This window comes from Squalius cephalus (assembly GCF_949319135.1).
Source record: "Squalius cephalus genome assembly, chromosome: 1".
In the NCBI taxonomy this organism is placed as follows: domain Eukaryota; kingdom Metazoa; phylum Chordata; class Actinopteri; order Cypriniformes; family Leuciscidae; genus Squalius; species Squalius cephalus.
The window spans coordinates 16,763,504-16,835,592 of record NC_137122.1 but is presented as its reverse complement, the minus strand read 5'-3'; the positions used below and the strand labels follow the sequence as shown (position 1 = coordinate 16,835,592).

Sequence of the window (72,089 nt, the reverse complement as noted above, 5' to 3'; positions counted from 1 at the left end):
CCCTTAAGGGTATCTGTTGGTTACAAATATGTAAAATTTTCAATAGCCTACATTATTTGTGCTATTTTCTGTATTTCCAGAATACTATATTTTAATTAGCGGTGGGAATCTTTAGGCACCTCACGAATCCAGTCCGATTCTGAGAGTCACGATCCGATTACTTTTTTTCTTATTAATTAGTTTACCAGCTTTTTTATTTATTTAATGTGTAATTATTAGTACTTTTTAAAATAATTACAATTGAAATTTGAATTGAAATTAATTAATTTAGCTTGAAAGCATTAAAGCAAGTAGTAAATAATAAAGAGGAACAAATAAACATATTACGTACTTTTAGTATGTAAGTGTCACGGATCCACTCAGCACACCTCAGCCAGCGTCAACTCAACACACCTGGTCTCGATCACACTCACCCGAATTCTGATTATCTGCACCTGCAACTCATCACTTCACATGCCACGCTCACTCTGGATATAAACCCCAGTCACACCACAGTTCACTGTCCGGTCTCGTCTTCAGACACCTGTGACTCCCCAGCGCTATTCTCTACGACTCTGTTATTCTGCAAATCAAGATCAGTCCTGTTTGTCTCAACCTGCTAAGCTTCATGTATCCCAGTTCCATGCCCTGAGTGACTTTATCTGTTTCCTGCATTCTAGTAACTCTAAGTTCTACGTTATATTCCCTGAGTTTGACCATTTGTGCCTCCAAGCTATCCGGAACTGCATACCGAGTCTAAATAAACCTTTGTTATCCTTATTCTCTGTGTCCTCGTTCATACAGTGGTGTGACAGAAGACCGGACCACACACAATGCAGGCTCCCACGGCTTCCGGAATCTCAGCTTCATCCACCGAAGCCTCTCAGAGCACCCCGCAACCAACACTACAAGAAACACTAAGGGAATTCAGTCATACTCTTCAGAACTATCGACCTGCCTCAGTAAGTCCCATGGCCAAACCTGCTAATTATTCGGGCGACGGAGAGTGCAAAGGGTTCCTGCTACAGTGCAAGCTTTATATGGAGGTAAATGCTGTTCAGTTCATTTCAGAAAAAGCCAAAATTGCTTTCATAATTTCCCTGCTCACAGGTCGAGCGTTGAACTGGGCTCAAGCTCTCTGGGATTCCAATGCACCGGCATTACAGTCTTTCAACGAGTTCCTTGATCATTTCAATATAGTATTTTCTCAAGCATCCAATACCATATCAATTCATGATCAGTTGTATCGCCTACGGCAAGGCAAATCCTCTGTTTCAGATTACGCCCTGAAGTTCCGAACTATCGCTGCAAGCAGTGGATGGAATGAAATCGCTTTGATGACAGCCTATCGGCAAGGACTCAACTCTGACATCTGTTTACAACTGGCCGTTTATGACGACACCATCGGGATAGAAAAACTTATTCAACGCTCCATACTCATAGCTCAACACCGCAATGCTTGCTTTCAAAATTTCTCTGCACGAACTCCTCGCCTCTCCGAGCCCGTAAACCCTCCAGTACCAGAGCCAATGGAGATCGACTCAGGACGTCTAACCACAACAGAACGTAATCGACGTCGTACCAATAATCTGTGTTTCTACTGTGGGGATTCTGAACATTACCGAGCTGAATGTCCCGTTCGTCCTAGTCGTTCGGCGGTGAGTACAGTTGAACTACCATTTCCTGTATCAAACCTGAAGCAAACTCCAGTGTCCCTTACCTACCGAAACCATTCTGTTTCAGCGAAAGCTCTGATCGACTCTGGTGCTGCGGGGAATTTCATATCAGCCTCTCTGCTCAGCCGGTTACAAGCCCGCCGTCGTCGCTTGAGTCGCCCACTGAGTATTCACTCCATTCTGGGAAAACCCCTCAGTAACAGAAATATTCTTCACTGCAGCCCCGAGTTACAACTTTCCATCGGATGCTTACATCAGGAAAGATGTTCATTACTGGTACTGGAGGGCTCCACATCTGATATCGTCCTGGGACGCCCTTGGCTTAACCAGCACTCGCCTGACATCTGCTGGACATCTGGAGAGGTACGCCAATGGAGTGATTACTGCAAATCGCATTGTTTACGTCCCATCAAGAAGAACTCAACCGCCCCGTCCTTAGTCACTTCTCCTGCTATCCTGGGTTCAACCTTCATCGAGAGTCCAGCCACAGATACAACTCCTCAGATTCCTCCAGAATACCGGGCGTTCCAGGACGTGTTTAGTAAGCAACATGCCACCATTCTTCCACCTCACCGGCCATGGGACTGCGCAATCGACCTGCTGCCTGGGGCCACACTACCGCATGGGAAAATTTATCCATTGTCCATCCCGGAGCAGAAGGCCATGGAGGAGTACGTGGAGGAAGCTCTACGCCAAGGATACATTCGACCATCCACGTCCCCTGCCGCTTCAAGCTTCTTCTTCGTTGGGAAAAAAGACGGAGGACTCCGTCCATGTATTGATTATCGCATTCTTAACGCAGCCACAGTCAAGTACAGATATCCGTTACCTTTGGTGCCCTCTGCCCTGGAGCAACTCCGTTCAGCGAAAATCTTCACCAATCTCGACTTGAGAAGTGCGTACAACCTGGTTCGTATCCGTGAAGGAGACGAGTGGAAAACGGCCTTCATCACTCCTGCGGGGCACTACGAATATCGGGTTATGCCCTTTGGCCTGTCCAACAGTCCAGCGATCTTCCAGGGCTTCATGAATGAAATCTTCCGAGATATGCTCCACCGGTTTGTGATCATCTACATTGATGACATCCTAATCTACTCCTCCAACCTCGACGAACACATCCTTCAGGTGAAGAAAGTGCTAAGACGCCTCCGTGAGTACCAGTTATACCTGAAGTTAGGAAAATGCAAATTCCATCGAGAATCCATGCACTTCCTCGGGTATGTAATCCGTCCAGACGGCATCTCAATGGATCAAAGTAAAGTGGAGGCGGTAATCAACTGGCCTAAGCCTCAAACCCTGAAAGAGCTGCAACGCTTTCTCGGCTTTGCCAATTTCTATCGCCGGTTCATCCGCGACTACAGTAAAATCTGCGCTCCAGTGACATCCATGGTGAAGAAGGGCACCAAGCAGCTAACCTGGCCTACAGAGGCGAGTCAAGCCTTTGTCAACCTCAAAGAAGCCTTCTGTTCTGCTCCTATGCTAAGTCATCCAGATCCAGAACTACCATTTCTAGTGGAAGTGGACGCCTCCACCAACGGAGTTGGAGCAGTTCTATCTCAGCGGCAGGGGACCCCTCCACGACTTCATCCATGCGCCTTCTTTTCACGTAAGATGTCCCCGGCGGAGCAGAATTATGATGTCGGTAACCGAGAACTCCTGGCTATTAAGTTGGCGCTAGAGGAATGGAGACACTGGTTGGAGGGAGCCAATCATCCGTTCCAAGTGATCACAGATCACCGCAACCTTGAGTATCTCCGGGAGGCCAAGAGATTAAATCCTCGCCAGGCTAGGTGGGCTCTCTTCTTCACACGCTTTAACTTCACGGTTACTTACCCGCCCTGGTTCCAAGAATCTCAAAGCAGACGCCCTGTCACGTTTATATCAGCCTGAATCCACCACAGAGAGCAACGAAACCATCCTCCCTCCAACTATGATTGTCAGCCCCATCCAGTGGAACATCGACGAACTCATAGCCGACGCCACCCTTGCCGAACCTGCTCCGCCGGGAGGTCCTGAGGGGAAGGTTTTCGTACCCCTCAATCTCCGTCTTCCCCTCATGGACTCTGTACACACCTCTCCGGGCTCTGGACACCCAGGCAGCCAACAAACCCTCTCACTCCTTCAACAACGCTACTGGTGGCCCAGCATGGCTCAGGATACCTCCCGATACGTGCAGGGATGCACCGCTTGTGCCGTGACCAAAGTACCCCGACGTCTCCCAGAAGGGAAGCTCATGCCACTGCCTCTTCCGAATAGACCCTGGTCCCATTTAGCAGTGGATTTCATCACCGATCTACCATCATCCGACTCCAAGACCTGCATTCTAGTGGTCGTGGACAGATTTTCCAAGTCCTGTAAATTGATTTCCCTCTCCGGCCTTCCCACAGCCTTCAAGACCGCAGAAATGTTGTTTACCGAAATCTTCCGCCATTTCGGAATACCAGAGGATATTGTCTCGGATCGGGGACCACAGTTCATATCAAGAGTCTGGAAATCTTTCTTCAAACTTCTGGGAGTATCGGTCAGCTTGACGTCGGGGTACCATCCACAGTCTAACGGCCAAGCGACATCATGGACAGCAGGAGATATTCACTAATGCACTAATGAAATATAAGATGTGGTTTGTCTGTTTTATCCCTTAAAGGTATAGCGGAGGATTTTTTCACTTCCGGGTGGAATGCCTATACTATTGGTCCTCCTAATTGAATTAATCAAACTTTTCAAAAAGTGGAGAGGGCGGGTGTTATCTAAAATTCGGAAAGATCCTCCTTTTGAGATTTAGTCGGACACTCTCTGGTTCCCGTAGTAACCGCTCACGTGGTGTTTGCATACTTTATCACAGCTGAAGTGAAATAAATGCAATATTTGCCAAATAATACACAGATGTTTCAGAGACATTTTCATTCAATACTTTATGTACTGCTTCATACAGCGTCTGTTTGAACAAGAATAAAGTTCAACATAAGCTACTATCAATGAAGTGGAGTCTACGTTTTTTAAGCAGTTTTAATTTGATAACATCTTGTGAAAAGGGGCATAATAGGTCCCCTTTAATGATTAAAGTTTTTTTGTAAAATAAACGAAAATCAGTCTAAAAGTTGGTGTCAGAATTATGGCACTGTTGTATTTTTTTTATGTTAAAATTACGTAAGATAATTGTGTCGTTGATCAACTATATTTAATAGTTCTCACTATAGAAACATGGTATTTGTGCCAATAATGCTTTGAAAAATAATAATTGGAATATCAATGTACCTCATTTGTCATGAAAATTTTCAGGGACGTATAATTGATTTATAAAATGCATAAAAGTGGTTGTAATATTTTATAGCAGTTGCTTTCTGCTATTACATCAGATCTCACCTTTATGTCCGTTCACTTTATCCCCTTAACGCCTGAATTTATATAGCTGTATATAAAAAAATAATGTATGTATAATAAATTACGTGTGTTTTTGCCTTTAAGTAGATGGTAAATAATGTTGAGATTATCAATTTCAATTTTGCACAACAAATAAATAGAAATGTTGGTATGTTGCAAATTTGCGACAACAGGCACTTAGGGTATTTTTTTTTTACAAAATGGTAAAATTAATAAAACACATTTTCCCATCTCAGGTATGTAGATTTTATTCATGGCACAAAGTTGTTAGAACTTATAAACTTTAATTGACAAATAAATGAATCTTGACAACAGCAAGAAACAAAACACTCTCCTACTCCCTAACATTGACAGTAGTTTTTATACATTCCATGTAACACTCTGTTTAACTCTTTCCTTGTTTCTCCAGTGCATACATTATATATTCTTATAGTGTTATATCCTAACATGCTATTTTTTTTGTGAAAAATAAAAAAATAAAAAATAATAATTTTGGCTGAAACCATCTAAATACAGCATTATTATAATATGTAGCATTAGCCCAATCCAGCCGTTATGGACCAATGTCGCAAATTTGCTACAAACAGAAATTTACAAAGTACGTAAAAAATATTCGTCACATGAAGCCTATATGAATAACATAGCTATAGAAGCAATCAATAAGCTGGTACATATTTTGATCTTAGCACAACTTAACTAATTTTGGGCAATTTCTCCACATTTGCGCCCTTGATATGCGGATTTTGCAAACCAAAATATTAGCTTCAGTGAACCGGATGTAGTTCCCACTTCGACCTCTCCTACGAGAAACCAGTGCATGCAAAATGTTCCTAGGTATGTATCGAATATGCACAAACAGGCCTTGGGGGAAAACACACGCTATCTCGCCTGCAGTCTGAATGGAAGGGGTTTGTTGCAAATTCGCGACAGTGGGCGTTAAGGGGATATATTTCTCTCTTTGAATTATTATGTACTGAAAATTAATTTTAAAATAAAATTATTTTTCTTTCTTCACATTTCATTTCAGACCTGATGGAAGTGAAGGAGGAGAGTGAAGAACTGAGTGAAGTTAAGGAGGAGAGTGAAGAACTGAGTGAAGTGAAGGAGGAGAGTGAAGAACTGAGTGAAGTGAAGGAGAGTGAAGAACTGAGTGAAGTGAAGGAGGAGAGTGAAGAACTGAGTGAAGTGAAGGAGGAGCGTGAAGAACTGAGTGAAGTGAAGGAGGAACATCATGTCAAACCTGGAGAAAAACCTTTGAGTCGCTCAAAGACTAAAAAGACATTTTTAAAGAAAAGAAGAGCCAATAAATCTACAACCTGCACTCAGTGTGGGAAGAGTTTCACACGCAAGGATGGTCTTGAGCTTCACATGAGGATCCACACTGGAGAGAAGCCGTTCACATGTGATCAGTGCGGGAAAAGCTTCACACAAAAATCACATCTTAAGCAACACATGAAGATCCACACCGGACAGAAGTCGTACGCGTGCCATCAGTGTGGAAAGACTTTAATAACCAAACATATTCTTGAGCTTCACATGAGGACCCACACCGGAGAGAAGCCGTTCTCATGTGATCAGTGTGGGAAAACATTTCTTGTGGCAGGAAACCTGAAGAGACACCTGACAGTTCATACGAAGGAGAAGCCACATTCATGTTCTGTGTGTGGAAAGAGTTTTTCACTGCGGCAACATTTACATAGACATCAGAAAACTCATACTGGTGTGAGAGAGTACATGTGCTTTGAGTGTGAGAAGACTTTTATTAGACTGAACTGTTTAAAACGGCACCAGAGAATTCACACTGGAGAAAAACCTTACAAGTGTTCACACTGTGACAAGAGATTCAGTCAGTCAGCAAATCTGAAAACACATGAGAGGATCCACAGCAGAGAGAAGCTGCACACGTGTGATCAGTGTGGAAAGAGTTTCTCTTTTAAAACTCACCTGAAGATACACATGAAGATCCATACAGAGGAGAAACCACATCACCACAGCCTGAGATCATGATAAGTAGGTTATCTTTATGTGCTGAGAAACAAAAACTTTGTCCCAATTCAGAGGCTGCATCCTCCAAAGGCCGCATTTGAAGGCCGATTGCATCACAACGGTGCGACGAAGGCTGTCCCAATTCAAAGGATCCTTCTAATTAGGCTCACCGTCAGTGTTGCCAAGTCTGAGGTTTTCCCACAGAATTGAGCTTTTAAGTTGTTGCAGCAGTAAAAAAAAATTCCGCGGGTTGATTTCCACCCCTGTAAGTATGATTTTGGCACTCCAACACCCCCAAAACATCCATCAGACACACAAATCCAGTGGAGAATTCGGCCTCTCGATGGAGAAGAGCCGATGGGTTTTTTGGGCTACTTTTGTTGCACAGATCTGGCAACCCTCCTACTGTCCTTCTTTCCCCAGGCCACGAAGGACAGAACGAGGAAACAGCAACAGCCGAGAGGAACGAGACCGAGAGGAGCTTGATGGAGCTAGTTCAGGAGGACATGAAGTTTCAGAGAGAGACAGAGGAGAGGAGATCACAGGAGAACAGGGAGAGAATGAACAGATTAGGCTTGTCTGAGATGCACCTTGCCTCGCCTGAAATGTATGCGAGAGTAGGAGCCGCTGCAGTGAGAGGAGGAGTGAAAAAAGTGCAGGCAAGCCGGACAGTTCTCTCTTCTTGTAGTGGCTCACACTCAAAAAAAAAAATTGTGTCTAAAAATAAGATTTATGTATTTAAATTGCATAACAAATTCCCATGCATTTGGATTACATAGTTTTAACATAAACCAATCAATACTCCTGAATGTGATTCATATGTTTAAGTCATGCATAAATGAAACAGATATTGTATTAATAAACTGAATGTGATTTATATTTGTCAGTTGTATGTAAATGAAACAGGTAAGATTTATGTAATAGTACACAGAAAAACGCCCATGTTAAATTAACACTGCTCAGTGTTCATATGTGTGCACACTACAGAGGTAAAGGGTGTTGAAGTTAATGAGATAATTAAGTGATGATTGAGCATTAATTATGAACACCTGCTGTTAACAAGCAGAATAACTGAAGGAAAGAGAAACACAAGAACTACAACTGACTTCAGACACAGCCTTAGATGAAATCAACTGAAGAGAAAAGAAGACATTAAATCTGTGAAGATCTCAGCAGAGGAGGATGTTTCGTTGTGTTACATTAAAGTCCCTGTAAAGGCAATTCTAAAAAAAAATTCTAAACACATTATAAATGTTAGAAATGTATTGCTAAATCATATTACAAAGACTGTGAACTGTGAAGTACTGAATTGTGGAGTTAGACCGTTAAACAGTTTTTCACCGTTGCTGTGTTCCGGATTTTTTGGGCGGGGCTAAAACGGGGGCTCGATGACGCACTGGAGCCCCTGAGCTCCTGTGCCCGGTTGCATAAAGCACCTTAAGTTTTTCCCTTAAGTGTGATACTTAAGGGGCGATTTCCCCTTATCTAAGAGAATAACTTAAGGGTGTTGCATATAATCTCTTAAACGGTTCTCTTAGGTAAGGGAAACATTTAAGTGTTTCACGACAGCGATCCTGGATTCACGTTATAAAAGTCTGTTGTTGCCATAGATACGCAAAACACTAACACGCCACGTCGCGTCTAGGACAACTGTATCACACAAAGGACGCGCACTTTCTCAGTTTATGGCCAGAAATATTTTGTTATGTTTTAGGACATTATGGAATTAAGATAATGTCTGTACGTTATGTTATGACTGTACTGTACAATTAAATATAATCGTTGTTATAAGTCTGCAGTCTGAACACATTACCTCAGAGCGTCCGTTAACTGAATGAATTGAGAATATCACCTGAAAATCCGATACACACACTAATTGTAGCCTACATTTATTGAATGGTAGCCGATTTATGCACATGTAAAACCAGTTGCAAAAAAAACCGCAGTGCTATAAGCAGTTGTAACACCGCAGGTAAAGAGTGGTTGCGATGTGTGACATGGTCAAGGTCGCTCTCTAGTTTGTTAGCGATGTATTGCGCAAATATTGCGCGTCGATCAAATCGGTATTCTTGCAACAATTTTTCATCGCTAAAATGGTCCAAAGGGTTCTCCCTATCCCTAAAAATTCTTCTTGGCACATACTGATCTTCAGTTGGTTCCATAAATTCAGCCATATGTCGTCTTATTTTTGTCCGCGTTACTCTTAAGGTTACGATTTCCAAACCTTAAGTTATACTTAGGGAAATGACCGTTAAGGGGTTTTATGCAACACTTAACGCTTTTTAAGGGATTATTTCAGGGCCGGCCCGAGGCATAAGCGAACTAAGCGGCTGCTTGGGGCCCCCTCGCCACCAGGGGGCCCCCAAGCGATTATTATTATTATTTATTTTTTTACATATTAATTAAATTAAACAAGTGACATAAATGAATGAATGGATTAATAATTCAAGACAAGAAAATTCTGATTTCATGATCAATATACCTGCCTACAACTGCTGCTGTGTCTGCCAGTGTTTGAGTCATGCGCGATCGCGTGCATAGACAATTCGTGCGCAAAGTCACGGTAATGTTAAGCCATGTCACAAAAATTTGATTTGATCAATGATTTATCCTTTAAATCTAATGATATTCAGAACAGAACAATAATAATAAAAAATTAAAGCTGCAAGCAGCGATGAAAAGGGCCCTCGCACCCTTGCCACTGCCACCCGGCAACTTTAGTAAAGGCCTTAAGATTACACTCACCAAATTTGAAGAGGATCAGATCAAAACTGTAGGAGGAGTTCGTTAAAGTACAACATCAGGAAATGGCAAAAACTGCACAAAATCTGAGAGGAAGTTCAAAATAGCTGACTTCCTGTTGTGTTTAGGGCTGCGCTCCAAGAGACTTTTTTGTAGGTATTGGGTCATTACATGGATGTACCAAATTTCATACCTGTACGTGAAACCAGGTGCCGGGGCAAAATGTCGGGGCAATAACTGAGCCATTTTGCCCCACCCAATTTTGAAAACCACATCACACGTACATTTTCACCACTTCTGAGGCGTGTGCAAAGTTTCATGATTTTTCGTGCACGTTTTGTATTTGCCACACTTCCTGCTACCAGCAGGTGGCGCTATTGCTATAAGCAAATATGAGCATGGTCATGTGTTCAGGACAGGACTCTTATCAAACATGTGAAGTTTGGGGCAGATTGTATTGGACATTGAATGCCTGAGTTACTGCAGGCTGTCTGTGGTTGCCTAGCAACATCGGAACTGCAAGCAACATTGACAGAGAACTTATCTGATCATGCATAAATCACCAAAAGGCCGAAATTGGGTGTACGTTTGTCAGGCCGCCGAGGGCACACCCTTCGACGAAAACTCTAGATCTTCGCAATTTAACGTCGCAAAGGCCTTAAGATTACACTCACCAAATTTGAAGAGGAGCAGATCAAAACTGTAGGAGGAGTTCGTTAAAGTACAACATCAGGAAATGTCAAAAAATGCCCAAAATCTGACAGGAAGTTCAAAATAGCTGACTTCCTGTTGTGTTTAGGGCTATGCTCCAAGAGACTTTTTTGTAGGTATTGTGTCATTACATGTATGTACCAAATTTCATACCTGTATGTGAAACCAGGAGCCGGGGCAAAATGTGGGGGCAATAATTTACCGAATTTGCCCCCCCCAATTTTGAAAACCATATCACATGTAAATTTTCACCACTTCTGAAGCGTGTGCAAAGTTTCTGAAGCGTGTGCAAAGTTTCATGAGTTTTCGAGCATGTTAAGGCCCTCTAAAAAGCGATTCACTTTGGAGAAGAAGAAGAAGAAGAATAATAAACGGAGCAAAAACAATAGGGTCCTCTCACCATCGGTGCTCGGGCCCTAATAACTAAAAACAAGCCAAAACGAAATAATTTAAAAGCGAAAGTGAAAGCGGCGTTGGGCTCGCGTATCTCTCTCATTAGAATCAAAATGTTTAACATTCGTCGCGATAGATTTGGATGGTAAACTATTCTTTATTATAGGCTTCTTTGTACTTCACCCACGTTCCAATATCGAGGGGAAAAAAATCATTGTCTTCACATGCGCAAAAATGTGCTTGAAATCCAATATCGAGGGGAAAAAGAATCATTCTCTTCACATGCGCCAAAATGTGCTTGGAAACATCACAGTGGAGCGTTGCTTAGGCTACGCATGCAGCGCTGAATACGAATTGTAGGCTTATTTAAAGGGACACTAGGTAACTTTTTAACCTTAACTGAACAGCTTCGGAGTCAGTGGAATGGTTATATTACTTATTTCGGGTTGAATGGTGGTGGTTTCGCACCCCCCTGGTGCCCGAGAGCGGAAAAAACTCACTTGCAACTTTGGGACGCGGGTCGGTGTCAGGGAGTATCGCGTGATATCAGGTCTCGCGATGTAACGAATTGCTTGACGGCACTGCACACGTACACGCCCCTCTTCAAGCACCGGCGGGCTAGCTATAAGCAAAGGGCAACGATAGATTGAGTTAGTTATTAGTTATGGCTGAGCCTGTAAAAAAGAAGCAGAAAGCTAGGAAATCTTTGTCGGAGGACCAACGATGACGCACTGGAGCCTAGTCTCGCGTAGCCAGACCTTCAGACTGACGGCTGAAGGTCTGGAATTCATAGCAGGTGTGTTCGACATCGGCTGCGGCTGGATGCACCCGATCGGCGAGAGTAGCAGCGCGCAGGCGGCGGAGGAGCTTCAAACGGAGACGTAAAATCGGACACTTTCTGGTTCCCGTAGTGACCGCTCACGTGGTGTTTGCATACTTTACCACAGCTGAAGTGAAATAAATGCAATATTTGCCAAATAATACACAGATGTTTCAGAGGCATTTTGATTCAATACTTTATACAGCTTCATACAGCATCTGTTTGAACAAGAATAAAGTTCAACATAAGCTACTGTCAATGAAGTGGAGTCTACGTTTTTTAATCGGTTTTAATTTGATAAACATGACACAATATAACAGCAACTACATGAAAAGAGTGTTTACTGTTATAAAAAACTGATTTGTGAGCTTTTTAGAGGATTGTTCGAATAAACACGAAACACACGTGATCGTTGTCATGCGGTGAATCCGGCCAATCGTGGAACAGCTGTGTCGTCATCAGCCCTCGTGCAGCCGCTCTTGAGAAGCTGCACTGGCTGAGTTCTCCGGCTACTCTCAAATCGCTCTCGCGGTACTTTAACGGCATACATCACAGTCACGTGGTGTCAGCGCTGTATCAAGTCGGACAAAATTTCTAACCGGCATGCACTGCTTCAAGTCAGCCGTCGATCGGTCTGCGCAGAGCTGTATGAAGTCGAACAAGCCTAGCAGCTTTCTTTGGCCAAGGCCCGCCCATAAGGCCGTTTGACCGACATGTCAAACAACCAATTACAGTTCGTTTCGTTCAGCGCCACGTTTCGGGGCGTGGAAATGTCCCCACAACAACAGACCGGCGTGCAACAAGTCAGTCAGCATAGAAAATCAAAGAAGGAGAAGAAAACAAGCAGTAAGTCATTGATCTGTTCGTGCACGTATACTTTTGAGAATCCTACGTTTAGCTGATCTTGATAAATGCTCATTGTCACTCATGTAAACACAACAGTTTTTCTTCCGCAATTACACGTCTGCGCTTTGTTTCCCGGCTGACCGAAAATAAACGCAACACTCGCGCCCCCCGGAAATCCGATAAAATTAAACCAATCAGATGACGACTTGGACATTCCTGAAGTGTTTCCAGTTAAGTGTACCATATGCATCAGACGTTTAGCCAACGTTCCGTGGCCGTGAAGTCTGAGGCTGAGACTAACTGGAGCCCATTCGCATCAGTTTGCAACTCAATCGCGAGTTACTGTCAGTACTATTAGTTACTAACTTACATCCTACAGCAGGGAACGACAACTGGCGGCCCGCGGGCCAAAACTGGCCCGCCAGCAATATTTTCTGGCCCGCCGGATTATTTTGGAAGTCCTAAATGCTGCACAAAATTCCACTATAGCCTAGGGTAGCCTACTTGAGAAAAGCCGTAGTTGCGCGGCGATTTCACCGCCGCATACTGTGTGAAACGCCCAAAGGGAATCATGCGGCGCGGGATTACATTTTAAAGTATAACTGTAATAACTGTAATAAAGTATTATTATTATTAAGTATAACTGTGCATTCACACCGGACACGAATAGCGCGTCAAATTCACGCCTGTCGCGTCTAGTTATACGCTTGACCACTTTGTATCCATTCGCGCGTCAAAAGACGGTAGCGGTCAGAACTCTGGTGTACTTTGGACGGAGCGTGCGGTCTGAAGACAATAGCCCACTCCCGACATCTTTTGACAGCGTATCCGCACTTAATTCTGACCGCCTGTAGGCTACACAGCTCTGAGGAGCTGTTTGGTACTGAAACCATTGTTAGTCAATAACATTCTTTTTTTGCAAGGATGTTTGAAATAGTTTGGCAGAAAATAGCCTACTTCATTTGTCAGTAGGGCAATATGATTTTCGTTTATGTTGCTTAGAAATTTGAGTGATAGGCTTTGTCCTATTTATATTATTTATATTTCATAATTTTTTTCTGTGGCATTTTTTTTCTCTGCTGACAGTACAATGTTAAAATAGCCTAATATTTATATTGACACGAACACAATTTTTGTATAGCATTTATAATTATTATAGGCTACTTAATCTCCTCCTTTCCGTTAGAGACATTTGAATATGAGATTATGGAAACGAGATCTAAATTTTGCGGACCCGTCAGGTCGGGAAATAAAGCAGGTGAACACAGAGTGTATTTTAAGCGGTTGCTGAATAGAACCTTGTGGGAGTGTATGTGTGTGCCACTGTCCCGAATAAATAATAATAATAAAAAAGGAATAAAGTTAAAAAGTCGGACTGTAAGCGAATGAGGCATGATTATTCACACTTTTATTAAAATGGCTGTAATCTGTTACCACAATAGTAGCCTACTTGATCTGTTTAAAATGATTTCCTTGATATATGCTTAAGGTGTTCAATTAAAAATTAAAATTTGTCTAATCCAGTAAGTATTTTTTTCTATTTTTTAGAAAAATTGAGCACAATCAGAAAATCAGAAAACCCGTCGTTATTCGTTTTTTTTATTTTAGTTCAGGAAATAAATAATGGAAAAACAAGTAGGCTAGTTTTTCATCTTTTTATTTTTGGTTTTAATTTGAAAAAACGTTTGAACAAATGATCCACGGACGGTGACGGACCCATCATATTCCGCGATTATAGGCCTATATAAGAGTATTTAATTTGTGTCCATAGGCCTACTCTGTGTAGCTGGCCCGCCATCTACTGGCTAAAAAAAAATATTGGCCCGCGGCCAAAGTTACTTGCCGACCCCTGTCCTACAGTTTGCTAGCTAGCTATGCCTTCGTCACGGAAATGCGTATTACCTGGATGCTGCACGTACAAAACAGATCGGTGTCCTTATTTAAATTTCCGAAAAACCATCATATCAAGAAGAGGATTCATTTTGTGAAGAGCCACCTTGATGGAGAGCTGAGGATCACCCCCAAAACCCGCCTCTGTAGTGATCATTTTACACAGGACAGTTTTATAAACTTTCGTCGGAGACAACTGGGATTCATTCACTAATAATCCGCAGTTACTGGTGAATGTGGCCGAACCGACTATCTCCCGCCTCGGCCTTCATCCTCCTGTCGCGCCGACAACTGGTGCCATCATCGGCAGTGCGTGCCCACCAATGAGTGTAAGTTGCCTTGTGTGCTTATGTTATAATTATAGTAGGTAGTCCAGGCTCGAACATGTATGGCTTTGTAAAACAAATTAAGCTGCTAGGAGCATCCTTTCCGGCTTAATTTCAGCTTTACTGTATTTAATATTCACCTCTATTTCAGGCTTCTCTGCTGCATTTTTCGCACATTTGTCAGCCAATTCATTACCTCCTACACCTATATGAGCTGGTACCCATATAAATGTAGTACTAATACCAGACTTAATCAGATTGTTTGCTAATTGCATTATTTCAAACACTATGTCCTGTCTAGACTCAGAGTGAAGATGCTTAAGGCTTATCAATGCTGAGCTGGAGGCTGAAGCTATCACAACTTGTTTAGGTCTATTGCTCTCTACCCACATCAATGCCATCCATATTCCTATCATTTATGCTGTATATACAGCTAAATCATCATTAATTCTTTTAGCAAATGCAATGTTTAATTGAGGGATAACATGAGCAATTCCCATTTTCTTATCAGTCCGTTTAGACGCATCAGTATACAATATAATTCATTCTTTATATTTGCTTGTTATATACTTCTGAGCCCTGTAATGATCTATTCCATTAACCTCCTTTTCCTCCAATAAGCCTAAGTCGACTGGAACTTCTGACAATGTCCAAAGAGGTACCACTGGATATATACGAAGAGTTCAGATGCAAAAGCCTCTAAGTGCTATCTGAAATTTTCTTTTAGAATGATAATTTTTAGCAAGCTCGTATATTTAAGTTCAGCAATTTCACTTAAATGACAATGATGATAACCTTAATTGTCATTTAAGTGAAATTACTGAACTTAAATATATGAGCTTGATAAAAATGATCATTCTAGAAGAAAATTTCAGATGGCACTTAGAGGCTTTTGCATCTGAACTCTTCATACTTACTCGCATGTGTTCAGTGTTTATCAGCGTCTATGTTGCCTGTCTTTCATGTTGTGTTATCTCTATCGGCTGGCCACACCTGAGCGCCAACCAGTGGCCTGGATGGATAGTTCCAGTGTCGGTGTGCTCTCGGAGACTGTCCTCGCTGCAGCCTTAATCAATCAAATACTTAATCTGCAGTGACTTTTTTTGACTGTAAATAAATGTATTGTATTATTACAATGTAATTTTCATTGCCATCAAAAAAAGTAATGTGATTACATAATGTATATGACTTGTAATGCATTACTATCAAAAAGTAGTTTTTTATTGAAGTTCAATTGCCTTTGCAATATTTCGCATTTATATTTTTTTGTATATATTTTATAGTTTTCACATGATTTGATATAATTTTATTGATTAGTTTGTTAAATACACATACTTTATCTGTTTGATTATTGTATTATGTTTAATACAGTATCTCGTAAGTTTAAACCATAAACACATGCTGTCCAGTGTCCACTCAAGTGGACATCTGAAAATCATGCCCTAAGAGCAATACAAACACATAAGAAAAAAATCCTGACTGAGGTTATCATAATTCATGCATGAAAGGGTTAAATGCTAACATTAATCGTATCTTATTATCGGTTTACCATGGTAATTTTAGTTCTATTGGCCAATGTTTATTGTAGTTATACCTCTACCTACTTAAAACACAGAATAGATGTGAGCAAATGAAGTCTCAAGAATGGATGCGGGGATGTCCCATACGCGCGTGCGTTGGAGGCCGATGACGTCACCACCACTCACTCGCGCCGTGTCTTCCGTCATTCAGTTCCAGCGTCGAGTCTTCTGAGGTGCGGAGAGCAGTTTACGGTATTTCTCATATTAACACAACCATCACACACACTTTATACAGTTTGATTAAGCGACAGACTCATTTCTGTATTGTTTTCATCGATCACAGCGATACTTGTGCGTCTTTTCTGGCGTCTTCCTACTGAAATAAACATTTAGTGCAGCAGCAGCGAGCATGAGGAGAATATGTTGAGTTCATTCAGACCTGAGCGATTTTGTGTTCGTTTGTGTGATTGTCTCGATGTTTGTGTGAGAACTGTTACTGAATGTCAAGTCAAAGTTTGAGATCTGTGAGGGGAATTGATGGGAATTGATCCCAAGTGTTGCTGTTGCCATTTTCATGTTTACCTTTATTTCTTTGTCTGTTATAACGTTATTTATCTTTTGCAGATTTCATTTACTTGTCAAAATTGAGATATATTCTAAACACTTTATATTGTCCTGTATGAGTAATGATCGTGGGAAATTAAAAATCTATATATAAATGTGAATATAAATAACTATTATTTAAGTTTGACACAGGAAACGTTAAATATTGCTGGCACTCTTTATTTTCAAGAGTTTTATGATCGTTGTCAGTTTCTGCAAATACAATTCTTTAACATGGTTATTATCAAATTACTTTATTGCACTTAATTGTTGTTATTAAGTCGAATTTAGATTTATATGGATATTATGGTTATTTGCATGTAGAAGTTCACAAAGATAGGTGTCAATTTATTTAGCTCTATTATTGATGATTCATCCATGTTTTATTGTGAGAAATAACTGTATTATCTTTCAATAAAGCAGTTTTATAGGCTTTTATCATATACCCTGACTCAAATAATGTGTTTCTAACAGCAAACACTCAGAATAAAGTGAGATGATCTGCTGACAGTGGCGTAACTTTGTTTTAAAAAGTGGGTGGGACAGGTGGGATGCGGGTTGCTAACACAATGCTAAATCATGTACAATAACATTATGATGTCCAGCAATCGATTTAAATAGTAGGCTACATGGGGTTTAATTTGTCGTTTAATGAGATGTAGCCTAATTTGTCAATGGCTAGAATTTTCGTGTTCTAAATACATAGATCCACCTTAAATATTGGTTAGTTGTTTTAGTGTTGTCAAGATACCAAAATTATTGTTACGATACCGATTATACTAAGTCAAGAATTGCGATTTCGATACTTTTCCTGAAAAGGGAGAAACACTCTCAAATATCATTGCTGTGCTTTATTTTAAAACCGGGACAACATTCTAATCATATAACACACTAATAAATGAACATATGAATAGCAGAATATTAAACATTTGAACAAAATATGAAATATCAAAATATAAAAAATAATTTAGAGCAATGACATTCAAGGTAAAAAAATAATAATAATAATTTAGCAGCATTATCATAAGAAACATAAGAGTTACCGGTAATAACTGTATCTTGATTCGGAACTTTGAATAAAAATATGAACAGCGATTATATTAAACAATGTTTCTGAACTCAGAAGATTAAATATCAAAATATAAATAATATCAATTTAAGCAATGGCATTCAAGGTAAAAAAGCAAATAAAATTTAGCAGCAATATCTCAGATATTGTAACTTATTCTGTCAGTTGTGCAACCTTTCCTTTCAGAGGAGAAAACTCAACCAGTGAACTTTATTTTAATTCTGGACTTTGAATGAAAATATGAACAACAATTATATTAAACATATGAACAAAATATTAAATATCAAAACATAAATAACAAATTAAAGCAATGGCATTCAGTTTAAAAAAACAAATCAAATTTAGCTGCATTATCTCTTATCAAACCTGAGTTGTTGTTTTTTCTCTAGTGAGCATTAACCCTAGAATGGCCAGCAGATGTTCATTTCTTACTCTGTTCCTTTGTCTTATTCCAGTTCTTGGCCAAGAAAACTAGCGTTTCTAAATGTTCCTCAGTCAGTCTGGAACGTCTCGGACAGCAGATATTCCCAGATGTGCTGAATACCCGTTCAGATGCACAACTTGAAGCAGAAATGCAAAGATACTTCTTCGCAAAGTGCGCCAGGATGGGCAGTTGTGCCTCATGTTGACTCCACCAGGCCAGGGGATCCTCTGCAGGGCTGATTTCTCTGAACGGTTTGTAGTCCACAAACTCACTATTTAATCTATCTGTGGGTGTTGCTGGTGTGGGAGAATGTTGCCCCTTTCTTCTCTGAGGTTATGGTGCAGAGCAAACTTTTTAAGTCTCTCCTATTCCTCTTTGGTGCAGCACCTGCTCCTCTTAGGGTCCACTGGACTGTGGGGTGGAAGCTGAACGGCCTCAGCTTTAAGGAGCAGTTCCATCTTTATATCCTCCTCCATAGTTACAAAAGTACCTTTAAATCTAGGATCAAGGAATGTGGAGGTGTTTAGTGTCATCTGCAGGTTGTGATCATCATACCTTTTCTGAAAATCTCCTCTAATTTTGTTCTTCATTTCTAGGACCAAGGGGCGGTCGCTTTCCTCGTCTTTTAGGCAGGCTTTTCTTACTCTCCACTCAGGGCATCAGTGAAGTCACTGAGTGGAGCCACTGTTTCTAAAGTGGTCATGTCTGTGTCCCTGGGCATCAGGTGCCACTTCTTCCGGTCCTCAGCCAGAAGAGCAGAGACAGCTTGCTGCTGCTCACAGAATCGTTCAACCATGTCATAGGTGGAACCCCATCGGGTGGGCTCATCATGGATTAATGTATGTTGTGGCAGGTTTAAAGACTTTTATTTGTCTTTGAGCAGTCTAGACATCTTGTTTGATCTGGAGAAGCCTGACACAGTCTTACGGAGCCTGGACAGACAGCTTGCCACATGATCGATATATGTGGCTTTGTTCACTGCCAAATGCAGATTGTGCCCAAAACAGGGTATCCAGGTGTATTCACTGGAAGCCGTGCGGTTGTTTGACGCATTATCTGTTGTAATTCCAGCCAAATTGTCCATATCTAGCCCCCAGGAATCTGTGATAATTTCCTCCAGGGCTTCCTTTAGAGTGTCTGCTGTGTGATCAGAATACAATGCAGAGCACCCTAAACACCAGGACTGCATCTCCCAGGACTGTGTAATGAACTGGACTGTTACTGCCATGTAAGTGTCCACAGTTCTGCTGGTCCAGAGATCCGTGGTGCAGGAGAAAAATGTATTTGGTGTAGGCCTAAGTTGTGCACTGATTATCAATCTTGTTTCATTGTACATCTTGGGAATTTCATTGTACATGAAAAAAAACCTGGATGGGATGTCATACCTTTTGTCAAGATTTTGCATAAGGTTTCTGAACCCAGCTTTTTCCACTATATAAACTGGCACTTGATCCAGACAGATGAATTCTGCTACTGCCCTGTTAAGCCGTTTTACCTCCTTGGACTCCCTGGGGTACTTGTTGTGCTGCTCAAACATAGCTTGGAGGGTTGGCTGCTGCCTTTGAGGAGTTGCTCTTTCGGAGCCCGTGGCTGCAGACTTCTGTAGCGGAAGAAAATAGAAATATTTAAAATAATGGTGATACATTTTTCATAATGGAGGATCTAAATAGTTGTGTGAAAGTAACTAACTTGTGACTAACTTAACATCTCTATATGCAGTGGTTACATTCACTGCTAACATTCACTTAACCATAACATTACCATAATTAGGCTAATAGGAAATAATGAGCCTAAATAAAAACCTAATGCTATTTAAGCTGTGATATATGGATTAATATCTGCTAATGTTTCCTGTACTTCAATGTCTGATTTCTTTGATGGTTAACTTTATATTTGAGTCCATAATTTCTTACAAGGCGTTTCACAAATACACCTCCTTTGCGTAGGTCTGTGCTCTTTAAATGCAGTAATAACCAGTAATAAAAATAACCAGTAAATGGTAAATGGACTGCATTTATATAGCGCTTTCACAGACCTATGGCCACCAAAGCGCTGTACATATAGCCTCACATTCACCCATTCACTCACTCATTCATACACCGACGGCGGTGTCAGCCATGCAAGGCGCCATCCAGCTCGTCGGGAGCAGCTGGGGTTAGGTGTCTTGCTCATGGACACCTCGACACTTGGTCAGGTGGAACCGTGGATTGAACCACCAACCTTTCGGTTTGTAGATAACCTACATGAACCACTGAGCCACTGCCACCCCAACGACTAATTCAACATCTCTGAAAGCGTAAAATAAATATAAATATTGCAGTAATATAAATAAATCACTGACAAACATGCACATGCTCTGATTATAATCATATAGCCTATAGATCATTTTAGCAGCTTGCAAATTATTAACGTTATCTATGAAAGTAAGCCTATGCTTTCAGAGATGTTGAATTAGTCGTAGGCAGGCTATTGGTTAGCCATGAGGATAATGCCCATAATTAGCCTACTATTTCTCTAGATAGCCTCGTCAAACTACGGTGTTGCAAAATAGTGACTTGTCACAAAATAAACCATAGCCTTCTCATTTGACTTAGGGGCATGAACGTGATCATGTTATCTTTCACATACTAACCAGTCTGTCTTTAAACTCCTTGTACAACTCAGCGTGCTTGTCGGCCAAGTGTTTCGCCAGGTTCGAGTGTTGGCTCCCTTTGTTTGCATTTGTTTGTAGCACTGACGACAAACAGGTCTCGACTTATCGGTAGCTTTGCCCTCACTGTCAGCAAGGTAGGCAAAGTACTTCCATATTTCACTCCTCGCGTCATCTTTTTCTACCAGTCGTGGTCGTGGACCGGTGGCCACATTATCACTCGCACATGCAGCCATCTCGCTGTAGTGTTTGTTGTCACATGACAGCTGCAGCTTATTTGCTGCGGGCGTGAGGAGAAAAAACACAGACGTCCATAGGGAGGCACTGGAAGCGTCAACATGAAATACGTCTCTTACGAATCTGGAACACGGTCATTCTTAGAAGTAATTTGAGGTGTAACTTAATGGTCCAGTGGTAGAACTTTCGGCAAGCGTGTCAGAGGTTCTGGATTCTAATCTACACTCGTATAGTGTTTTTTTCTCGTAGAGTTTTTTTTTTCTCATCAAAACCGATTATGTTCATCAGTGGTTGTATATCAAGCAGGGACACGTTTGTGTACATTATGTTTTGTGATTTCACCAGAACGAATAGAGAGTATCCGCAACAGACTGAAGCGTGCATAGAAAACACTGTATCCGCGCCACTTATCGCAGCGGCAACGAGCGCTTTGATCACTTGATTTAAAAAACACAGTTCAGCGCTAGATCGACTCTTATTTAAAAAATGAACAAAATTAATGCTCTGCCAGTTAACTGGAGATGTTTTATTTATTTGTAGAATTTTATTTATTTGTAGAATTGGTAGGCTATATTCGTGCTGCGAGATGTTTTAAAAAGTGGTGGGGACAATATTGACCCTAGCAAAAAGTGGTGGGGACACGTCCCACCCGCAAATTACGCCTAGGCCTGTGTCTGCTGATGATCCTGAATGGCTTGTTGAATGAGTGTCGATAGTCTGAGGCTCATCAGTATTAACAGATCTGCTGAAAACACTCTTTATTTCATGACAACAGTTCCTGTTTTCACCTCATTTATTATGCTGATGTCTTCAGATCTCCTGTAAATTGCCACTTAAAGTTCAATTCATTGGTGTCAACAGACTGAGGGGATTTGATGGTTACTAGACGTACATGTATGTCTGTTAATGCTTTCAACTGTATTTCCTACCATTTACTTTTTGAAGAATTTACATTTATTATATTCTGTTGTCCATGAGATTAAAAACAAACTCAGTAACTGATATATTTTTGATTTTGGCAGATCAACTCCTCACACTACAATTCATCATCATTGAAGCTCCTCCCACTGCAATTCATCATCAGTGAAGCTCCTCCCACATCATCACATCATCAGTGAAGCTCCTCCCACTGCAATTCTCCAATAAATGCTGTAAATTCCCATCAGCTACAAGTGAAGACGAGCAGCAATGCATCAGGAAGAGCTGAAATCTGTAAAGACTGAGTTTATTAAAGAGGACAGTGAGAACATGAGTGATCCAGAACCCTGCAGAATGAAACACACTGAAGATCCTGATGAACAAAGAGGTTGGTGTTTATTCTTCAGTCATTCATAGGGGTGTAACAATCATGTCACCATCATATCACAATTAATATTTTTATTCTGGTGTCACTATTGTCCTGTGAATTGGGTTTCCAGCACCAAGTCCAAGACTATTCATTTACACCCGCAATATAATATGATATTTAGCATTTTAATCAACAATACATTTTTTGTTAACCTTTTAAAGGAGAACTCGGCAACTCTAGCGAACTCTAGTCACTTCTTCGCTGATTTTTCCGTTTGTTGTCGCATGTTTTCCCCACGAGCTCCCCCTACAGCTGTGGGGGGGCGTATATTTCACAACACGGTCGTAAAAAACTCACTTGCGGCAGCCTCCTCCCCCTCTCTACCGCTGCTCATGTGCGTTTGTTTTGATCGGAGCAAGCCAACTGTATCGTGTGGAGATGTCTACCGAGGTGGGTAATCTGGTAATACATCATACATGCGTGTGTGTTTATGTCGAATTGCCGTAAAGCAATTCGTGTTTCGCGCTCGTTCTCGTTCTCGCTTCTCACGAGACTTCCAATTTCTATCTTGCCGGGACGGTAGTCCCCAAGTTGCAAGGTTGGTTTTCCGCCTGGGAACGCTGGGGGGAGCGGGGAAAGTCACCAATATCACCAGAACAGGTTGTTTAACCATCCAAATGAATTCTAGACAGTTTTATTAAGTTAAAAAAGTTACCAAGTTCTCCTTTAACATATGTATTGGAGTATTACAATAATATCATATCGTGAGTTTATTATCATGATACGTATCGAATCCTGACATGAGGGTTTCGTTACACGCCTATTAATTTATGATGCTGAAGAACATTCATGTTATAAAGCTTCAAGCACTACAAGATTTGTTGAAGCAGGAAAGTCCCTCTCTAGTCAATAATTTTATCCATTACAACTCATCTTTGATCATCAAAATTACATTTTTAAAAGTTTTTTAAATACCTTTAAAACCTGATTTTCAGTACACAGGGTCTTCAACAGCTGTGAATTAAAATAAACTATGAAATGGGTGCAAAAATGTTTCGACTTTCAACAAATGGTCAGTAAAGGGAGGTTTGAGAATTTCATATTAATTGTCAACATTACTTCAACTAAATATTATTTTAGGTATTTTATTTCATATTTATAGTATATCTGGTTCACACTTTTTTTCAACCATTTTGAAACTTGTAGGACACAGATAATGCTAAAAATTGTTAATTCAACACTATTAACTTATTTAACGTGTTTTACTTCCACTAAGCCGTAAACAACCAGTGAAATACTTGATCTATGAACATAATAAAATGCTCATTTTAAAAATTGGGTACAATGAGATTACATTATTCATATACATTATAGAGACTGTATACAGCTGCTCTGCTTTTTCCGGAAAGACTCGGTACAGCCTATCTTTCTTTTATAAATATAATAAAACTAAAGACTTTTTGGAGATACGAAGGATGCAATACTACTCTATAGGTACTCAAGATTAACATGAGATTGACTGAAACTTAGTGTTTCACCCTCCCTTTAAGTTGAGGCTGTGTAGGACCTGCTGCTCTGGACTGTGAAACGTCTGTAAATTATAAATAATCGTGATCAGTCCTTACTTCAGTTTTTATGAAGTTTCATTCAAAATGATTAGTTACAAAGTGAATTTATGGTCCGTATTACAACTTCCATGTTATTTAAATGGAAGGCACTCATAATGTTGTGTAAATTGAAAGATAAAATGTCACAACATACCGTGAGGTCCAGGTGGGGCAGCATGTACTTGTGCAACATGAGGAAGCCTCTCTGTCATCGGTGTCACCATCACCTACTGCCATGCTCTCTGAATCACTAGATGAAGAACCTGAAGTAGTAAAACCATTACACCCATAGACTGTATGTGTACAAATTAGTGTCAAACCTTTTCCTTTGTCTTTTCATAATGTTTTGTATTGAGATTTAAAGAATAGATTGTCTATGTTTTAAGTGTGGGGTTTGCTGTGTATTAGCAAATTAATAGCATACACTTTGGGCAAAATTGGACCGTCCTTTTTAAATTAAATTTAGTATGAGAGTACACGACAACTTCAGGTAGGCCTAACTGTTCATAAATGACATATCTGGACATAACAGAACTTGAGTTACCATGCTTAGCAGGTGGAGCTCCAGACACTGCTGGATCCTCCTCTGGGTGTGGCTGGTCAGCTGTGGGAATAAACAGATATCTGAAAAATCTGAGACATCAATAGGCTGGAGGTTGTGACACACACACACACACACACACACATATATAAATATATATATATATATTTTTTTTACTCTCACACAGTCATACATATGTACAAACATACATACATACATACATACACACAAACAAACGTGTGTTTCTGTGTGTGTATGTATTATGCACATTTTATTATTGTTCTTCTGTCTTTTACAACTGTTTTAACTATTGTGCTTGTGTAGTGATGTTTTAGACAGTTGTAATTGTATAACTGGAGTGACAAACAACTTGAATGTAAGCCTACAAGCATGACTTACCATCCTGTGCAAGAGGAGATGACTGCTCTTCAACCTCACTGTCACTGCTGTACCTAGGCTGCTGACTACTTGACTGAGCCTTTTCACTGCAGCTGGTAGAAGCTGTGGCTGGCTCTGACTGAATGTCAAGCAGGATCATTGTCAAATTGGCTTAGAATCAGTGTGCAAAATACAGGTGTTCGTGGGGCTCTGGAACCCCTTAAATAAGCTTTGACTCCATTAAAATGTCAAAAAGAAAGGAGGTGCCAACAATGTGCCTAATAAATATAGACATAATTAAAGGATCTACAAAGGTTTATTTTTACCTTTTCACCCTCAGTCTTCAGTCCAGAAAAAAGCGTTTCATATTTCATGGCGCGATGGAAATATTTTATTATCTGTAGAGTGGGAAAGGGATCCTTGAGCAAGTAAGTACACTGGACCTGTTGTTCTAGACTGCGATGACACAGATGTGTATGTCCAAGCAGCTTATGCCTCGCAGCAAGTCAGAGGTGATCTGCTGATTAAACGCAAGCATGCCTTAATCAACGGCCGTGCCATGCTCTCGGAAAAGGTTGCAGATATCATCATACCTCTCCATGTAATCAGTGACCATACCTCAGGGTTCTATGGGCATGGGAAGAAGAAGGTGTTGGAGAAGGTGAAGATCAATTCTGAGGCAAGAGAGCTCTGGGACGAGTGGGTGAGAGTGGAATTAAAACATGAAGTCAGAGCGGATATGAAGGCATTAGTCCTCTCCATCATTTATGCTGAGAGTGCAGATGTGAGCTGCGGGAAGGCCAGAGTTTCCAAATGGCACAAACTGAAGAATAAGTGTACAATCTGTCTCCCACCTGATGATGACTCTTTGAATCTTCATATGGAAAGGACAAACTGCCTCACATATTGCCAGCTCCATTACAACCTGCAAGAGCATCCTTCTCCCATTGGTCACGGCTGGGAACTAGTGAACGGAAAGTGTCGACCAGTGTGTCACACCCTGCCCCCCTTGCCCTGGCAGCTCACACCTCATGACTGCTCAGATAAGAGTAGTAGTGATGATGAGAGGAGTCAGTGTGGAAATTCGACAGATTCAGATGGAGAGACTTTTTGTTAATAGAATGTTAATAAAAACAACTCCAAGCTAAAGAATCTCCTCTGTCTCCCTGCTTTCATTGGTTCCACCCCTGACATCTGATGACCTTTGTGTATGTTGTAATTGTACTATCCATAACTGAACTCAGTATGAGCAGAGCTTTCCCATACACAAAAGAAATATATTTGAAATATATTTTCAGTATATATTTTGGAATATATGTGTTATGAAGTTTGTTAAGAACTGGTAAAATAATGATCACTGTGGGGCATCGATGAGAATGCACAAAACTCCTTTTAGTTTCTTTATTTGATGGCTCAACATGTGGATCAAGGTGTGTGGTTACTATAAAAGGATAACAACACTGCCATCAGTTACAAGTATGACAAACATCAAACATTAACACATTGATGCATATAACAAGCAGGTTTCACCAGGTTTAAAAGAGTTAAACAACAGATCTAAATCCTCAAGTGACCAATTGCAAACAATGTACTACATCAACATTCATATACATACAACAAATAATATTATTCATGGTTAAGATAGAAAGGTACCCACCAAACAATCTGTACACAATCATTATACATAACAATATGAGAATATATATATATATATATATATATATAAAATACAAACTATCAACTTACACTTGATGCACGCACACAGTCCACGTATCAAAAAACCCAGTCAAGGCCATCATTGCCCTTAGGCCTCGACCACCATTCAAATGGCTTCCACCATGTCCATGTGCTCAAAGAGGAAGTGGGGTGACAGATATTTAAAGGAAGTGGGGTGACAGATATATAACAGTCAGTATCGCCCTCTACTGGCTCAGTTCCTTCAGAACAGCCGCCCCCAAATTTGTCCCACAAATTTGCAATAACGTTACACTAAGCATTACTGTTAGGGACAGCAGGGAGGCGTATCAGCCGACTAACTGGTCGAAGATATGTTCTGTCTTTCACTCTCACTTCTGCAGTGCGTATTCTTCCATCTTTACCATGAATCAACTTAATTATATGACCTACAGGCCAAAGTGCTCTAGGCAACTGGTGGTCCACCACTAGGACAACGGCATTTAACTGGAGAGCATCAGTGTCGGTTTGCCATTTTGCCCTGGTTTGTAAACTGGGTAGGTAATTTCTTATGAACTGTGACCAAAACCTATCAGCAAGGATTTGACAGGACCTCCATCTTCGTCGACTGAGTAGTTCACACTCATGATACATGACCTGCGGAAGTGAAGGGTCTCGCCGCCCCATCAGAAGAAGATTTGGGGTGACAGGATCAAGATCGGCCACGTCAGTGGACACATAACCCAAAGGTTTCGAATTTAGAATCCCCTCAATCTCAACTAGGACGGTGGTCAAAACTTCGTGTGTTACGGTCTGTGAATTCAAGGTAACATTTAGAGCAGTTTTAATAGACCGAATCTCCCTCTCCCAAGAGCCTCCAAAATGTGGTGCATGAGGTGGATTAAAGAAAAATTTGATCTGGTACTCAGCTAATTTGTCTTTTAGGTCTGGGTGCAGGGCAGTGAATGCATCTTTAAGTTCTCGTTCTCCCCCTTTAAAATTTGTTCCTTGATCAGAGAACAATTCGGCAGGCTTTCCCCTTCGGGAGATAAAACGTCTTAAAGACATCAAGAAAGAATCAATGTCAAGGCTGGTTAGAACTTCAATATGTACCGCTCTTGTGGTTAAACACTTAAACAGTATTCCCCATCTTTTCTCGTTTCTTCTGCCCAATTTGACAATAAGTGGCCCAAAACAATCCATCCCTGTAGAGAAGAAGGGTGGTTGATGTAAACGTAAACGTGCTGGAGGTAAATCTGCCATTCGTGGAGATATTGGTTGAGCTCTCCATTTTTGACACTCTGCACAGCTACGTTGTTCTTTTCTCACAGCCTCTCTTCCTCTGAGAATCCAGTATTTCCTCCTCAACTCTGCAAACAAACGTTCTGCACCAGGATGTTTTAAGTTACTGTCATATTGTTGAATAAGCAGCTTGGTAACTGGATGTTTTGAATCCAAAACTATTGGATGAACTGTCTCTAATTCCAACTGATTGCAATTGCGCAGTCGGCCTCCCACTCGAATTACTTGCATTACCGTATCGAATTCTGGGGCTAATGTTACCAAACGACTTGATGATGACAGAGATTTTCCATTGCTAAGACTCTGAATCTCTTCAGGGAAACTGTCTCCTTGTGCAGATCTTAAAATCATTAATTCCGCCTGCTGATACTCCTCAGCAGAAGGACTTCGATTCTCTATTGAGGCCGCCCCATGAAGGGATTTTGCGGTAGCATAAACTAGATCCTTGAAGCTGTCAGCTTGTGAAGGTTCTGGAATTGAATAGCATGAAACTGCAGTTAGATTCAGACAAGTGATTGGTTTGCGCAGTTCTTCGGTGTCATCATTTATCAAAGCTGAAGGATTTCTTGGCCAGTATTCTGGCGACAAATGCAAGAAAGGGGGACCTTTGAACCACCTACTGTCTTCCCTAAGATCCTGTAGGGTCCGTCCTCTTGTAACATCATCTGCTGGATTATTCAATGAATCTACATAATGCCAATCTCGGGAGTCAGTCAGTTCTTGAATTTCAGCAATTCGGGTTCCAACGAATACCTTGAAATGACATGAATCAGACTGAATCCAAGTCAACACAGTTGTAGAGTCTGTCCATAAATGAACTCCAGATATCTTGATAGTAAGCTCTTTCTTTAACAGGTGGGCAAGTTGGGCTCCTGTCAGTGCTGCACATAATTCCAATCTTGGCATTGATAGCTGCTTTTTTGGTGCAACTCGTGAGCGTGCAGTTAAGAATGCTACCTCTACCCGTTTTAGTGGATCTTCTGTTCGCAAGTATCCCACACATCCATAGGCACGTTCTGAAGCGTCACAAAATATGTGAATTTCTTGCACACAATCAGTTTGGTCCATTTCAGTACTCACGTAACACCGGGGAAGTCGGATCTCATTCAAGTGTTGGAGCTCCCTTTCCCATATCTTCCAAGCCTCTAAGAGGTCACCAGGGAGTAGAGGGTCATCCCATTCTCTCTTTTTGTTCCACAACTGCTGCACAATTATTTTTGCCCTTGTAGAAAAAGGAGTGATATATCCAAGAGGGTCATATAAACTGGCGATCATTCTGTAAATATTTCTCATAGTGATGGGGGATGATTTTGGTGTGTAAGACTTGTACATCAAAGTATCTGATTGACACAGCCACCGAAGCCCTAAAGCTGGTTCTTGAGGATCCATATCACTCTGATTAAGCCAGTGTTCACCACTCTGAGATAATACTTCCTTCGGCAGATGATGAATGATACCGGCAACATTACTAGCCCACTGTCTTAGCTCAAAACCTCCTTCAGTAAGTAGCTTCCTCATTTTGTCCACAAGAGCTCGGGCTATCTCAATTGAAGGAAAGCTCTGTAACCAATTGTCAACATAGAAGTGCTGCTGGACAGCTTTGCATACATCTTCCGACTGACCTTGTTCAATAACATGCTGCTGCAGTGCATAAGTAGCACAACATGGTGAACAAGTTGTGCCAAAGGGAAGTACTTGCCACTCATATACACTGGGTTGGGTTTCCCTCAAAAGATCACGCCACAAGAATCTCAAGATTGGCTTATCTTCTGCTAACAACCTCACCTGGTGAAACATCCCTTTTATATCGCTACTTATAGCGAAAGAATGCTCTCTAAAACGCAGCAGAATACCCAAAAGGGATGAACTTAGATTTGGTCCTGGTAAGAGTAGCTCATTCAAATTGTGTCCCTGATATGAAAATGAACAATTAAACACAATTCTGTTCTTTCCATTATGTGTTACCATATGATGAGGGATAAACCAGGATTCTTTGGGGCATTCCTTTTCTCTGGTAACTTTAGTGACATATCCTGCATGCTCAAGTTTGGCAATCTCGGCATTATAAGCAGCAGCACGTTCTGAATCTTTGATGAGACGCTTCTCAGTATTACGAAGGTTAGCCAGAACTGCTTCAGGAGGTGCTGACAGATTGGGCATGTTCTTTACACGTAGTAAAGGAGTAGCATATCTCAGAACTCCATCCACGTCTACTCTGGCTGTTCTAGCTTGCAAGTGATCCATGGCCTCTTGATCTCGCTTAGATCTGGTAACAAGTTTTTCACTTCTGTATGGCAATACATCCAATTGCCACAACTTTTCTACTTGATGGTAGATTTCAGATGATGAAGAAACATTTGAAGTGAAAAAACAAGAAGTTGCATTACCAGCATGTAGGAGACCTTTGACTGGACCCTGTAGCGTCCATCCAAGTTTCGTTCTGACTGCCGCAGGACCTCCAGGCGGTCCTAGTCTCACTGGCTGTACAGGAGTTATCAAGTGTGGATTATCTGACCCAATCAGTATGAGTGGTCTGACATTGGTAAAATGAGGTAAGGACAATCTCCTAAGATGGTTATACTGCCGCTGAAGTCTGGTTATTGGGTAAGTATGTTCAGCCAAACCTAACTGAGTTGCAGTAAATGCTTTCTTGATTGTGTAGACTTTATTTGGCTGGTTAATGGGAGACAGACAGATAGTCACCGCAGAGCCCTGCAACACTCGCAGATCCTGTCTCACGGTTCTCAGTGTGATGCTTTCAGGATCACCTTGTAACTTTAACTTCTCTGCTGCTTCTTGAAGAAGAATCGTCCTCTCTGAACCATCATCCAATATAGCATAGGTTTCCAACGTGTGATTACCATTACGTAAGAGCACTTTACTGATTTTCAACAAAACTTGGCTACATCCAGCTCTCCGATCAAGGTAAAAAATGTCAGTTGGAGTAGAGCTTACTAGACCACAAGTTGCTGTAGTTAAGCTCTCTGCAGGCTTAACATTTACTTCATGCAATGCTTGAACATGTTTACCTTTGCAGATGTCACATGTAATTCTCAGACGACACTGGGCAGCTTGGTGTCGAAATCCGCATTTCCAACAGCGGTTATTGGACTTTATCCAATCCCTCTTCTGCTCCGTAGTAAGCTTAATGAAGTTGACACATTGATCCAAGAAATGCATATTGTTGCAACAGTAGGAGCAATACATTTTCGACTTCCCTTGTGGTTGAGGCATTGATTTCTGCTCGGAAGTGTTGTAGGTCGAACCAAGAAGCACAGTCGTTGACTTACTCTTCATATTAAAACTCTGACGCTCTCTTTGCTTGGTACCTCCTTTCCAGGGCTCATGTGAACACTCAAACACTTCCTCTTGTATCTGCAATTCATATTCGAGCCAGTCAGCAAAATCTAGAAGGGATGGTACTCCTCTCTTCAAAGGGTAGAGATATCGTCTAAAGTTAGCTCGAAAGTCATATGGTAGCTTGTTTGCTAACCTAGCTACATGTGACCCACAATAAAGTTCGACATGGCCTTCATCACCCAGTTGCTCTAACATCCCGACCAATGCTCGTACTCTCAATGCGAATTTGCGGAATCCAGTAGGATCACCATTCTGGACAACAGGTCCATCCATTAATCCAGCAATCCGACGCAGAGCAAGCTGATGGGGCTGACCATAATGTTGAATAAGTGAAGCCATTGTATCTGAGTAAGGGTGATGAGAATTACAATAAGAATCAGCTATCAAAAGTGCCTCTTCAAACTTCAAATGATCCAGTAAAATCTGGTACTTAAATTGCTCTGTGGCATCTTGTGGAAGGATATTCTCCAATGATATCCTAAGTCTAGCAAACTCTCTTGGGTCATCAGATGTAAAATCAGGTATAGACGGCTTGGGTCCCCGATATGTCATCTCTTGTACACCAGCTTGGTTATTAGAAAAACTGTAGTATCTGTGTGGAGGCACTGGTGGAGGCCTAGCATCTCGTCTTACTGGTCGACAACTTGGTGCCATGTAAGGTAAATTACAATAATCAGAGTCTGGATCCTGATAACTTGGAGTAGACGGAACTGGTAACCTCTGCATTTCAAGTCTGCAAATGCGGTCTCTGAGATCTTCCATCATACCAAGCTCTGTTTCTTTAGAAAGACGCAACTCTTTATTATCAACTCTTATCGGAGGAGGTGGCAGTGGCCATTCTTCTTCGACGGCTGCTGGCTGATACACTGATAGAGGAGAATTCTCTTCTGCTACCTCCCTAGGCTGTGAAGTACATTCAAAGGATAATGTTTCTGCTGAATTTGGTGTTGGCAACACCCCATCTTGGTCCAGCTGCCTTTGTAGCTCTGATACAGTCCGTCGCAGTCTTTTATTATCCTCTTGCATCCGATGAAAGGAATCTGCCATAGACTGAGAATACTGGGAGGTAATCTGTGGTGAACTCTTATGAATAGGTGTCTGTTCGACAGGGGGATCTTCATCCACTGTGCTCCAGTTAGTTAATGTTGAGAAATGAGAGAAAGATCCCTTCTCTTTGGCTCTCTGCATTGATCTTTGTTCAATTCTCTCATCAGGAACAAGTCGATGATTTGCTGCTGATGGTAAATTCACCTCATATTGACTCATCCATGCGGGTGGGCGAATTAGCCGCTTTGGACGAACATCAGCTGGTCGGTGATCTCTACCCCTTGCTGCATGTGCCATCTTGATCCACAGCAATTATCCAGCTCCGGCTCGAAGGACCATTTGTTATGAAGTTTGTTAAGAACTGGTAAAATAATGATCACTGTGGGGCATCGATGAGAATGCACAAAACTCCTTTTAGTTTCTTTATTTGATGGCTCAACATGTGGATCAAGGTGTGTGGTTACTATAAAAGGATAACAACACTGCCATCAGTTACAAGTATGACAAACATCAAACATTAACACATTGATGCATATAACAAGCAGGTTTCACCAGGTTTAAAAGAGTTAAACAACAGATCTAAATCCTCAAGTGACCAATTGCAAACAATGTACTACATCAACATTCATATACATACAACAAATAATATTATTCATGGTTAAGATAGAAAGGTACCCACCAAACAATCTGTACACAATCATTATACATAACAATATGAGAATATATATATATATATATATATATAAAATACAAACTATCAACTTACACTTGATGCACGCACACAGTCCACGTATCAAAAAACCCAGTCAAGGCCATCATTGCCCTTAGGCCTCGACCACCATTCAAATGGCTTCCACCATGTCCATGTGCTCAAAGAGGAAGTGGGGTGACAGATATTTAAAGGAAGTGGGGTGACAGATATATAACAGTCAGTATCGCCCTCTACTGGCTCAGTTCCTTCAGAACAATATGCAAATATTTGAAATTGGCCCAATAAATATATTTCACACTTAACATCATATATTTTTGTTATATTTCAGAGTATATTTCAATGTATTTGGAATATGTGCCATATATATTTTGACACTTTTGGGGACCCATACAGAAAAAAAAAATACATTGAAATATATTCTGAAATATAAGAAAAATATATGATGTTAAATGTGAAATATATTTATTGGGCCAATTTCAAATATTCCAAAATATATACTGAAAATATATTTCAAATATATTTCTTTTGTGTATGGGTTCATTTGAGCCTAATATTAAGGCTCTATGACGATTTTGCAAAATTGACATTTAAGGCGAGACGCAGAAGGCAAAAACATAGATTTTTCATGCAGTGGTCAGTTTTGAGATTTTGGGCTAGTTTACTCCTTCAATATGTGTTCTTTCAAACTGCTATAAAGTAAATGTTGAAAATATACATTAAGATGTTTGTTTTATTACATTTTGTTTACTTGTGGCAGTAAGTTTCCCCCGAATTTACCAAGAAGTCAGCGTTCCAACGCGACATGCCGAGTTCCGTCTGTTTACTGAAGTCTGTCATGGCCGGTATCGAGTCTCCTGCACAACGCTATGTAGCCCAAATATGGGCATTTCCTTTCTATCAGTAATCAATCGTGAATGTCCAAAGGGGGATTTAAAGCGAATGACGAAATCTTTAAATGCTGTTTTCTCAAAATGAGTTTTTTGTCATTTTCCAGTACAAACATCTTCAGTCTATGTAGCACCTATGTACACCAAAATGTTTAGTTACACTTAGCAGTATTCTGAAGATATTTTCAGAGGGATTTGTTAATAAATCATTTCTGGCCTGATTTGTGTGACATAAAAAAAAAAAAATGTCGGAAATTGATTTTTTTTAAGGCTATGGACAGTATATTTTGATTTCCAAGGTAATGAAAGCATATATCCTGGAATACTAAAGGTTTTTTTCTTCTTGTGTGTAAACAAAATTAAAAAAGAATTTTGCACCTGGCTTTATCATATGTTTAGATCTATCTACCGAAAATGTAGATAGTGATGATAGTTAGATGATGTGAAAATGCCTAATTTGCATAATTAAACATTTAACTTTCAAAAACCTGTAATACATTTTTTATATACCTGTGTAAGTAATCAAATCAGATAGTTTCATGGTGATATCTATTATTGTAAAACTTTACCCTATTCACCTGTACTATCTTGCCTTAAAGAGCCAAAAATTAAAGAGCCAAAATGAAAGGTCAGTCTTGACCCAAATAGTCTCAGAAACCATGTATTATGCAGCACTGTAGGCAAAACCATTAAAAAGTTCCATTTCCAGCTTGGCTGACGGCAGCCATTTTGGATATAGGGCTCTCACAAAATTTCCCCACATTTTTGTGAGGGGCACCCCGGCTAATTTTTTTCTTTAACCTTTATAGATGACAAATCCTGTGAAAAACAAACCTACGCTCTCCACGGTCACGGAACTGCTATAGATGACCCAACTAAACCTCAAAGATGCTGACGCCGCACACATGCACATCACGTGTTTAGTCCATAGGTATGCGTGTTGAATATATATGTGCGCAGGCGTGTAGTCCTTCTTTACAAACCAATCCTCAACAAACTACTTGTCTGGGCTTAAAAATGTATAACTGCTGTAAACCTCGGGATAAACAGAGAGACGATTAGACGCCATTCTTCTTATGATGTAACAAGTAGTGGTCGACCGATATATCGCTAGGGCCGATATATCGGCCGATATTTGGAATTTTTTAGATATCGGCATCGGCCGATAAATCTTTTTCCGTTTGGCCGATATATTTCAAAACAGTTTGTGACTGTGCATTAGCGCTTTTTTCCACTGACGCGAACAGAGCGAGCGTGAATTAACTGAATACACTCGCTCCGCCCAGCACCGTAAGACAAGCCACTCAGAAGTGAAGCAGACATCTGACAGACACAGTAAATGACCATTCGCATTCGCTTTCTAACCTGACGCTACATTGTGTTACACACAAAAACACTCCTATTCAAACAGTACCGTGATATGTCAGATCCGCAGCCCAGCGGTAGCTCCAGTGGGGGTCACAGATGTGATATAAACGAATTCAAACAAAACTGAAAACATTTTACCTCACAAACAGTGAAAAATCCTGTGACTGGCTGTTCCTCAGATACGCGCGTTGTTCTCGGGTTACATTTAAACTAGACGCTGTTTTCCAACGGACTCGAGTGCACGGAAAAGCTGGGTCGCGTGCATTACAGATCAGTTGGTCGCGTGAGGTGGATGAGAGGAGAACACTATGTAATAATATTATGTTTGAAAATAAATCCTTGAAAATGTTATTCACTATCTACTGTATTTATTTATCCATGATTGGCATTATATCGTTTGTAGTATACATTTTCATATGTTCATGTATGTCATGCAAATACATGTGATGGCTTGCAACGTTTTAAAGAAACAAACAAGCAAAACTAAATACATAAATCATTATTATTTAAATATACGTGAAGTAAAATAACCTGTTTAAAGTAAATAGTGTAAATAAACTGTGAGATTTATATTTAACTATGTGGCCTATTGTACATAAAATGTATACTGTAATTGCACATACTATTTTGTCATTAATTTATGAATATTGTTTAGATTGGTTTATTAATGATAAATGTTATTTGTAACCTGCAGTAAGCAGCAGTAATTATTTATGTGACTGAAAAAATTACTGTAAATATTAAAGCAGACAAGAAGCTAAAACTTTATTTATTGAAGTGTTACCTTACCTTTTTGTTTACATTTTAATTTCTTAGTAAATATTTTTTATTGCAAAAAGAATTTTGCATAAATAGTATGTACAATAAATGTTCATTTAGTTTCACCAATATTCTTTATGTCTCTCATTTACTGTATTCACATGTATTGTATCGGCCTCATATCGGCCAATCGGCCAGATTGCTTTTTCAATATCGGCATCGGCCATTAAAAATCCCATATCGTTTGACCACTAGTAACAAGTACATCAGGATTTATGGGAAGTGTTCCCGGTTCCGGCTGACCTAATCTATGCAGCCTAACATTGAATTATAGAAGTCTATAATTTGTTATGTGAATGCTAGGTCAAAGAGATGTCATTTTAGTCGAGATTTGAGCTAACAGAGTGTGTCTGCTTCCCGGACAATGGTAGGAAGATTGATTCAAAGTTTTGGTCCTAAATAGGAAAATTATCTACCGCCAGCAGTCGATTTCCATTTTCTGGGTATTATCAACAGGCCGGAAAATAGACGTGAAGGACTATAATGCGTTAAGAGCTCGCTCAAGTACTGCGGAGCTAAACCATTTAGTGCTTTGTAAGTAATCAGCAATATTTAAAAATGCATACGATGTTTAATAGGGAGCCAATGCAGTGTTGACAGAACCGGGCTAATATGGTCATACTTCCTGGTTCTAGTAAGAACTCGAGCTGCTGCGTTTTGAACTAGCTGTAAGGTCCTTGCACACTGAATCCGAAATTTTCGCATGCGTTTTTTTGTATCCGTCATTCTGTGGCTCTAAACTGTCAAAACACCATTCAAATGCTTGTTACGGATGCGAAAAACGCAGAAAATCTAACCCAATCCGATTTTTTTTTTTTGACGGACGAAAGTTTCGGAGGCAGTGTGCAAGTGTGATTGACATAACGTGAGGTTGTATTTATTTTTTAACGTGTGAAAATTTCGGACGCGAATTTCCCGCTCAGTGTGCAAGGGCCTGTAGTTTGTTTATTAAGCGTGCAGGGCAACCACCCATAATAGAATTACAATAAACTAGCCTTGAGGTCATGAACGCATGAACTAATTGTTCCGCATTTGTCAATGAGAGCATATGGCGTAATTTAGATATATTTTTAAGATGGAAAAATGTGGTTTTGCAGATACTAGGCACGTGACTTTCAAATAAAAGATTGGTATCAAAGAGCACACCCAGGTTCCTAACCGACGACGAAGACTTAACAGAGCAGCCATCGAGTGTTAGACAGTATTCTAGGTTATTACGTGAGGAAGTTTTTTGTCCAATAATTAGAAACTCTGTTTTTTCAGAATTAAGTAGTAGGAAATTACTAGTCATCCAATTTTTTATATCTGCTATGCATTCCGTTAATTTTGTGAATTTGTAAGTTTCGTTAGGTTTTGAAGAAATATACAGCTGAGTATCGTCAGCATAACAGTGAAAGCTAATTCCATGTTTCCTAATGATATTTCCTAATGGTAGCATGTACAGAGTGAACAGTAGCGGTCCTAATACTGAGCCTTGTGGTACGCCATACTGAACTTGTGATCGATAAGACATCTCTTCATTTACAGCCACAAACTGACTACATCAAGTGTTAGACAGTATTCTAGGTTATTACGTGAGGCTCGTTAGGAAAAAAGGTGGATATTAAACGGCAATCTAAACATTGGTGTCATAATAGCAGCTCTATTGTACATTTTTGATATTATTTTTGATAATTCTGTTGATCGAATGTATAATAGTTTTCACTTTTATGATGCATTGAAAATGAAATTAATTCCTTTTTTCTTTCATTTCAGACCTGATGGAAGTGAAGGAGGAGAGTGAAGAACTGAGTGAAGTGGAGGAGAAATATCATGTCAAACCTGGAGAAAAACCTTTAAATCATTCAACGACAAAGACCTTTTTAAAGAGAAGAAGAGCCAAGCAATCTTTCATCTGCACTCAGTGTGGAAAGAGTTTCCCAAACACACGTAATCTTGAGATTCACATGAGAGTTCACACTGGAGAGAAGCCGTTCACATGTGATCAGTGTGGGAAGAGTTTCACACAAATAACAAACCGTAATCAACACATGAAAATCCACACCGGAGAGAAGCCACACACATGTGATCAATGTGGGAAGAGTTTCACGCTGTCAAAACACCTTAAAGAACACATGAAGATCCACACTGGAGAGAAGCCACACGCATGTGATCAGTGTGGAAAGAGCTTCATAAAAAAACAACATCTTGAGCTTCACATGAGAGTTCATACTGGAGAGAAGCCGTTCACATGTGATCAGTGTGGGAAGAGTTTTGCACAATCAACACAGCTTCAGAACCACATGAGAGTTCATACAGGAGAGAAACCGTTCAATTGTGATCAATGTGGGAAGAGTTTCACACGATCAGCATACCTTAAAGAGCACATAAGGATCCACACCGGCGATAAACCATTCACATGTGATCAGTGCAGAAAAACATTTCTTGTGGCACCCGCCCTAAAGAAACACCTTAAAGTTCATACAAAGGAGAAGCCACATTCATGTTTTGTGTGTGGAAAGAGTTTTTCAGTGCTGTATAATTTACGTACACATCAGAAAATTCATATTCATGTAAAAGATCATGTGTGCTTTGAGTGTGGGAAGAGTTTTAATTTAGTGAGTGATTTAAAACAGCACCAGAGAATTCACACTAGAGAAAAACATTACAAGTGTTCACACTGTGACAAGAGATTCAGTCAGTCATCAAGTCTAAAAACACATGAGAGGATCCACACTGGAGAAAAACCTTACAAGTGTTCACACTGCGACAAGAGATTCAGTCAGTCGGCAAATCTGAAAACACACGAGAAGATCCACAGTAGAGAGAAGCCACACACGTGTGATCAGAACGGAACGAGCTTCGCTTTTGAAAGTCAGCTGAAGCCAGGGCTCGACATTAACGCATGTCTGGGCCAAGTGGATTTTTTGAAGGTCCAAGTGAAAGAATTTTACTTGGCTGACTCGACGAGTAGCCTGATTTAAATGTCAGTAACAAAAAATAACTAGGTAATCGCCAAAACGAGAGAATGATTCTGATGTTGTTACATTTAGTGTAAGTGCCGATTGATAGTGGTGTAAGACTGGTGCCAAAATGGCTGAACCCACTCGACCACACTCTGAGGAAACACAGAACTCTTGCTGGAATCAACATTTAAACACTTTATAAAAGAAGACCACATCTAACACACCCACCGCACTGTGTGGAGACAGAAGAGTCTCGCCTCACTATTGATTGCCCACATCGGTTTCTGTTCCCACTTTCTCTATCCCCTCATCCTCCTCATTGAGCATCATGAACTGAAGATGCTCAAATATCACCTAAAAAGAGCATGATAATTCATGTTTGGTATCATTTTGAAGGTCTCAAAGGGTCTGGTACTTTTTTCCTCTACTTGATATGGAATGATATCTTGATATGGTTTTGTTTGTTTGCTATAAAGTAAAAACGCTGGGTGAGCATTGTGGTGATTCCATCATTTTGCCAGGGGTTTTAAATAAAATGCATCTTCACACAGAAATCAAAAGAAGAACTCAAGGGCGTAGGTTTGGCCTCAGCTTTGGTGGGGACATCCCCCCTCCCCCTCCCCCTGGAATTCTTTTGTTGTAAGATACCAGTGCTTTAATTGCGATTTCAGACTGTTGGCAATACAGAATATCACAATACAGAAGTGAATCTACTTCATCTCATTATATTGTATCCTGACCCCAATACACCATCCTGTATACTGTCCCTAAAGAGCTAGTATAACTGTATAATCTCAAAAATGCACTCTCAAAAAATAAAAATAAAAACCTGAGACTGTGTAATGCTGAACAACCAAACGTTTTATTAACATAAATTATTATGTACATTAGTATTTACACTAACAAAAAACACTGTCACAAGGAAATACTTTCAGAACTTGTGGAGCAAAACAAATCTAAATAAATAAATATAATAATCTTTTTCTATCATAAACACTATTTACTCTCCAGTACCTCAAACAAATACTCACACTCACGTTAATACCTGGGAATGTGAAATGCTGAACAACCATATGGTTTATTAACAAACAAACATAATGTACGTTAGTAGCCTATTTATACTTACAAAAACACTGTTGCAAGAGGTAGACTTTGAGAACTTTTGGAGCATAATAATAAACCCAAAAAACAAAGCAAAAAAACATCTTCTTTATTCTACTATTTGGCACCCAAAATTATAACTCCATTATGGCTACTTTCCACATTTTACTGCATTTTCTTGATTCCTTCCTTTTATCTAAACTTTCCAAACAGATGCCTACGTCTGTCATTTACAGATACAAACTGTTGCCCTACATCATTAAGGTCCACTTTGTCAAGGGCCTCTTGATGTACATGGCATACAGTTACATTATTAAGGCGCTGCTGAGACATAGTAGATCGTAACCAAGTTTTCAGTCTCGTCAGTGCACTGATGCTTCGTTCAGCTTCAGCTGAGGCAACAGGGACAACCAACAACAACCTAACAACCTTCTCAACCTCATCAAATAAGCCTCTCACCTCACTTGGCATTGCTTTCAGAATGCATGCAGCTTCATCACTTGATGTGATTGTATGCTTTGAAAGAAACATTGGTAGCTGAACCTTCAAAATATCCCTGTTTATTTCTGGATACTGTACAATCACATCATCCATCTGCCCAGTGAGGAGAACATTTTCAATCTGTTTCAGTTTCTGTAAGTCTGGTTGGTTAAACCGTTCCTTGAACTGAATGCCCAAACTGTCCAACACCTTGACAAATTCTATTCTATAGTATTCCTCTGGTGTTTTTGGCTTATGCTGACTAGCCCCACCAGTGAATCTTTTGGGGGGATTTCTTTGATGAGGGAGTTGAATAGGTTCAATTCCCATGGAGTCTACCATTGACACTGCCTTCTCAAACACTTCTGCAAACTTTTCCTCACTCCTTTTTTCTTGAAGAGTTGAACTAACATAGTCAACAGCAGCTTGCATGCCTTTAATTGTTTGGGACTGTTTTTGCAACGATTTGTTTAAGCACTCAAGCTCTCCTAACACCTCTGATGCTACCAGCAGTCCAAGAACAGTCTTACCCTTCTGGAAGCGTTCTAGGAGACCATTGGCTCTAGTGCCATTTTGAGAACCAACAGAGGCCATTTCCTCCAAACTACACAACACAGCCTCATACTGGCTAAGAACTGTATCAACAGCTTGACCACGCACTGTCCACCTAGTTGGACACAGAGGTTTAACTGTTTTGGTAGGCCCCTCAGATGTTAGATGGCTAGCTAATACCCCTTTGAATTTCCCTGATTGGTTGCTCAGAGTTCCAAGCTCATGGACCCACTGCAATGTGTCACGTAGTAAGGTAGAGGCACTGCAAGCACTCTGTGTTATAAGATTTACACAATGTGCACCACAATGCACATACAAAGCCAATGGCTGTTCTCTCTTCAACACTGCCTGTGCTCCTGAGAATTTCCCTGACATATTGGCTGCTCCATCGTAAGTCTGACCTCGCAAGCCAGAGATTGGAATATTCAATCTCAGGAGCACATCAATAGCTAGCTTAGCCATCTGCTCACCAGTTGTCCCTAGCACCTCATACAATCCCACAAAGACTTCCTGCGGCACAAGGTCATGATCCACATATCTGAGACATATGGAAACCTGCTCTTTCCCCTGTATATCCTGAGTACTATCCATTATGATTGAAAACTGTAGCACAGACAAGGACCTGATTGTTGAGGCAATTTCCCTCACAATTGTGTTGGCAAATAAAGCTAAGTACTCATTTTGGCACTGTGGACTGATATAATCATGGCAACGTTTGAACCAAGAGGATAAAATAGGGCCCTTGGGTGCAAGGAATTTTACAAGATGGTAAAAATTACCATCATTAACCTCATGTCCTCGAAAGGCAACTCCCTGCCTTGCTAGATATCTCAAAGAGCCCATGATTTGCTTAAGACAGTACCTCGCCTCCTCCTGTAATCTAGCCATTGAACTGGATATTTGTGTGTGCACTGGAGTTTGCTCCAGTGCATTGACAGTAAGGGCATGATGGTGGGCTTTGCTTTTCTTGTGGCGATTAAAGCATTCTATGGCATGTTTCCAATTGTTAAACCCATTAGAGCAAAAGGCAGGGTCATTTCTTTTCTCTAGAGTGGTCTTTTTGATGGTGTATGCTTTGACACACTCAAAACAAAGAACTTTCTGCAATGTAGGACTATAATGCAGCCATGGATATTGACTAAACCACTTTGCCTGAAAACTTAACTTCTTGTTTCGAAGTTTCTGTACTTTTATGAATTTTGGATCAGGCTGGTATGGCTCATTTCCCATGTCCAGGACACTGCTACACTGACTTGCTTGAGGATCGCTGTTGCTCTCACTGACTGTCTCCTGAAGAGCAAACAAAACATACCCTGGTTTTCATCCACACTGATATCCTTTTATACTAGTACCAATTCACTTCACTTTCACATAATAAAACAGGTAGACTATATTTAGATTTAATAATTTGCTATTAATCAATAGTAGTATATCTCATCACAGAATCACTTTAAGACCTTTACTTTAAGACGATCTATCACTTTAAGACCTCACCTGAAGCCCTGAAGGTCCAGCTACTTCTTCCTCAACATGCTCTAAGACATCTTCACAAGATGTCTGAGTTTCCTATGTAATTAAATAATGAACTAATGAATAAAATACACACGTATCATAGTATGCATTCAACACATCATGTTTATATTTCAGAGCAATTTAAATATGAAGGGGACATGGTTTTCAAAACTTTTAACATGCATGATTTCCTTTAATCACGCTTTAATAATTCATACATAGTTCATAAAGACTTCACCTGAAGCCCTGAAGGTCCAGCTACTTCTTCCTCAACATGCTCTGTGACATCTTCACAAGATGTCTGAGTTTCCTATGTAATTAAATAATGAACTAATGAATAAAATACACACGTATCATAGTATGCATTCAACACATCATGTTTATATTTCAGAGCAATTTAAATATGAAGGGGACATGGTTTTCAAAACTTTTAACATGCATGATTTCCTTTAATCACGCTTTAATAATTCATACACGTATCATAGTATGCATTCAACACAACAAATCCATTATTATTATCTATTATTATTATTATTATTATCCATGATTACAGTATTCCATTAATACTAAAATTGTATCTACTATTCTATATCAAATTCTATTGATATATTCTATTCTTCTTAAATATTAAATTCTTAGGCTACACTCACTCACAAATACATTACATAAATAGAATGTAGAAACGAAAAATGTCTCAGATCCACTGTTTATGTTGACTGCAAGATTCTAAGTTAAGGTCAGCTAATTAACATTCAGTGACTTGCTAACGTAGCATTCTATCATGATAGCGCGACTTCTATAAGTCTATCAGTGCTGTGCTGTGCTGCACAGCCTAATCAATACTCTTAACCTAAGTTGAAAGATTGCTGCTGCTAGGTTTAACTGTAAAAACATCCTGGGTAACACATACACCAATACTATTTTCCACAGTAGAATCTGCATTTGAAAGCCTGGTCAGTCACTACTACTGCTAGTTTATTTGTGTGGCTAGTTATTTCGCCTACTTACACTCTACTTTATGAAAAAGCTTCGTATGTCCCCTTTCTTCTTCTTGGGTGGCATAGCTGATCTATCTACAAAGTACAAAAAGTGGCAAAAAACGGAATATTAAAATGTTTTACTCTGGCCTTTGTATGTGGCAGAGAGACAGCCCTGGTAACTTACCGTCGGCGGCGTCGTCGACACACACACACACACACACACACACACACACACCACACGCTCGCTGCCAGTGCAAGCACAAAAGTAGTCCCGGCCCGCGCGTGTAGCCTGCCAGATACACCGCCGCCAATCAAATTACGGCGTTTCTTGTACTGTCGTTGTTTTGGCCGTTGGAATCGATCCAAATAGCAGCGCAAAGATCCAAATAGCAGTTCAAAGGAGCTTGATTGGGAAATATTGATTGGGACTAGTACCTAGCGTCCCCCCCTAAACCTACGCCCATGGAAGAACTCTCTCCACTAACTTCCTCCCGCCAGGAGTGAGGTGGCCAAATGCTGATCATAAGCAAACACCATTTGATACATTTATGAATTATCTATTTAAAAGCAGGTAATAAAAGGTTCAGGAAATCTGTGCGTAGTGTGTAGTACCAGGTAAATACTTCTAAATTATCTGATCTCTGAATTGATAATTGATCTAATGATAATTGATCAAACTTTCGAGCAAGTTTTTGCATGCAAAACTTACTTTATAACGCAAGTCTTACTTAAAGGGATAGTTCACTTTGAAATTAAATTTTGGTATGTTTTAGCTTACCCCAAGGGCATCCAAGATGTAGGTGTCTTTGTTTCCGCAGTAGTTTCAATTTTGATATTTTTAGGTCAAACCGTTTTTGTCTGTCAGTCATATAATGCAGGTCTATGGTCACTATCTCAAAGATGATATATTGCATTTTTAGATGTTCATACAAAACAAATATTTTGGGGGCCATGACATTTTTGTGTAAATTATCAAAAATGCTGGTGGTGGTTGGCAACTTTTCTTTTTTAAATGCTGGCGGGGGAAAGAGTTCATGTTTGTCCGAACTCAAAACAGGTTTTGTGAGAGAAAGCAAAGTTTTACAAGAGAACACAAAAGTTAAAAAAATATATTTTCAATGGAGTGTGCGCCCTTGTAGTTGAAGTAGTTGCTCTCAGAGTGCGGTGGTGCTTTTATGTTGACGTGCTTTCTGTCTACGTACATTGCCAACACAGTTCGGAAAGTTCCATAAAAATCAGCAGCAATATTTTCCCATTGGGCGACTGAAGGGCAGGGAAGAAACTATTTGTACAATGCTTTCCACAAAGCTATACCCTGGACACCATGGAAGACACTGTGCTTGATGACTACATCCTGTTGCGTAATGTCTACAGGCATACTGTGTGTACACTGATGTACGATAAATGGCTGCACACGACAAACCAAATCGTTGAATCTACCGGCCGAAATTCGGAAATATCTGAAGTGCATATCCTCGTCCATGTCTCTCAGTGGCCAGACAAGCACAGAGAATTCCCCCTCACTCTGCCTCAACCAATTCACGGGTTGCATGTACCATCTCTTCCGACACCTTCTCTTGTTTCTGCATTTTAGTTTTAGTAATTTCACAAAATGTAAACTCTTTTTCCACCTTGATAAGTTCCAACTCCAACATGATCCACTCTGTTTCAGTCGCCATTGCTTGTAGTTAGAAGGTTCATAATAAGTAATGATCACGTTTTGCTTAAATGTTATAATTGATGCATTTCTTTGTCATTAGACTCATGATGTGTGAGTAATAACAATATAACTTGGCCTAACGTTACTGCATAAATCTGGAATGAGAAACCCCAGACAAATGTCACGCGCCTTTTAACAGTCATACAGGAAATAGGAAAAACATGACTTTACATGTGCTTGCAACTCTGCTGCTGTTGCTGTTTTATCAGTTAGTGGTTAGATCAGCGTAGCAGACAATAAACGGGACAAGGGACGTCGCGTATGGGACAAATCAATTAGGCCCAATATACAGACGTCCCGCGTAATAGGTGACACGTGACAGTTGGCATTGGCAAGTGGCTAGGTTAGCCAGTAGTACAAACCCCCTTTATAGTAACAACCTAGTTTTAAAAAAATCTAACGTTATATTTGTGCCTCTTGTTACTGGATCTCATGTTCCAAAAACAAGTTGTATTAAGGTTTTAATGTAATTTTTTACTTCATTTTAGAGATGCCAGGAAGTTCAAAGAAAATGTGCCCAGGGTGCAACACCCTAATAAGTGTTGCATACAAGGCTTGCCCACTTTGCAAACAACTGCAGCCGTATAAAGCAAAAGTTGCAGCGAAGAGATGCAACTTTCAAAATAAAAAAAAAATGAATGGAAGGAGTCAGTCAAGAAAAACAACAACAGGACAGTTGTTCTCAATAGCAGCCATGTGTTGGTAAGGTTAGGTCAAAGTTCAGGAGTCTAATAGGAATTTATGAAGTTAAGTCAATTAACACAATAAAGTTTAACAGTCAATAGCCATGTTTCCATGTAATTGTCAAGCGAACTTTTGAAATGTTTCAAAAAAGTATAAAATATCATGTGTATTTCTATCAACTGGGTTGGAGAGAATTAATTAAGATCCCGCGAGGGGATCCTCCCACACTGAAGCTGTCCCTAACCCGCCCCGTTTTCCACCAGCTTTGGGCTGCAAACAACCCACCCCTTAGGAGATGGGACCTCGGCGCTATGGGGGCTGTTACCGGCCTCACACCTTCCAGATGCTGAGCCATGATCAGAAAGAGTCAGGGTCCCGAGCAACACCGCCCAAGCGGTTTCCCATACACCACATTTCCCACGCCGCATGTCAGATGGGGATTTAGTGCTGGGCTCTTTGCTCGCCGCTACTGAGGGTTTCCTGGTTAGTTTCTTTTCCCCCGCTTAGTAATGTGCCTGACTGTGTAAACAGCTGATCAGTGATGTGACTTAAATGTTCTTTGTCAGAACTTGGGCAAAGCTGTTACCATGTTCCATTCAGCACATTAACTCTTTTTCGAAAAAGACAAAAACCACCTCAAGCGACCGTAAAATGTTTTTGCTAAATTGAGGACGTTTTTTTCCCAAAATTTTGATGGAAACATGCACCGAATACAATAATTTAATTTAAATATTAATTTCATGACAACTGTTTAATGGTCATATTAAATGTACAACTCATATCAAGGAATTCATTACTATACTACATGTTTCACCAACCATGTTTTTTTTTTTATTTAATAATGTTTTTATTTCAGCTTGACAAACTTGCTGCCCTTGATTTTTTCCCCATACTACTTTTGGGGAAGAAGTGCAAAGGAAGCTTGGTGGCCGATGTCATCCTAGGAGGGGATTATATTTTGGATCCTGATTTGCTTCAGAGGGTTAAACTTATGTATGAAGCTATGCTAAAGAGCAAGTCTTTTTTTTACAAATATGAAGCTCTGGATTAATCTGAAAACACTGGTAACCCTAAGGAACCCAAAGGAATGTGAACCCACAAGTGTCATTATCTTTATTTTTCTATTGATGCAAAGTATGAGCATTACTTTCAGCCATAATAGGATAAAGCAGCATGTGATCACCCAATTGTTTTCTTTAGCAGTTAAGCCAAGTCAACAAGCTAGATAAAAAAGTAGGCAGAAAATCTAGAATGCTCTGATCAGACATTAAGAGACATTAAGAGACAGCATTACCTTGACTGGGAACTTGATGACTATATTTGTTGATATAGACTGTAGATAATTAATTTTACTTTTTAATCATAACATAACACACCTGTAATGTAGAAATCAATCTTATTATAAATACTAGCCTGTTATCATCACTTGCCCGCAGGTCCTCTTCCTTGTGGTTCAATAATTAGTCATAGGCTATATGGAATAAAGTGGCACTGAGATTAAGGCAAACGGTTTAATTTTTCTTGTGTGTGATGTTTGTCTTGTCTGCAAGTTCATTTTCAAAGACAGAAGGTGACAGAACTATGCATCATTAGACTTAAAATGACATGTCCATGAAAAGCTTACTGGGACCCTGTCAAATAAGTTACAGGTGGGCACAGGAAGGGCCCACCTGTAACTTATTTGATGGGACCTCCTTAGGCTGTCCGTGGTCAGTGCATTAAAAGGTCATATTTCATAATTATAAATGTTTTATTGCTTAAATCATAGCCACCAGGCACCAAGATATGGCCGGGTGAGTTGTTGGAAAGATACGGGTGAGTTGTTGGAAAGATACGGGTGAGTGATTGTGATTCAAATTGGAGCCATTGGGACCGTTCCGTGGGATGTTCACCAAACACCTGTGAAAATGAATGGGATAAGTTGCACGTGTCAAAGGCTCCCGCCCGGCCCCCGGGGGCCCCAAATTCGACTAAAAGTTGCGTCACGTGGCCCTCTGCGACATAGCGAGCAGGCTAGGTCGAGAGATGCCAAGTTTATTGTTTGCTATTTTTTATGCATCTCTCTGTCTCACATTGATCTCTATGGGATCATGAGTCTGCTAGGGTTAATGCAGCAGTTAGGGTTAGAGAGCCTAATAGGCTAAGGAAGCATCTAGAGCCACCCCCTTGTCAATTTTGGGGCAATCGGACCACCGTCCACGAAGTACCTATGAAATCGCATTGAATAAGTTGCATGTGTCACTGGACCTTGTTTGGCCCCTGGAGGTGCTAGGGGCCCGATAGTTCATAGAAAGCTGCATCACACAGCCCCCGAATACATACAGAGAGGGGAACGTCTGCACACACACACAAAAAAAAAACTTGTTGCCCAATGTCCACAGAACAACTGTGAAAATCAATGGGTTAAGTTGTACATGGGACGCTTTGCCGTTTGGCCCCCGGGGGCCCTGGCAGCCACAAACTTGATCTGCCTGCAGTCACTGGGGTCCAGAAATACCCTTGTGGATGGAGAAAGCTGAACAATGTGTGGATCAGGCAGAACCGCTGAAACACACTCTTGGGAACAGCGTAGAACCTTGAAACTAAGGATCTCGCCCTGGTGATTAGGGTGATTTAGGTGATTAGGGGTCAGAATAGGCACTTTGTGGACAATGAGGAAGACTATGGTGAAGTTTAGGTGGTTAGGGGCTACCATAGGCACTTCGTGGCAATGAAGAAGATAGGTGGTTAGGGGTCAAAATAGGCACTTTGTGGACAATGAGGAAAACTATGGTGAAGTTTAGGTGGTTAGGGGTCAAAATAGGCACTTCGTGGACAATGAGGAAGACTATGGTGAAGTTTAGGTGGTTAGGGAGCACAATAGGCACTTCATGGCAATGAGAAAGACTATGGTGAAGTTTACGTGGTTAGGGGGCACCATAGGCACTTTGTGGCAATGAAGAAGAGGATAGGTGGTTAGGGGCCAAAATAGGCACTCGTGAACAATGAGGAAGACTATGGTGAAGTTTAGGTGGTTAGGGGGCACCATAGGCACTTCGTGGCAATGAAGAAGAGGATAGGTGGTTAGGGGTCAAAATAGGCACTTTGTGGTACTGAGGAGGACTATGGTGAAGAATAGGTAGTTAGCGGACCCCAAAAGCACTTGGTGGACCGTCCCGCAGTGCGCCTGCACCCCCAGAGGTGTCCATACAGGGCCTATGGCCAATTTGGCTAATATGCGATTTTGGAAAATGTCCACGCCACCATTGGAATAAGCATCTTATGTCGTCCATATCGAGCATGCGGACCTCGGATTACCTAGGCTGACGATGGCAACTTAAATGAATGGGAAAATTTCCAAAAACAACCTGGTTTCCCTGGAAGGATAGTCCAAGATATATGCTGTAACCCCCACTACAGCAATTTATTTGGTCATCTTTATTAACTACAAATACAAAAGCAACAGTTGTTATTTTTCCTGTTGGATTTTATTATTCTTCCAATGCTTGGTGTTGTGTCTATCTCCTCTTCAACCCTAAGCCAGAGTGGAGATTTTGGAAAACTTCGTTTGCACGTTTGCATGTAAACTGAGAAAAGTTAATTTTAGGCAGCCGACGTCACAGTATGCGACAGAACTTGCACCTGCGTCAAAAGTGCGACCTATGTTTACATTTTCATTTGGCTATAGTGATCATGGATGCATTCAGAGTAGCAGTCGCATTTAAGTTGGTGCAAACCCTTTTTGTCCGTTTGCATTCGCAAATACAGCTGCTCTATTATGTCAAGGAGCAGAGACAAATGAGTGCTCGGAGGTCAGCAATTTTGCAACAACTTCTCCTCCCTCCAACACGAAGAGTATGCGAAACCTGTAGGTGGCAGTGTAACGAGAAGCTCAAGCCCACTTTAGCCAATCAGAATCCCTAAAATAGCAACAACGGCATATGTAAACAAACACTTTTCTGAAAACTGCCAGGTGTGCACGATGTTATTTTTGAAAACAGAGAGGGTGAAATGTCCGTTTATGAAAATAGCCGGCCACGTGTAAACGTAGCCCAAAACTCATAGCATTTCACTGCATAATTCATGATTTGGTGTTGTGCGCCAAATTGTCTGGAAAAATTAAAGAGACAATGGATATTGTGACTTTTTTTGCGCAATTTCTGGTCATCACCATCGACTTTTCTAAGCCTTGCTGGAGGAAATGTCTGCAGAACGGTATGATCTTTTGCTGCACAATGATGTCCGATGGCTGAGCAAGGACCGTGTGCTGGAAAGAGTGCGTGGACTTCAAAATTAATTTTGTTCATTTTTAAGCAGCCTTCAAAGCCAAAAGGCAGAGACATTTCTGAGGTTTTTGAACGACACCACAGAGATGGCATTCGTGCATTTTTTGTGCGATATCATGTCTCACCTAAATCAGCTTAATTTGCAATTGCAAGGCCAGAACCACACTATTGCTGACATGTGCGATGTGGTTGAAGCTGACATTTAAAGCAAACATTGAGGTCATAAAATTGTGGTCAGTGGAGTTCTCGCCACCTTTTGAACATTTTCCGTTGTAAATTCGGGACTTCGCGTTCCTTCTCCTTTTCCCTATTCTTTGTTAATCAGAACGTCGTCTCTTTGGTCGTGTGTCGGCCATATCAAAATACTCAAGAATATACAATTTTACTGTTAGTCGTTGTTAGGACATCTCTCCTCTAGCTCACTTCCCTCTTCATGCTTCTCTCTCCTCCACTCCTCACACCCCCCTTGATGTGCATGCACACTAACCCCCCCACCCCCAAATCATTCTTGTCGGTTATTGTCTGGAACACGGTTTGTCATGTTTCGTGGTCCAGGCTGGGCCAGTTTGTTTTTGTTGCCATTTGTGGAGCCTGGGCTGTCTACAGAGACTGCGTTTTTTTACAGTTTGTTCAGGGGACAGGCAGCTAGCGGATAGTGAGATGTTTGCTGGATGTGACAAAAAATGTTTTGGCCTAAAAAAACATTGTTTAGAGTACCTTGAACAGAGTCCATTTTCCAAGAATTACAACGTGATTTTTGGGACCTTATGAAATCATAATGTTCCTCATTAAAATAATCCCCACCCACAGAATATGCAAAAAGGCCTGGATGAGCTGCTGCTATGTCAAAGAGATGCTGTTTTTTCCACAATTAATTTGATCATCCAAAGGCTGATGAGTGGTTAAATGTTTATCTGTGTGCCGCACATTTCACGGAGGACAGCTTCCAGAACCACAATGCAGGCTATACACACAAATTTAACTGGGACTGACTGGGAGAGAGGAGCTATAATAATGTAAAACATGTGAAAAAGAATGTGTTTTTTGAACAATCAAGTATGAAAGCATATTCTAGTACATAATAGGACCCCCATAATGCTTAAAGCTTTACCTGATATATGTTGATAATATGTTTTTATACTTCATTTGTAGTTGCTGCCATGTTTTTTTCTTTTTTTTCAGTTTTTTTGCCTGTGGGATACCATGAAAATGTATATTAGTCAAAAAAACGTACATATTCGTGGTGCACAGGCTTAACTCCGAGTCAGCCTATTCAGAGTTATTGAACTCATTTAATTCAGCTGTTCTGAAAAAACAAACAAACAAAAAAAGAGTTCAAGATCCTCCGTATTGAAATGCCTCAGAAGACTCTGTGGTGAAACTGAATGAGGGAAGAGAGCGGTGACGTCATCGGCCGCCAACGGTAGATGATCAAAGACGGTAGTTGCCAAATACTTTTCACAACGAGAAAATATCTACGAATCACAACAATAACAACAAGGATTACTCACTGCTTATCTTTATTCCAGTTGCGTAGAGCTGTGGTGAGATGGAGACAATAATCATTTGTTTATTTTGTAAAAACTGTGTTGTTTAAAGTTTATAGTAATAAAGTTTATTGTTCTGACTTCATGAAGCCTCATGGTGTGAATGAAATATCAACTGACCTGAACAAACTATATATGATACTGGATATCAAGGGTGAAACTGTTAATAATGTAGACAGACAGCAATCTCATTCAATGTCAGTCATGTCTGGGTTAAATATAATTGATTAGCCATTTAATTTCTATAGAGAAATCAAAACAACGGAAAGGTTCACCGGTTTCAGAAATAAAATTATTCTTGATTCAAGCAGAATCAGCATAAAATAAAGATGGACAATAACAAAGAGCTGTTGATATATATTGAGTTTAATCAATCATTACATGAAGCAAATACAAACATTAAGTAAAACTGAAAGAGAATGAGACAGATCTCTCTGACTGACTTATAAGAGCCAAAGCATCTCAAGAGAAGAAGAGAAGAAAAGTGTCCAGTTTCAAAGATACATGAAAGTATATCTTGCATTTGCATGAAAGTAGAAGTAGAAGAGAAACTAGATGTTCTGATAAAAAACAATTAATAAACGAGTTAAAAATTAATACCAGATTCATGTCTCTCTTAAAAGTGTTATGGCCTTCTCCAGTGTGAATTTTCTGGTGGTCTTTCAGTTCCTCTTCTGTAGTAAAGGACTTCAAGCACTGAAACACACACCGCCGTGTCTTTTCTGCTGTAATATTACGAATGAATCTTCTCCTTTGTGTGAATCTTCAAGTGTTTCTTCAGGACTGATGCTCAATGAAACTGTTTACCGCACTGATCAGAGTTAAATGGTCTTTCTTCAGAATGAGAAGCAGAAGTGATTTCAGAGCGAAAGCCTGAGCCGCTTCTTCCCAGTGTGAACTCTCATGTGAATCTTCAGTCTTAATTTATATGTGAAACGGTGACAGATTTACAGGTGACAGATTTTTTGGCTTCTTTTTTCCCTTTCTTGTTCACGTCCTTCAGGTCTAAAAGAAACATTAAATCAAGTGAGATTTCAAATGAGAGACAAATGTGAAATGAAAATTGAGGCTCTAAGTCAAGATCACTGATGAGTTCAATAGTCATTTTAATCCCATCAAATCTGGTCAACAACTGCTGTGCACAATTATGATCTATTTTAATGTCATGAAGATGATTTGTGTTATAAATCACTAGTTTGATCATGAAACTCTAGACGGTGCAGGATTGACGTGATCTTTAAGCAAATCACATATTTTCACTGATGCTCCAGAAGGAAACATGATGCATTAAAAGCAGGGGGTGAAAACTTTTGAACAGGATGAAAATGTAAAAATTTGTTATTTTGTTGAAATATCTTTTTTTTTTTTTTTTTTTTACTACTGCCCTTTGGAAGCAACATAAGATACATAGTGTACTCCAGGGCTTCCGCATTTTGAATTATATCGACGATTGATTGATTCTAGCTTAATCGGAGCATCAGACGGTTCGGCATCGAGATGTCGTTCTCGCTCACATCAAGAGGTTGGGGTTGAGGCTGAATGCCAAGAAAAGTGTGTTATCTCCACTACAGAGGGCCACTTTTCTGGGCGTAGTTTGGGATTCGACGACAATGCAGGGACGCCTGTCTCCTGCTCGTATCGCTTCGATTCTCTCAGCTGTGAAACAAGCAAAGCTGAGCCAGTCACTCACTGTAAATCAGTTTCAGAGACTGTTAGGTCTGATGGCATCAGCGTCCAACGTTATACCTTGCGGCCTGTTGTACATGAGATCGTTGCAGTGGTGGCTCAGGACCAAGGGGTTCTCCCCGAGGGGAAACCCGCTCCGCATGATCAGGGTCACACGATGTCTTCGTGCCCTAGTTATGTGAAAAAAACCTTGGTTCCTGTCCCAAGGGCCCGTGCAGGGAGCTCCCTGTCGTCGCGTCACGCTAACGACGGATGCCTCTCTCACGGGCTGGTCTGTGGCAGGACCCTCATCTTTCATGGCATATAAATTGTCTAGAAATGTTGGCGGTGCTCCAGGCTCTGAAACACTTCCTCCCAGACCTGAGGGGTCCAGTCCTAAACCATCAGGTCACTTGCACTCTACGCTGTTCCAGTCTCAGATTTATATTAAATGTCAAAAATCAAATAAGTTTATATATATATATATATATAAATAAAACAATCTGGTGAGCATCAGCATGTTCTTCAGCAAAAAAATAATCAAACATTGGTTTTTTTTGTGCTTTCATTTGTCATGTTTTTATTCTCAGCCTGAAGCAATGTAAATCTAGTGAACGTCAGCATGTTCTTTGGCATGATGAATGAATAAAGAATAAAGAATAAACACCAACCTCTTTGTTCTTCAGTATCATGATGTTTCATTCTGCAGGTTCTGGATCACTGCCGTTCTCTCCGTCCTCTTCTTTCAGATGCTTTTTGGTTCTCAGGCTAATCACATGTTAAAAAATAAATAAATAAATAAATTAATAAATAAATAAATAAATATTGGATTAGATCACATAATCCAGATTTGCTGACAGACTGAATCTCGTCGCAGTGTGAACACTTGTAAGGTTTTTCTCCAGTGTGAATTGCCTGGTGCAGTTTTAAACTTGAATGCAATTTTTTTGTAGTTCTTTTCTTTCTTTTTTTTTAAATAACTAATTGTCAACCCCAAGTTTCAAGTGTTTTTGTACACAAAATCTTGATGTTAAGTTTTAGGTTGACATAACTATATATTGCCAAGTTGACCAAAGAGGAGTTGTTGGTATTTAAATTGTTAATTTTTTTACATTCATGTTAATATTACGTTGTCAGATTTGTGACATTACTTTTTATGTAATGCTAAAACACTGCTGGTCACTTTCAGTAGTGAGGCTTTCTTTTCCAAAAAGAATGTGAAATATTTATACTAGGGCTGCACAATAATGGTTAAAATGATAATCACGATTATTTTGCTCAAAATTATAATCGCGATAACTAATCACAATTATTCTCATTTGAGAAACTACAGAGAAAGAGAAGAGACAGTTAACGGTTTATATATTAGCTGGTATTATATATATATATATATATATATATATATATATATATATATATATATATATATATATAAACAGGGTTATTAACTTCTAGTTACAGCTAATTCAGAACTTCTACTAGCCAAAAAATAAATTTCACAGCTTATTTATATAAGGCTATATTAAAATTTGGATTTCATACATTCATTTCTTATTCAAACAAAAGCCTGTCATCCAGCAATCTCCTCCCTCCCTCATTCATTCTCATCTTTTTTTTTACCAAAAATGTGTTTTAGGTGAACAGATCAATACAGTACAAAGAACATGTAGGATGTTGTAAAATAGCAATGTCTTTTCTGTTAACCAAATGCTTTGCTTTTTAATCTACCCTATTGCTTCAATGAAAGTGAACAAGCACCGATATTTGTTGTGTAGTGACGTGTGTGTTCAAGTAAGCCAGAAATGCGCAGATTCTGCGCAATATGCTTTATTTAATAGATCATGATGACTCACGAGTATTTGCGCAAAATCCGCACAGATTTGGCTTACACGAATTTCCCCAGCAAAGTGAGTAAACATAGTAACATGCCAAATTGGCCAGTGATTTGACAGCGTTTTACCTGTCAAAGTTAATTTATAGCCGCATTTGGCAGGTTGACGGGTGTTAATTTCAAACCATCAGACTTCATTTAACCAACTATGACAACTTCATCAGACAGCAAGTCAATACAAATTGCATGATTTTGATCAACGCTTTGTGATGCATCTTCACATTAGATCTTCTAAGCGACCATTTCGGTTGCAAATGAGACAAAGTACAGATCCAGATCGATCAGCAAATTCATACTGCAAATAAAAATAGTCTACTTGTTGATACACACTGAAAACTGTCAGTGGCTGTCATTTTCAACTGATTCACATCATGAAAACTGGTAAAAAACTTAAACTTCAAAAAATAGAGCAGTGAAACTTATTTAGAAACAGATTTAGTCACATATAGATTAAGTAAAACACTAGAAAAGCTCTGTGTGGGTGATTTGGGGAATTTAAGCTATTTAGATATGGCAACCGCAAACATCAACGCTAGTGGGGACATGTTAACAATGCAAGATAATGCAAATGTCAAATAAAAAAAGCGTTTTCAGGATAAATAACGAGTGGACAAATATCGCGACGATTATTTAAAATGAATCGAGAGGCGCAGATATTGTTATCGCGATTAAAATATGATTAATCATGCAGCCCTAATTTATACTAGGCTATATTGGCAAAAGTTTTGGGATGTCTGCCTTTACATGCAAATGATTTTTAAGGATATCCCACTGTTAATCCATAGGGTTTAATATGGAGTTGGCCCATCTTTTGCAGCTATAACAGCTTCAAGTCTTCTGGGAAGGCTTTCCACAAGATTTAGGAGTGTGTTTATGGGAATTTTTGACCATTCTTCTGGAAGCGCATTAGTGAGGTAAGGCACTGATGTTGGATGAGAAGGCCTGGCTCGCAGTCTTCGCTGTAATTCATCCCAAAGGTGTTTTTATCAGGTTGAGGTCAGGACTCTCTGCAGGCCAGTCAAGTTCCTCCACACCAAACTTCCTCATGTATGTCTTTATAGACCTTGCTTTGAGCACTGGTGCACAGTCATGTTGGAACAGGAACATCCCCAAACTGTTCCCACAAAGCTGGGAGCATGAAATTGTCCGTAATATCTTTATATGATGAAGCATTAAGATTTCCTTTCACTGGAACTAAGGGGCCAAGCCCAACCCCCGAAAAACCATGAAGCTCTATGCACTGTTCTTGAGCCAATCTGAAGGCCACAGGAAGTTTGTAGGTCTGTAGCTATTGACTTCTTTCATGGCCTACCACTTCATGGCTGAGTTGCTATTGTTCCCAATTGCTTCCACTTTGTTATAATACCACTAACAGTTGACCGTGGAATATTTAATAGTGAGTAAATGTCACGAATGGACTTATTGCACAGATGGCAACCTATCACGGTACCACGCTTGAATTCACTGAGCTCCTGAGAGCGACCCGTTCTTTCACAGATGTTTGTAGAAGCGTCTGCATGTCTAGTGCTTGATTTTATACAACTGTGGCCATGGAAGTGATTGGAACACTTTAATTCAATGATTTGGAGGGGTGTCCCAATACTTTTGACAATATAGTGTATATGTTATACCATTTTCAGCTTTTAAATATTTTAAAATATAATTTTAATTAATTTTACACACTTAAAGCAATATCGTATAGCATACTGATATCGCATTATTTAACAAGGTATTGTATATCGCACTTTTGTTTTAATATCACACAGCCCTATGTTAGATCAACCAACAAAATGTCATGATGCTCATCCTAGCTGATAAGAAAATAACTTAACAGAACAGACTGTGTTTCTCAACACATAAAGATGAACTACTTACCGTGATCTCAGACTGCAGTGATGTGGTTTCTCCTCTGCATGGATCTTCATGTGTTGCTTCAGGTGACTTATAAAAGAAAAACTCATTCCACACTGATCACACGTGTGCGGCTTCTCTCTGCTGTGGATCCTCTCATGTGTTTTCAGTTCTGCTGAGCAACTGAATCTCTTGTCACAGTGTGAACACTTGTAAGGTTTTTCTCCAGTGTGGATCCTCTCATGTATTTTTAGATATGATGACTGATTGAATCTCTTGTCACAGTGTGAACACTTGTAAGGTTTTTCTCCAGTGTGAATCCTCTCATGCATTTTCAGATTTGATGATATATTGAATCTCTTGTCACAGTACGAACACTTGTAAGGTTTTTCTCCAGTGTGAATTGTCTGGTGCAGTTTTAAACATTGTGCTGAAGTAAAAGTCTTCTCACACTCAAAGCACATATGAACTCCTACACCAGTATGAATTCTTTGATGTACTTGTAAATTATACAGCAGTGAAAAACTCTTTCCACATTCAGAACATGAGTGAGACGATTTCTTCATATGAACCCTCAGGTGTGCCTTCAGGTTTGATGCCCTAAGAAATTTTTTTCCACATTGATCACATGTGAACGTTTTCTCTCCAGTGTGGATCCTCATGTGAACCTTAAGGTGTCCTGATTGTGCGAAACTCTTCCCACATTGATCACATGTATGAGGTTTCTCTCCAGTGTGGATCATCATATGTCGACTAAGATTTGGTTTTTGTGTGAAACTCTTCCCGCACTGATCACAAGTGAACAGCTTATCTCCAGTGTGAACTCTCATGTGTTGTTTAAGATTACGTTTGTCTATGAAACTCTTCCCACTCTGAGTGCGGGGGAGCGGCTTCTCTCCAGTGTGGATCCTCATGTGAATCTCTAGACTATCTTTCCTTGTGAAACTCTTCCCGCACTGATCACATGAGAACGGCTTCTCTCCAGTATGAACTCTCATGTGACGGTCAAGATTACGTGTGTTTGTGAAACTCTTTCCACACTGAGTGCAGGTTGTAGATTTCTTGGCTCTTCTTTTTTTAAAAAATGTCTTTTTAGTCTTTGAGCGACTCAAAGGTTTTTCTCCAGGTTGGACATAATGTTTCTCCTCCACTTCACTCAGTTCTTCACTCTCCTCCTTCACTTCACTCACTTCTTCACTCTCCTCCTTCACTTCACTCAGTTCTTCACTCTCCTCCTCCACTTCACTCAGTTCTTTACTCTCCTCCTTCACTTCACTCAGTTCTTCACTCTCCTCCACTTTTATCAGGTCTGAAATGAGAGAAAATGATTTATTTTCAGCATATCAAAATAATTAAAAGAGAGAAATATAAAGTGAAAGGACATAAAAGTCTAAGTGGTATTTTCGCTCATACCTTCATGAAACATACACAGATCGTAGAAAATGGCACATCATTATATACAGCAGATTCTCACGATTACAATATAATCTATTGCGTTGATCACGAGATATTCCTCATGGAGGAACAGTTTTAAAATGCCCATTAGGGGCGTCAAGGGCTAAACAAAAAGGCTTCCTTTGTAACTTCCTTTGTAAGGCTTCCAAATACTGTAACTTTTGATAACTTTATGATGTCACCACAAAATCTGATCTGGATGCAGCTCACATGTAGGGGAACTTCACCCAAAAAAGAAATGTCCTCCCACCTTGTTTACTTCCTGAGATAATGCATGTCAAATAAAAATGTAAAAATATAGCTGTGAGCACCGATTACGGGCCCAAGCCGGTGGCACCGCAACCCCAGTGCCTTAAGTTACCTAAAGGCACCTGGGTGGCGGTGCCGACGGCTTTGGCCCTTCATCGCTGCTCGCAGCTATATATATATAAAAAAGACAGAAAATGTTACTTGACTTACCTTATTCTGATTTTATGATACACTCAAAATATTCCACAACAAATCCTTTAAATTTAACGTAAAAACAAAAACGAAAGTAAGCAGTGTTGGGCTCACGTAACCCTTTCATTAGAATCAAAATGTTTCAACATTTGCAATATATTTGGATACTAAACTATTCTTTATTATAGGCTTTGTACTTCACTCATGTTCCAATATCGACGGAAAAATTATCATCCTCTTCACACGCGCAAAAATGTGCTTGGAAACATCACAGTGAAGCGGTGCTTACTGTGAATGGTACAAATTGTACTACTGACAATTTATACAGAGCAGTGTAATTTTTATATGTTATATGTTAGGTTGACTATTTATAACCACTTAAGAGGAGTGGGTAAAAATTCAGAGGCTGATTTTGCAAAGAAATCCACATTCAAACCAAAATATCTGACTTCCTGTTGGTCGGAGCTAATGACTGTAAATTAGAAAGTTGTCCGGCTCAATGAGACCAATATAACTATTGATTTTTTAAACTGTAGGTAAAACTAATCCCCCACTTTTGTCAAAAGCATTTTGAAAGTGACACACTTCCTGCTGCCAGTTGGTGGCGCTATAACTTTGACTCACAATAGTCACATCCATGTGATCGGCCTCTTACAACAAACACACTGCTGAAGTTTAATCAAGATCAGTTAATATATGCAGAAGTTATAGCACACTTACTGTTTCCATTATTCGCCATAAATTTGTTTCCTCGCCACGGCCAAACCATTCGAGATATCAAAAATCCCCTGGCAATTTTTCATCCTCAATGTCTTGACTTCATGCACACCGAGTTTGGAGGCGACTGGGTGAATTCCCTAGGAGACGCGTTTCAAATTTCCAAACAACCCTAAATAGTCGACTTCCTTTTGGGCTGGCGTAAAACTTAGAGCGTGAAAGTTGTTCGGCCCGATGAGATCTATATGTGTACCGAGTTTCATATTATTACATGCAAGCGTGTTTGATTTATGGACCAAGTTTTCGGACCCCGTTCCAGGGCGTCGAGTTGATGCTCGGGTACCAGCTTCAGCCCGGCCCTGCTGGCCACGGGTTCTGACCCGTGTGCAACGTTTCAAGAGTTTTTGAGCATGTTAAGGGCCCCAAAAGTACCTGAATAGTCGTAATAATAATAATAATAATAATAATAATAATAATAATAATCCTACCAAAAACAATAGGGCCTTCGCCCTTTCAGGGCTTGGGCCCTAATAAGAAAAAAAAAATTTTTTTCTTTTATAAGCAGTTTCTCAGGATGAGATCATCTTGATGTTTTTTTCATAAAAAAAAAAAAAAAAAACAATTCTTAAAATGTCTTCAGGGCTTAAACGTCTAAATTATTACCACTGTGTGGAGATAATGATGACAGAAGTTCTGTGTAAACGCACATAAAAATAGACCTTTGTATGGTTGGAAAAATACACACTTTGTATTCTGTTTGTCTCAATCCATTTTCTCAGTTTTTACACAAACCGTGTCGATCACATTTATCACATCTGTTACCAAAGTTACTGTGAGAAAAATTAATAACTAAGTATTATTTTTTTTTATAATTTGAGAAATACAACTTTATCAGGAACTATAAATCAAATTTTGCTCAAGTTAAATTGCTTACAACCCTGTTAGACATTTTGGAAAAGTTCATACAGCTTACAGATACAGTATGTATATATATATAGAGAGAGAGAGAGAGAGAGAGAGAGAGATGTCAAAAAGTTTGGTAACATGGATGGAGAAAATGTGAATCAGATTTAAATGTAACATAAAAGAAATAATATATTTAGTTTGAAAACCTGTTTACCATTTCATAGTTGAACTGTTTATCTAAAAGTGATGAAGTGCTTGAATGTTTCTAACATGACTGTTCTTCAGCATCATGAATGAATGAAGAATAAACACCAACCTCTTTGTTCTTCAGGATCTTCAGTGTGTTTCATTCTGCAGGGTTCTGGATCACTCATGTTCTCACTGTCCTCTTTAATAAACTCAGTCTTTACAGATTTCAGCTCTTCCTGATGCTCTGATGCTCGTCTTCACTTGTAGCTGATGGGAATATTCCAGCATTTATTGGAGAATTGCAGTGGGAGGAGCTTCACTGATGATGTGAGTGATGTGGGAGGAGCTTCACTGATGATGAATTAGAGTGGGAGGAGATTCACTGATGTTGAATTACAGTGTGAGGAGCTGATCTAGCAAAATCAAAAATATATCAGTTACTGAGTTTGTTTTTATGTTCATGGACAACAGAATATAAATAGTGTAAAATCTTCCATGTATAAACAATGGTAAGAAAAACAGTTATAAGCAAGTTAATCTACAGATTTGTTTCCAACCAATACCCTTAGTCTGCTGACACCAATTTACAGGAGATCTGAAGACATCAGCATAATAATTGAGGTGAAAACAGGAACTATTGTCATGAAATAAAGAGTGTTTTCAGCAGATCTGTTAATATTGATGAGCCTCAGACTATCAACACTCATTCAACAAGCCATTCAGGATCATCAGCAGATCATCTCACTTTATTCTGAGTGTTTGCTGTTAGAAACACATTATTTGAGTCAGGATAGATGATAAAAGCCTGTAAAACAACTCTATTGAAAGACAATACAGTTATTTTTCACAATATGACATGGATAAAACATCAATAACACAAAACAAACACCGCTGACACTCAGGTAAACAACTACCCTACTAAACCATAAAATGCCCAAATGAATCTAAATATAGTTCGACATTTTAATAACTACATTCATTGCAATAACGTAGCCTAATTAGATCATTAATGTCTTAAAGTTTTGTGCAGAAACTGACAATGATCATAAAACCTTTATTAATATAAAGAGCACCACAAAACAATAACGTTTACTATGTCAAACTCTATTCATATATATATATATATATATATATATATATATTTTTTTTTTTTATTTTTTTTTTATTTTTTTTGCATGTATAGGTTTAAATTGTCTCACGTGGCTCCCTATAGGCTCAATGTAAAGTATTTAGCGGTATCTTTTCCAGTCTGTTTTAACAATGCAAAGTAAAGAAATACCCAATTTAATCCAAAGATGTTAAGAAGAGTATAAAACGGCAGCAGCAACACTTGATATCGAGTCCCATTCCCCTCAGAAATCTCAAACTTTAACTTTTGACTTGACTTTTAGTAACAGTTCTCACTCCAAACATCGAGACAATCACACAAACGAACACAAAATCGCTCAGGTCTGAATGAACTCAACATATTCTCCTCATGCTCGCTGCTGCTGCACTAAATGTTTATTTCAGTAGGAAGACGCCAGAAAAGACGCACAAGTATCGCTGTGATCGATGAAAACAATACAGAAATTAGTCTGTCGCTTAATCAAACTGTATAAAGTGTGTGTGATGGTCGTGTAAATATGAGAAATACCGTAAACTGCTCTCCTCACCTCAGAAGACTCGGCGCTGGAACAGTCTCTGTGTGTGACTGTGTGTGTGTGTGTGTGTGTGTGTCAATCCGGAGGGCGGCGCATTTGAAGTGCGATTGCGTCACAGCGGCGCGACGAATGTCCCAATTCAAAGGCTGAACCGGAGAATAATGTCTAATATGGCTGAACCTTTATAATACTTTTTTTCTTGTCCTCTGGCACTGTTCTTATTTTATTTTACTTTATTATTTTGTATTTGTTTTACTTTAAGTGATTATGTCTCATTGTATTGTTCTGGTTCATGGCATTAATAAAAAATAAATAAAAAAAATCAAAGGCTGAACCCTTCTCTTTTTTTTTGGGGGGGGGGGGGGGGGGGGGGGGGGGGGTCGTTTTTTGTTTGTTTTTTGGCTGTTAACAAAAAAGATGAGTATGTTACAAATACTACAGTATACAAGAAAACACAACAAATGTAACACTAGGGAGATTAATGTAGAACTACATAACACATTAACACATTTACAAATTTTCAAAGTTTGAACTGCTTTTTTCTTCATAGAAAATCAGATTGATCAATTTAAAGCTCAATTACTTTCTTAAATGATGTAAAACATGTTATATAAAATTTATTATATAAACCTGGCTGTGCTTATCTGTAGTTCTCCAAAAGACCAAATAATAGATAACAAAACAGAACAAAGGTGAGCCTTTAGTTGGACTCATCTCTTTGAAGCTTGCATGGCCATAAAGTTCTTAGCTGGGGGGTTTCGTTGGTTAGCGTAGACTGGCTGGAGCCCACTCCATTTAGGGTCCAAGATTAGACTTGATTTGGGGTCTGGAGTGTTGAGGTCTGTGTGGAAATATGTTTGAACGAATCACCTGAAAGATTCATTTGTGTTTAGTTCGATTTTCAAAAGATTCGTTAATTTATTTAACACATCTCTTGAGACCATATATTGCAAATGTCACAAACCGCGGGTCTGCGCTTAGAACAGAGAACATTCTGTGCATATCACTTCGGTTTTTCGCGTCAGGGCATTTTTTGTACAATGTGGGCGATGCAGAGCATGTGGGAAAGGCAACTGTGTGTAGAGCCGTTCGCACAGTATGTCTGGCACTTAAACGATTCTTACACACGTTTGTACAGTTCCCTGGCCATAAACCTCTGCGTGTTATTAAAGAGGAATTCCACAGAGTGGCAGGTTTGTCCTTTGTAGTAAAATCTATGACGCATATTAAATATGTAGTCATACTATTTATATCTATCAGAGGTGGGAGTAAGTCACACATGAACAAGTCACAAGTCTCAAGTCTTAACCTTCAAGTCTCAAGCAAGTCCAAGTCAATTTTGTGAAAAGCAAGTCAAGTCAAGTCAAGTCACTGCTTTATGTCAAGCAAGTCAAGTCAAGTCGTAGCTTGGGTCACAAGTCACTGGCAAGTCATACAAACGTTTGATGATTTCACTGAATTTATATATTAAAATAAGTTAAAACTACATAAGTTGTGGACTATGGTTTTATTTGAAACATTTTTTTAAATATGCATTTCCACATGCTGAGTGGTTAAAAATCTAAAAAAGAAAAAAGAAATAAAATTTCAAACTACATAGCCTAAAATGTAAATGTAATTGAAATTAGGCCAACATTAAAGCATGAAAAATAAATATGCCTCAAACATTGCAGAAGACCATTAAAAGATATTAAATAATTCACAATTCAAGTATAATTGTTCCTATGCCACCAAATGGCATTCTTCAAACTGGCATCCCCTTTATGGAACATGAACATATCCTTAACAACAAGTTAGATCTTTCCTTTTTAACAAAAGAATAACAAGAAAAAAAAAACAGTAATAATTTAATTGACACAAAACTTACACCTGTCAATCAGGTGGATTGACTATTGTACATTATTAATCTGTGTGAGTGAGTGATTTATTAATATTTGTGAATGATGTGTGTGCATGTGTACACAGCAAAAACTCCAGTGTTAAATTAACACTCCTGGGAGTGTATACGAGTCCACACTCAAGAGTGTAAAAGTGTTAAAATATGAGTGTTAAATTAACACTCAAGAGTGTTAAAGTTAATGAGATAATTAAGTGATTAATTGAGTGATGAGTGATCATTATTGAAGACACCTGATGATAACAAGCAGAATCACTGAAGGAGAAAATCTCAAATTGTAAGTTACCATTATGGTGGTGGGTGTTTGCTTTAGTTGGGCTCTAGACCCTTTTATGTTTACTTTAAATTTTGTCTGACTGTTGTATCTGAGTTATAACTGCCAGATGAACAAAGAAAAAAAGTGATTTGATGGTGTTGGTTATATTATGACAATCATCATTTGAACTTGATCACTGAACTCATTAAGATCCTTATTTCTGACTTAGATTTACGTTGTTGTTTACAGCATAACTGTGAATCTGAATAAATGGCCAGCATTTTAGATATAATATAAAGGATTTCTTAAAAGTTGTTTTGAAAAAAAAAAGATAAAACAATCTTTCTTTTAGGCACACACAGACGTCAGGATTCAGTCTATGCATCTCAACAATGGTGACGAGCAGAATATTCATTTAGGAAAAGTAAATTACATAGACAATTCAGATCATAATTTATTCATACCACAATGCATGATGGGAGCCATTAATGAGTTGTGATTGGTGGCAGCCACTGCAACATGCTTTATTATTGTCACCATTGTTGAGATTCACAGGCAGATTATTGATATCTGTGTTTCTAAATAAATTCATTTGAAAGTGTTTTGATCAGAACAATGTTTATTAAATATTTTGAATTATATGAAAAATACTGATAATCATATGCTGTAGAATCGCAGAGCTGCTGTAATTATCAAGTTAAGATACCTCAATAAATTTCGTTTTTTGGTTCACAACATGATTATGTCAAAACATAACCAACACTTTCAGATCACACTTTTCTTTGTTCATTTGACTGTTATAAATCAATAACAGCAGACAAACAAAATTTAAAGTAAACATATAAGGGTCAAGAGCCCAACTAAAGCAAACACCCATCACCATAATGGTAACTTACAATTTGTGATTTTCTCCTTCAGTGATTCTGCTTGTTATCATCAGGTGTCTTCAATAATGATCACTCATCACTCAATTAATCACTTAATTATCTCATTAACTTTAACACTCTTGAGTGTTAATTTAACACTCATATTTTAACACTTTTACACTCTTGAGTGTGGACTCGTATACACTCCCAGGAGTGTTAATTTAACACTGGAGTTTTCGCTGTGTACACATGCACACACATCATTCACAAATATTAATAAATCACTCACACAGATTAATAATGTACAATAGTCAATCCACCTGATTGACAGGTGTAAGTTTTGTGTCAATTAAATTATTACTGTTTTTTTTTTTTCTTGTTATTCTTTTGTTAAAAAGGAAAGATCTAACTTGTTGTTAAGGATATGTTCATGTTCCATAAAGGGGATGCCAGTTTGAAGAATGCCATTTGGTGGCATAGGAACAATTATACTTGAATTGTGAATTATTTAATATCTTTTAATGGTCTTCTGCAATGTTTGAGGCATATTTATTTTTCATGCTTTAATGTTGGCCTAATTTCAATTACATTTACATTTTAGGCTATGTAGTTTGAAATTTTATTTCTTTTTTCCTTTTTAGATTTTTAACCACTCAGCATGTGGAAATGCATATTTAAAAAAATGTTTCAAATAAAACCATAGTCCACAACTTATGTAGTTTTAACTTATTTTAATATATAAATTCAGTGAAATCATCAAATGTTTGTATGACTTGCCAGTGACTTGTGACCCAAGCTACGACTTGACTTGACTTGCTTGACATAAAGCAGTGACTTGACTTGACTTGACTTGCTTTTCACAAAATTGACTTGGACTTGCTTGAGACTTGAAGGTTAAGACTTGAGACTTGTGACTTGTTCATGTGTGACTTACTCCCACCTCTGATATCTATACATGTATTCATCCTGCACACACACACACACACACACTCACTTTAAACTTCCATATATGACTTTCTATTTCAGGATTTCCAAATGTAATTGGGTGCATTGATGGCACACACATTCCTATTAAAGCTCCTTCAGTAAATGAGGGAGACTATGTTAATAGGAAATCTATTCATAGTATCAATGTGCAGGTAGCAATTTCATTTTGTGTTCCTAATTTTTTGTCTTGTTAAAATCATAGGTAATATGTGAGGCAACCCACATCATTACTAATGTGGAGGCAAAATGGCCAGGATCTGTGCATGATGCCAGAATTTTCCGTGAGTCATCATTATGTCAGTCATTTCAGGAGGGTATGTTTTGCTGTATACAATTTTTTTTTTTTTACTATATTTGTATTTTACACTTGAATCATTACAGGACAGTACAATGGTTACTTGCTGGGGGACAGAGGATACCCTTGTCTGCCCTATTTAATGACACCCTACCCTGAACCTGATCCCGGACCACAGACCTGCTTTAACCTAGCTCACAGCCGAACACGGGCCAAGGTTGAGATGACCATAGGGATCCTGAAGTCTAGGTTTCAGTGTCTGCGTGGGCTCCGGGTCAGTCCAGAGAGGGCATGCGACATCATAGTGGCTTGTGTTGTGCTTCACAACATTGCCACTATAAGAGGAGAGAGCCACCCTCCTTGGATTGAGGAAGATGGCCCAGAGGAACCCCTACAGGGTTTTGCACACAACAGAGATGGAAGAGAGACAGGATTTGTCAAAATTACTTTTATTAAAATGTTTGCACTGGTCTGCTCTGCAGTTGATTTCTTGATTTCCTGCAAAACAATGAAAGTAAAAATGAAATAAAATGGTTTTTTTTATTTTTTTTTATTACAATGCTTTATATACACAACACTTTTAACATGCAACAGATTAATCAGAAGTTCTCACCTTAAGGCGATGCTCCAGTAATTCAATTTCAAGTTTTGCTTTTTTAATTTGAAGCTGTATAAGGTCCATCTCCATGTCACTTTTTCTTATTTGTTTTTGAAGATGGACCTTATACAGCTCCTTTGCTGGCAACTAGGGCAAAAAAAGTTAAATAAATGAGATTCTGTCAGACAATAAAAATAAAATATGGACAACTGCACTCAAATTCTTACCCCGGTTAGATTGTGCGTTGAGGTTGAAGGACCTTCATCTGTGGGCAAATCCCCAGGTATGTACTGTGAAAGGACAATGACAGTTTGTTACTCTAATGTAAAAAGGGGGCATGCATTATAATGGTGTGCATCATACCTCAGTGGATCTACCAGCATTGTCCACTTCTGTCACAGCAGATGTGGTCTCTTCATCGTCATCTTCATCCTTAGGTGGAAATATGCAAGTAAACATTATCTGGCAAAAATAAACATATAAAAATATCTAAAAGCAACTAAAGGTACCTGACAACAAAACACTTACAGCTGTGACAGACTGTGTTATTTCTGTAGGGTCCAATAATACAATCCCTCTGTCAGTATCTATAAGAAAATACAACCCATACAATTCTCAATATTATCAAAGAGAAACCAATAATGCAGGAAAAAATATCAAAGCAATATAACTAAGACCACAGTAGCCTATACATCATATGTAGTTAAATAAAGTAAGCCTGCATAAAAACGTTAAGCATGTTCAAAAAGCCTTTATAAGTGACACAGAGTAATTTATTAAGTCATAATGAGAACAAATCACAGTGGCAAACTTACATTTCACCATGTTACTTGTGGTGCATGGTGTGTGTGATGAAGTGCCCCCAGGGGGCTATTCCAGAAAGCAGGTTATGTGACATACCCGGGTATGTTTAAGAGTAAGTAAGCGGATAACCTCAACTTTCGGTTCCAAAAACGGAGGTAACTTTCAGGGTATGTTAGTAGTCATAGCAACTCACTCTCTGAAGATAACCTGCTCGGTAGCAGGTTATGTTCAGGTTAGTTTGTTTCAGAGAGGTGACGGAGCATGGCGTGCCCTTTTGAAGACGATCCAGTGGATGTGGAAGCACAGATAATACGAAATCTTTTCCGCCGTGAGAGGGTGATACGACCACGTATCGATGTGTTTTCGTATACAAATGAATATTTGCGGGAGCGTTACCGTTTTTCAAAAGAATCGTTAATTTATTTAACGAAGATTTTGAAACCATACATAGCAAACTTGACACAACGCGGATTAGCGCTTAACACGGAGCACATTTTGTGCATTGCCCTTCGCTTTTTTGCGACGGGGAGTTTTTTTGTATACAATAGGCAATGCAGAGCATGTGGGAAAGGCAACTGTGTGTAGGGCTGTTCGTACTTTTGTGCAGTTCCCTGGACATAAACCACTGAGGGTCATTAAAGAGGAATTCCAGAGTGGCAGCTTTGTCCGTTCTATGATATTCTATGACAGACCATTTTAGTTACATAGCACTACTTAATCTATCCATACTGTATACAGTCACAATCATTTTAAATGTTTCTAATTATATAACTTTCAATTTCAGGGTTCCCAAATGTGATTGGGTGCATTGATGGAACCCACATTCCCATTAAAGCTCCTTCAGTCAATGAAGGAGACTATGTTAATAGGAACTCAATCCATAGCATCAATGTGTGCAGGTGACAATAGATTTTTTGGGTGCTAAATGTCTGGGTGTTTAAACCATTAAATCACCCTCATTACTGGTCCCCACTAACTAGGTAATATGTGATGCAACCCACCTTATCAGTAATGTTGAAGCCAAATGGCCAGGGTCTGTACATGATGCCAGAATGTTTAGGGAGTCATCATTGTGCCACAAATTTCAACAGGGTATGTTTTGCCTTACACAATGTTTTTTTTTTATTTATGTTTTTTTTTTTGCAATTATACACTTTAACTACTTTTATAGACACTTCAATGGTTACTTGCTGGGGGACAGAGGGTACCCTTGTCTGCCCTATATGATGACACCCTACCCTGAACCTGAGCCTGGACCACCGGCACAATTCAACCTGGCCCACAGCAGAACATGGACCATAGGCATCCTGAAGGCAAGGTTTCAGTGCCTGCGTGGGCTCAGGGTCAGCCCAGAAAGGTCATGTGACATCACAGCTGCTTGTGTTGTTCTTTACAACATTGCCACACTGAGAGGTGAGAGGGCCCCCCCTTCTCTTGAAGATGGCCAAGAGGAACCCCCAGTGAACCCAGTAGACCAAAGAGATGGCAGGGTGGTACGAGACATGATTTGCCAAAATCACTTTAATTAAAACCAGTTAACAGTCAAGTGTTGTTAATTATTTCTTTATTTCCTGTAACAAAAGACATTTGTATTTATTGCTTTAGATTTCATTCAACAACAAATGACAGATTAATGTTCACATACTGTTTCCCACCTTAAGCTGGTGCTCCAGCAATTCAATTTCAAGTCTTTTCTCCTCCATTTGAAGCTGTATAAGGTCCATTTCCATGTCACTTTTTCTGATTTGCTTTTGAAGTTGGACCTTATACAGCTCTTTGGCAGGCAACTAGAAAGACAGAATAATTAAACATGACTGATAAAGTCTGTAACACAAACACAGACCAAATATTTAAATGAGGAAGGAGAACTGCAGAACATTTCTTACACTGCTAAGATTCTGTGTGGAGGTAGATGGACCCTCATCTGTATTAAAATCTCCTGCCATATTCTGTAAAATGACAATGACAATTTATTTATTCTCTTATGCAAAAAAGGGGGAATTCATTCTATGCATCATACCTCTATGGGCCTCCCCACATTTTCAGTTTCTGTCACAGCAGAAGTGGTCTCTTCATCGTCATCCTACAGTGAAAATAAGGAAGGATGCTTGGTCTAGCAAACAGAAACCTAAAGACAATAATCACTTACAACTGTGACAGAGTGTGGTGTTGCAGGAGGATCCAATAATACAATGTGGCCATCAGCAACTGCAAGATAATTAAACCAATAAGATAATCATGCATTTTCAATACTCAATGTATATTCTTAAACAAATACAACTAATAAAGAAGGACATTAGGAACATCTAAGAGTACTAGTAATAAGATTACAGTACACAGCATATGCAGTCAAAGCAGCATGCATACTGCACAAGTGAATCAATGACTGTAAAATGCATTCAAAATGCCTTTTTAAAAAGGTGACAGTGTTGATGATTTTCTTTATTAAAACACTGACAAAAACACTGAAAACATCAATAAATCATAAGTATTAATATGGTACACCTACATTTTACTAAGCCACTTGTCTTGGTAGCTGAGTCTGACGAACTGCCCCTGGAATCCCATCGACCACAGGTCGCCCTTTATTAAGGGACAGTGCCAGCTCCTCAGCTGGGGTGAGGGAAGGTGGAGGTGGACCCCCACCTGTTTTACGGGCCTCAGCCTTCTTTCTATTGGCTACATAGAAAACTAAATTACATTAAATACTAAATTACATGGCGTCAGTAACAAGTTAGTAAATATTACCTTGCTGGAGAATGTTTTTGTGTTTCATTTTGACTTGGCTCACTTCTTCTGGCTCCAGAAGGATTACACCTGATAAAACAAGAAGCCAACATATTACTAGCCAATTATGTGCATTACTACTGTAATATTAAGAAATGTATGGAGGCCAACAAGTAAATACTTGTCTATTTTTACTACATGCCCCAAAGAATTTTTGCATCACAATGAAAGAGGAAAATAGCCCATTTATAATTTTATAAACTCACGCATTTACTCTGTCCGTTATTTTTTGCCAAGCCAACTCTCTTTCTTTTGCTGATGCAGCAGTATTGCTCTTTTTAGTTATAATGGGCTTATAGTCTTCATAAGCAAGCATTAAAACCTCCAACTCAGTTTCACCGAAGTATGTAGCTCGCTTTTTTTGTCCCTGGGTTTCCATGGTGACTCCTGAAATCGGCGATCCATTGAAAATGTCTTTATGTACTCGCCGTGCGCGCGCATTAACTCCGACATACCCAGAGTAAGCAAGTTTGGGGTTAACCAACCAAGAGTTCAAGGTTTATCTGACGGTAAGTTAACCTTGCTTTCTGGAATACACCCCAGGAATGCCAGCAACCACTGGTCACCCTTTATTAAGGGACAGTGCCAGCTCCTCAGATGGGGTGAGGGGAGGGGAGGGGAGGGGAAGGGGAAGGGGAAGGGGAAGGGGAAGGGGAAGGGGAAGGGGAGGGGAGGGGGAGGGGGAGGTGGTGGTGGGCCCCCGCCAGTTAGACAGGCTTCAGCCTTCTTTCTATTAGCTACATGACAGAAAGAATATACTAAATCGTGTTTAATAAATAGTTCAGTAATTATGTAATCAAATATTACCTTTTTGCAGAA

General features: G+C 39.6%; 2 protein-coding genes across 7 annotated transcripts; one reads left to right on the top strand and one right to left on the bottom strand.

The window, feature by feature from the left end:
• The first annotated feature begins 16,435 nt into the window (after positions 1-16,435).
• On the top strand, positions 16,436-40,128 carry LOC307163054 (uncharacterized protein). 5 transcript variants are annotated; one of them, XM_079878885.1, is made up of 4 exons: positions 16,439-16,522; positions 18,398-18,617; positions 22,276-22,559; positions 37,992-40,128. In XM_079878885.1, exons 3-4 carry the CDS (start codon positions 22,442-22,444, stop codon positions 39,197-39,199), a joined length of 1,326 nt encoding a protein of 441 aa, XP_079735011.1. In that variant the 5' UTR covers positions 16,439-16,522; positions 18,398-18,617; positions 22,276-22,441; the 3' UTR covers positions 39,200-40,128. The 5 variants fall into 5 exon arrangements, with proteins under 5 accessions (XP_079735010.1, XP_079735011.1, XP_079735012.1 ...); XM_079878884.1 differs by lacking the exon at positions 18,398-18,617 and having other exon boundaries at positions 16,436-16,522; positions 37,992-40,036; XM_079878886.1 differs by lacking the exon at positions 18,398-18,617 and having other exon boundaries at positions 16,455-16,503; positions 37,992-40,029.
• A 12,416-nt stretch (positions 40,129-52,544) lies between these two features.
• LOC307162899 (uncharacterized protein) lies at positions 52,545-62,854 on the bottom strand. 2 transcript variants are annotated; one of them, XM_079878633.1, is made up of 5 exons: positions 62,774-62,854; positions 61,265-61,550; positions 57,454-58,738; positions 54,359-54,455; positions 52,545-53,027 (listed from the first exon to the last, which is right to left on the bottom strand). In XM_079878633.1, the coding sequence occupies exons 2-4, from the start codon at positions 61,320-61,322 to the stop codon at positions 54,386-54,388; spliced, it is 1,413 nt and encodes a 470-aa protein (XP_079734759.1). In that variant the 5' UTR covers positions 61,323-61,550; positions 62,774-62,854; the 3' UTR covers positions 52,545-53,027; positions 54,359-54,385. The 2 variants fall into 2 exon arrangements, with proteins under 2 accessions (XP_079734759.1, XP_079734758.1); XM_079878632.1 differs by having other exon boundaries at positions 62,793-62,854.
• Between the last annotated feature and the right edge of the window lie 9,235 nt (positions 62,855-72,089).

Bases quoted from the DNA above. Each gene is read 5' to 3' on its own strand.
- LOC307163054 (XM_079878885.1), top strand. From the start codon at position 22,442: ATGCATCAGGAAGAGCTGAAATCTGTAAAGACTGAGTTTATTAAAGAG. The intron at 22,560-37,991 runs GTTGGTGTTTAT...CTTTCATTTCAG, and splicing joins AGATCCTGATGAACAAAGAG to ACCTGATGGAAGTGAAGGAG.
- LOC307162899 (XM_079878633.1), bottom strand. From the start codon at position 61,322: ATGAGTGATCCAGAACCCTGCAGAATGAAACACACTGAAGATCCTGAA. The intron at 58,739-61,264 runs GTTGGTGTTTAT...CTCTCATTTCAG, and splicing joins AGATCCTGAAGAACAAAGAG to ACCTGATAAAAGTGGAGGAG. The intron at 54,456-57,453 runs GTAAGTAGTTCA...ACATGTGATTAG, and splicing joins CACTGCAGTCTGAGATCACG to CCTGAGAACCAAAAAGCATC.